At 40.8% G+C, this 72,089-nt stretch overlaps 1 protein-coding gene and 1 long non-coding RNA gene across 2 annotated transcripts; one reads left to right on the top strand and one right to left on the bottom strand.

Annotated features, from left to right (window-relative positions):
* Nucleotides 1-33,874: 33,874 nt before the first annotated feature.
* Nucleotides 33,875-43,830, bottom strand: LOC135494679 (transcription factor Sox-2-like). The gene has a single exon (XM_064782878.1). The coding sequence runs from the start codon at nucleotides 43,673-43,675 to the stop codon at nucleotides 42,737-42,739; it is 939 nt and encodes a 312-aa protein (XP_064638948.1). The 5' UTR covers nucleotides 43,676-43,830; the 3' UTR covers nucleotides 33,875-42,736.
* A 3,702-nt stretch (nucleotides 43,831-47,532) lies between these two features.
* On the top strand, nucleotides 47,533-60,312 carry LOC135495080 (uncharacterized). The gene is made up of 2 exons (XR_010448506.1): nucleotides 47,533-48,028; nucleotides 59,858-60,312. It is a non-coding gene; the product is annotated as an uncharacterized LOC135495080 (long non-coding RNA).
* Nucleotides 60,313-72,089: the final 11,777 nt, after the last annotated feature.

Genomic DNA, 72,089 nt, shown 5'->3' with positions numbered 1-72,089 from the left:
GCTCTTACGACTTGGGGATTCCGATCATAAATATGTACCAAGCAAGCTTCAGAGCCCATTCAGAGAAATACGTGTACTCTAGCATCTGTTTGTTTATTGAAATAGCTTGCTGGGTCCACGGCTGTTGAACAACACTCCCAAGCATATTAATAACTTTTTATATTTGATCCCAGGCATTCGCCATACTCATAAAGTTGACATCATATCGCCTCTGCTGATAAACACCACAAGACTATAGATTCAAATACGGTTTAATTGACATCAGTACGTGAATTGCGTATGGTGTCGGGAGCAGTTGGCCTGTGAGGAGTGCCTTCTGAATTGACTTCGATACAAAAATCTGGTTGTGATTTTGTCCGCGTCAGACCGATTGGGGACGAATTGAACTTATTATAATTTTTTTTCCTGTCTATAGGGTGTTTTTTCCTATTTTGAAAAAACGCTCAGTGACAAATAAAATGTTGGAAAGTGTCTAGCTTCTTAGTTGATGAGTTTGGTCGGTTGATTTGCTCCAGGAACAAAACCAGCTATTTTTTTGTGCCTGACGACAAGGTTATTAACAGTACTACCAATGAGAAGCATCAGTCATCATTAAAACGTTCAGGACAGATCTGAAAGAAACATGGTAGAAAGTGTCAGATTGAGCTCAATTTAGCTTAATTTTTTCAACTTACCTCAACAAACCGGAAGAGATTTGAAACGGTCAAACGGCGTTTTACAAAGCATTCCGATTGTATAATTTATCTACACATTTAGTTGTCCTTGTTGTGACGATTTTCGCGTTGATCAAAACTGGATAAGCTCAGAGAAAAAGTAGATTGGCAATTTAGCTGTCAACAGTTTCCACTAATTCTCATCACAAAAATAATTAAGGCCACCAGCTGATTTATCTTACTGCGATTACGTAATGTTACCCACATCCAAGCAATTTCTAGTAGTGAGAATTACACCTACGACGTCACAGCATGACGTCATATTAGATGCGCGCGCACCTGCACGTCTCGAACTAATCCTGCAACAATGGCTCGGGTGCTAACCCCTATTCGCTCTGATTATTGAGTACAAATTCAACATTTTGAAGGGTACTTTGTTCAAGATCAAGGCACTTCAGGAAATCGCATTTGAGGCTTTTTACACTGGTATTAAACTTAAAGTATTAGTACTGTGAAATTTCAATGGAACGGGTGAAGCTAGGGCCAAAAAACTAATGTTCCTTTTTGAAGATTAAAGTCGGGCCTTTAGAAGTAAGAAATCTAACCATTGAGGTTTAACAACTTTTGACACTGATTAAGAAAGGTTTGACCCTAGAACACTACACTGTTTATTTTCTTTTTTGTAACAAACATGTTTATGAACCGAAACAGGTTTCTATTATCAGACGAATGGGAAAAAATTAAAACAATAATTTTCGTTGTGTTTTCTGCAGAAATGTAGATCTTGGCGACAAAAATGAATACTCAAAATGAATAATCAGACACAATAATGTAAAAAAATTAATATTTATCAGACAAAATCTTTACCAAAAAAGTTCTTATCAGACCCCAGCATGAACCAGATAAGGAGGCGCACTTATCAGACTTAATTATGCACAAAATGGGTAGATATATATCAGAAATAACCATGACCTTCAACATTTTATGAAAATATCTCCCAACACACTCTTTATTCACATTTGTAAAGCCATTTCGAGTGGCAGTCAGTTGTACAACAAGTCACGAGTTTTACCACAAACCTTATAGAGGTGACAATAGAGTATCGATGGAAATCAGCAATACCTTTAGGGTCATATTAAATCGTATTACAGTAGGTAACCTATACGTATATTCGCCTCGTTATCCATTGTTTACCTATTGAAATGCTATTGTTTCAATTGATTTCTAGTTCCCTGATACTTATTTGTTTTAATGTTTACAACTAATCGTTCGATTTGTTGTTTGATATCTACCCGGGTGTCAGAGTCTAAGGTTACCCTTTAACCTTTTTGTTTATAACGATGGGTTATCATTTTTCACTAGCTTTATAATGGCAGAGTTTTTGCATTGTAGGCAGTAATCATTGTCAATTATAGGTGTGTGTACGAGCGTACACATGGAGTCAGTTTCTTGTTGTGTTTTGACGGATTTGTGATGGTGTGGGTGGAGTTCGCAAGGAAAAGTGTATAAAAATAACTGAATTTAGTTAGTTACAGCAGCAAGTTTGGATTTAAAAAGGATAACTTATTCGTGGGTTCGTGTACCTCATTCTGAAATGAATGCAACTTACAATGTCGTGGCTTTCTCATATCGACGACAATAGAAATAAACCTCATTTATGCTTATTTACACTTTTATGGTATTTACACCAAACTGGTTAATGAATTTCACAGTGAACACGCTGATAGATCATCATTAGACTCCTATTGGCATCAACAGGGCTAAACTGGCCACAGTACGTACGGCATCCTTCACTCACGCGTGCTCACGTACACACGAGATTTGATGAGATGAAAACAAAATGAGAAAATCTATTAACTAATCAGTTTTCTCGGGCATACTGCTACACAATGGATCTTGTGCCACCAACGGAGCCGCGACTGTTGCCTTTGTGTTCTTCGCTTCTTTGTTTGGCTTGGCAATTAAAGATGTGTACAGTCAAGCTAACGTGAAAATCGATTTAACCCATTATCATGAAAACAATTTGATACTAAGGAAATTATGATTAAATTTTTTTTGATGTTTGGAAATATTCACAGAGAAAAATGCTATCATTTTCAATATTGATAATACCATATTAACAATTAAAATGATAAACGGTATTTATTACAATCTTGAAAACTTACACAATCATCGGGTTCAACTGCAATGAACGGGGAATACAGACATAAAGATACATGAAAACATGAACTAATCTAATGTTTAGTACATACTAACATACAGACAGAGAAAGAAAGGCCTGAATTCCAATAAGACCTTTACAGCTTTTGTTTAAGTATGACGCTCTCTGCTCTCTCGCCTTTTAATACATTCTAATTAATCAATGGAATAACTGTGTGCCCATAGTAAAAATGCTTCAAAACTGTCATGAATTACCAAAAAGACAAAATTTCGTATGCAACCTTTTTTTCTTGATAAAGACAGGGGCTTTCAAATAATTATTTGAAAGACTTTCATGAAGATTACCGTACAGCACTTTCCCACCAAGCGTACAAAATGTGTTCAAGTTAAAAACATGGCTCGAACCCATATCAGACCTGTACGTGCGATTTCCTGACCAATCAGGAAGCCCGTTTGGCCACCAACCTCAGGGACAGTTCTCTTGAGCTAGAGCAAGAAGTTTTTCCACGGCATTTACACAGGAAACGATATATATCATGGTAAATCAACAAACTGCGAAATCACAAGGCTGAGCTAACTCTAGCCCACGATGTTCTAAAATCTTTCGCCGAGTGCAGTCATTTACCATGTAACGGCTTCTCCAATCGAATGCAAACATACGGAGTCTGCTCTAGCACTTTGACAAATATTCATAAGATGCTGGTAATTTCAATTGGCGAATATCGGAAGGCAGAACAGTCATTATGGCATCTGCAGTCAAGATCCACTACGACCAAACAGATCCGAGTCATAGCTATGGATTTCCAATCTCAGCGTCTTCACGAAGCTGGGAAATATAATGACATATCTGGCCCACCAACTGTGTTCGTCAAAAGATAATTTTCCCGGCGCTGCCGTGTTCGCCAGTTAGAAGCGTATCGACCAACTCAACAAGGTGGCTGATTAAGATAGGATTTCTCCAGATCAATCGACGACGTCCAACAATGATGACTAGCCTTGAGACGCCGCCGAGGCAGCGGAAACACGGACAGGAAAATCAGGAATTGCCGGTCAGCGGTGCTAAAGTTCGGGTTAAGTTTCCATGATTGTGACATTTCGTAAATGTCAGATGTGTGTCTGGTTGTGATACTGAGACATATAAGTGCTAGTGTACCGGTATTTCGGGGTTCTTTCAACAGACTCCTTCATTATAATCAGTTACAATTGCTTCGAATACTTCAATTATGAAAAAGGATGGCACTCTCTTAAAGGCCTCAATAGAAAACAGGTTTCTGTGATTCTTTATTAGTTACCTCTGTATTTTTCCACCTATCCACGCAGTAGCCATGGCGACACCTAAACAATAACATTATTCCGGCAACGAATCTGTAAGATACTTCGACTTTGCATGTGCAACATAGCTGAACTGCATGGCAACTGGTTTGTTACATGTATATTTTAAATGTACGTAAAGAACATACACTAACAGAAAATCGTAAAATGCATCTTGCCTTACTTCAAGCTGCACTATCAGAGCGTGAAATCATGTAGATGTGCCCGTAAAGTACACTACATGCCTTTAATACTGTTTCTACATAAATCACCAACTCAAACAGTAAGTTTCGCTTGGCTCCTACATCACGGTGCATGTATTTCACCTCGCAGTTCCAGGTAAGTACATTCCATGTACATCGATATGTACGTCAAGAACCTACTCAACAGCAAATCGTAGAAATACAACTTCTCCTGGATTCAAGCTGCACTTCTCAGTGCGTGAAATCAACGTAGCCTCCTCAAGAATTCGCCGCTGGCCTAGCCGTACTTGTCCCGACTCAAGTAGCACAGGAAAACCTCATTGTGATTAGCCAGTGTGCTGTGATTGAATGTCCTCAACGTTGATGACCATGTCAACATTGATGAAGAGCTCGGGATATTACATGATGGGGGGAGGTAAATCTACGTACAAGAAACATTCGTGGTCGTGATGCTAGTTGTTTACAAATCATCTATTGTAAATAATGGTGAATTTTGTACTTGAAGACCCGGCTGACTGACCATCGTTGGAATAGAAAGTGTAAACTGGAGTTGTAAGCCGTATACTTTAAGTGTAACGTTGTTGCTTGATGGGAATTGTAAGCACACGGGAGGGAGCATCCTCGGACCCAAAACCATGACTGGAGTAGGGAATGTCCGTACATTGCACATTACATCAAAGCGAGATGGTGTTTAATTGAGACGAGAGAGCTGTGGCAGCAAAAGACTACGTTTTACTCTTTCGGTCAGGAACCTATTGCGATTTCATTGTCTGTCGTCAAGAAGCCTAAACTGAAAGAACCTAAAAATTCACTACGCGTCATTATTTTAGCCTAATCTGCATATGCATACTTATCTTTCACATCAAGCCAAAATAATGTGAAAATCACTTTCAGGGGACGTCATATGATGAGAAAGCTTGAACGACATTAGGCCTCAAATTGTGCATTCCCTTCTTTTGGAAGTCTAACATTATCAAAAGTATTCAACTGTGCTCGCCTTATACATGAACACATGTATATTTTTGATAAAATTCGTTAGTGTATCTACCCATACTCGTATCATATCAGCCTACTCTATCTGACGTCTACAAAATCGGCTTACATTCCATATCATGTATGCACCATGATAGATACAGATAGATACTGTGCAGCCTCAATACATGATTAGGAAGATAGACTGCCCAATCCGGCAATTTCATGGCAATATTAACCAGTGAATAAGCAGCGGTTATCACTGCGTGTGGTGGACGATGTGTTAGCATGATACAGTCATCTGGCATTCATACTGGGGGTCTAGCCACTTATCGCAGTCGGAATGAAACGGAGGAGAAATTGCCCGCGATGAAAGTGAAAAAGGAGACACGAAAATGATGGGGGACAACCCGTGACGTCACGCCCGGTGTGATGCATTTCGGTCGTGGTGCGCTCTGGGAGTATTCCCATCATTAAAGGTGTAATTAATGACTGTGTTGTAATTGGTTGAATGGTAGTCAATTTGATAGTCTGCGAGTGAAAAAGACACTTGAAAAGAGCGGGGGACCAATGGATTATTAAGCTGCCAAATTTAAGCAAGTCATTCTAATAAGCTTTAGCAGCATTGCCGTCGTGTGTCGGCTCTCTTCCCTGGCATAGGCACTCAGGTACGGAGACACTTGGTTTAAAGTCTCATTCGATCCTCTTATCGATATTTTTTGATTATAACGAATAGGGAAGAACAATTGGCAATGTAAATGCATTTACATGTACATGTACATTCTTCTGTGCCACATGGAAGTGCAAAATCACCTAGGGGGTTAATACATTGTTTATGATGATCAATGACTCCTCCGCGTTTCACAAGCAAGTTTCTCTCGCCCGTCTTTCATTATTCGCGCGAACTTCCGGTTTTTAGTTGCTCAAAGGACCACTTTAGGTTGGCTGGTTTTTGTGGTGCAATCTTGCGCAGCATGGTTCCTCATTAATATGTTTTACCAGCGGTTTTAATGAAGGTTTTTCCTAAAATCTGCATGTGTGCTGGTTGAAATCGTTTTCCGTAACCAGCTCTGAAAGGCACAATATTTGAACTGGTGCGTGTGTCCTGGATTACTTGGCTAAGTAAGACAATGGTATCTGATAGAATTGGGCTTGTCGGGCCATCAAGACCAATAGGGATCCTCTGGGATCGAACTTCAAATACGTTTTTAAAGGCTGCTTGCCTTGGAATAACTTCAGACTGCATTTGTTGATTTGACAAGCAAAATGTTGCTTCTGTATGGACTTCCTAACGCTTGATTTTTCAAGAGGTTGTTCAAATCGTCCAGGGGAATTCTGTAAGCCCGAATAGTCCCCTCTCATGGTGGAGCTTGTTTAATCATTGCATGTATGTTGACACTGGTGTGCTCTCCGAACACAATGTACAACCCACGCCGGCTATCATTTACATTCCCCATTTACATGTAATCTTTTTTTCAGTCCTTGTGGAGAAAAGTTCTCGTGGCTAAGACACCACCAGTTGTTTCCATCCGTGTGGCATCGTCATGTTTGATGTCGAATTTAAAAAAGAATCCAATCTTTAAACAAAAGCATAGCCTGATAGTGTAAGGATAGCAACGGCTTAGCCTAGTAGCAACAGCATCAGATTTACTGAAAATCGCGGGTGTTTTTTTTCGCATTTCACGAATAACCCAGAGTCGCGTGAATAAAACTCACGAATAAAAATTTTCAATTATAGACAAACCGATATTAATTTCAAATCTGTTTAAATATAAGCGTGACATTTTTTATTTGTTGCGAAATCTTCGCGAATGGCAGTGTACAGTATTTCTATACATGTCACTCCTCCACAACACCCTTACCCTCGAAACCACATGTCGAAATCATACCAATTCATATTTGTAAGCTCCAATTTCACCTGTTCTTAGTCAAACAATTTAGAAATAGTTTGATAATCCTTGGATGCACAGCTTGATTGCTCACAAGTATCAGCTGTATACAAGAGGATGGTATTTCACACTAGAATCAGTCAACATTGACGTGGTTGTGTAAAGATGTACACAGCGTCTGGACGTCGTTAGTAAGTCATACATGCATCAATAGTAGATTCGTAGTAATATCAGGAGTTCGATTAGGTGGCAAATTCCAGTAGTTAAGGGATTTAGTTATGTTGACAGGATCCTCATTTGCACTAGCATAGTAAATATCATTATCAGTGAAAGCAGCAGTGTATCCTGGTGAAAGCTTATTCCGCCAAAAAGATTCAGGGCGGGCCGTTCAAAACAATTTTCAACAGCATTTCCTGATTGGATTCCTTTAAATTTCAGTTGTCTCCCAGTCACGAAGCATCATTCTGTCTCGATGTGGAAAATGATATCGATTGCAAATCACTGTATCCCAGAGAAATATGCAATCATGTTGATTCAGTGCAATCTGAAGTTCGCATTTTGCCGAAAATCATATATTACTTGTGATTTCTAAAAAGTCACTACTGTGCAGTCACAACGCATTTGTTGTAGAGCTTCATCAGTGGAAATGACCTTTCTCCGTATGAGGTTGCGTCATATGATTCTTGTTACATTCTAGAACAAATAGTCCACTTTGACCCGTTGCGTTTCCATTTTATTTTCGTGTTTATAGGTCTTTTTTATCTTGCAGTGTAAGTTTGTTTACATGACCTAACATCAAAACGTTTGTGATGTTATGTAATAAAAGTGATACTTTGAAACAGAAGATGGTAATGAGTTTGAATGTGTAGGTCTTTGGGCAAGTTTCATTGCGTTTGACAACATGTGACTGTATACGAACGCCTAGTTTCAGATGAACAGCGAATATAGTTTACATGATCAACATCACCCCGGCGAAACAGTCAAATGTCGGTATATATATTCCCGTATTCCGCTTCAAACACCATGATTTTGTTGATGATAATGTCCCTTCATATCACAGCCCTATTATGGGTTATGTGGAATTATTCGATAACCGTAAAGATGAGGAGTTATTTGCTCTAGCAGTATCAAATTGAAGGCATTTTCATCTGGCCTGGTTGGTTTTCTCGCGTAAATGAGATCACCATCTCCGCCGGTACCGGGAGCGTCCGCGGGGAAAAGGGGACGGTGTGTCGCCAGTGTGAACATGGTTTCAACATTTCAGCTAGAGAAAATATAAGGCTGATTAAAAATCCTCCAAGCAAAATGTTTCATGTTTGATACGCCCTGCACGCAATGGCTGTCAAAGTCAATTTTTTGTTGTTGATTCAGAATTGGAGGTAGGCCTACTGGCTGTCTCACTAAACATCGCGAGGATGGAGCTCAAGTGAAGGCCATAACCAGTGATAATCTAACTCGCGGATTTGCCATTTTCAAACGTAGCAAAGAGAAGTAGGTCGGAGCGAAAAAGGTTGGTTACCGAAGATACATTACCAAACAATGAACGCCGCATAAAACAAAGGCTTTTACGTTCGCTGGGATCCAAAAAGCTCTAACAATATCCCCCAGCGTCTCCACATTGATCAAACAATGTTATCTTTTCTCCGTTATTATCTCCTTTTGTTTCTCACTCGCTTCAAAATCGGCCCCGGGGGCTTCAGCCGCGGGGCCAATATCAGAACCGAGTAATCGCAGTCGGCCTCGGGCGAAAACTCAATACATTGTACCGTTTACCTCTCCGTAGTGCACTTTGATATAATATGTGCGTAAATGTTTTTCCCCATCTAGATTTGATGTGGCTCACTCAGTCAACCAATTGAACCCGTGACAGCTTGCTCTGTGTTCAAACGGTTGACTACCTTGAATTAGATATACCATACATACGGGGGGGAAAGGTTAAATCGCGGGTTCTGACACAGAAAAACGAATCATCAAACAAAAGTAGCTATGTATAGATGTTGAAAAGAGTATTGTTGTTTCATGTGCATCGGTTTGTATACACGTTGCTAATATCTTAAAGCAACGAGGACATTTTCATGCATATTTTAACAAGGATATGATCAATTTTTTTTCTTCGATAGAAATAATTGATAAATCGTGAACTAGTTTATGTATCGAAAACTGCGCTTTAATAGTTGTGTTGGTAAAGATTGGTTCAAAATAACAGTGCGCGTTATAGGCTTACAAAGTTAACAGGAATGCTGTGCTTTATGGCAACAGACTAGGTTAATCCAATCACCATGACTACTCAAAACAAGTTATAACAAGCACACTGATTGGTGGGCAGAGATCCTGCTAAAATGCGGACCAGAACGAGATGTCATTAATATATGCACGATAAGTCATTTAGTGAAATAAAAACGTGAGTTCAACTGATATGATATTTTATTCAATTAACTTTCTATTTCCGGTTTCAAATTTGTTTTCCGTGCTTTGATACCAAGATACAAATATTTTTTTTACATTTCCATAAGTAAATCAATGCCCAGGCTTGATTGCATTTTTTTTTACAGTTTGTCATTATTGTCCAGCCTCGAGCTTTTCAACAGAAAAGAAAATGTGTCCGACAATCGATCATCCGATAAATGATTGCCAATCTGCTTTGATTGAGTATCGGAAATATTTACCGTATTATTGAGTTACCTTTACCACGGATGAATACACAAACTGAAAAGTTTCATTGGAAATGTACGTTTTTAAAACCGTCTTATTGAAAATTCGATAAGTTTTCAAATGAACAAGTACTTTTAGATTATTTCAGGGTTAAAAACGTTCAAGAATTTCCTCAGGCCCTAACTGGAAGGTTTTTTTCGATATCTATCTATAGGCATTAGCTGTTAGCAAGTTCACCCCTAATGATATATAGTGGGGGTTTTTTCTGTTAAAATATATCGATCATATTCCCATAGGAAATCTCCTTTATTCAGGCATAAGCCATGCTACGACAACTAATCAAGTGTAAAGTTAATCAAACTGGGCATTTTTAAATCGGTTCACAAAAACGAACTTACGAAACCCCCGGCCTACCCTTAAATGCGCTATTTATGTATAAGACAGCAGATTGTGCTACATGCAGTGTGCCTGACAGTCAACACACATGGCCATCACTCCCCCTAAATCCTCGTCACAGTCCAGAGCGCATGCGCGTAGTGAGTAATAAGACCCGGATGTAGTTGAGTGCCATTTTCCCGTCAGTGGCTGATTCCGAGGAGACTGGGTAGGAAACGTCGCCTCGTCTCGGTGGAGAGGATGCAGTTGATAGGGATTGATGACACTAGAATTAATATGATATCCTTGCCTCTTCACACTGTTAACTCTACTTCAGTTCTCTCTGAGAGACGTGGTGGCTGACTCACTCGGAGTGGTGGTGATGGCAGCGGTTTACTGGCAATTTGAGGGAAGATGGCTGGAAAGACTTGCAACAGAAATAGCCTACTGCAACAATAGATTTGACATATATTGATTGAAACTTTGGACTAGCCATCTATACTGGCCTATATGTGACTGCCCCGTTCGCAGAAGTAGTGGTGACAGCAATACAGTAACCGTTTGAAAGAAGATGACACGATAGGACTTGAGTGGCTGTCGAACAGTTTTCTTCTTGCATATAACTGCTTCAATAGATTTTATAGATTTTACTTTGGCATATAGAGATATCGAGAAATAGAAAAAATAAAAGGTGCAATAAGCCCCATGGGTATCGGTGCGCTTCGAATACAAGGGAAGCTAGCATTGCTTACATTTTCTCGACCACGTGGTATTCCCTCTAACAATTCTTCGCAATGTTACTGCTATGTTTTGACTTGACTTTGCCCATGACCAGGTTTAGTTGGTTCAACCCAGTCGTGACAACCACAGCAAATGATCAAATGACAAAGTTTGTCCATCACTAAATATAGGACTTTTTGTCTATAAAGACCCGAGATCGCTTTGCCGAATCCGGCTAGTCATTACTTCCCGGGCTGTCACGCCTGGACAAGCGCAAACATCAAAATTTAAAAATACGACCAGTGGATGTGCCCGGTTTAGAAAACGGGTGCACGAAGCGCGTAAAATATTCCAGTCCGATCTCATCTCATGATCTTGCCCGCTCATAATTCAACTTGCGAAGACAGATGAAGGCCAACGTGTCAGTCGAGTCCTCCCCGTCACGGACCAATGATCTTTCCGTTTCATGTCTTCAAATAAAACCCTTCATTTGTTGAAATGTGGACTTGTTGATTGGTGAAAAGGGCAGCAGGAGCTAATGTTAAATTCATGATGGGATCTTTAATCAATTTGCAATTAGTCCTGGCAAGTCGATGACAGCGACAGTAGGGTTGGGATTGATATCTTCGGCTGTGGTCCGTGAGAACTCTCGGGCAATATTCGTCCTTGGGTGGTTGTAAATTGCAGCTCCCCAAACCCAATTTTGACGCAAAAAATGTGCACACATTTTAGTTGTGCGCAACTATGTCGTTTGTTGTCGGTTACTAGCTGTCGACAAGCCTGAGAATGCTAGTCACCAAGCCAGGACCCCAGCACTGGCAACAACTCAAATGTGTTTGAGGCACATAGTCTATCTCTTTCTCATTAAAAACTGACCCAGTTTTTGGTTAAGGAAAATGCGAAGTTTCAAAATCCAGAATTCGCAAGTCCTCCGTAACAGAATCTTTGAATAAACTCTAGTATTCTGTACTCTAGCCTCTGCGTTCGAGACAGGGGTTAAAATGGCGCACTATAAACTGTGGACCTGTCAGCGATACTTATGCGCAATAAAAGACTATCTGACTCTCCTGTCACTCGGTTGACTGGCGCACAGAGCCATCCACAATTTATGCTTTTCCTTCGAATGATCCATATGTGTTTTATGGTTAGATTATTACCCTGTAAACAATATCAAACCAGTTTTGCCATTTTCTTGATATGGTCAAGAACTTTAAGGCGCCTTATGGTACACCGCCCCTTTGTTAACGCTTTAAGGTTTGGGCCGCTTATGGTTTGATGATTAGGAATGAGCACATGAAAATCGATGGCATAACTGAAGAATTCTAAAACAAAATGCCAGACAGATTGCGGTCTTAAGTCTAAAGTCTTAAGTTTAAAAAAGAAGCGATATTTTGATGATAGGCATTTGTAGTACCTTGATATTAACAATATTGTACTCTTGCGACGAAAGACGATTTATTATGTATTCCAAAAGCAATAAGCATTGGTGACGGTCACATAGAACAAAAATTTGTGTTCAATGATACAGCAGTTGGCAATGTAATCATGTGATTGGGTTTTGTGAAAATTGCACATGGCTTATTTTGGCTCCAACTCGTCAAATAGTCCATCTATATTGATGTGTATTCATGCCTCACTGGAACGATTATGTTTGTCAACCACATTTTTAACATTTTACACTTTTAAGTTTGGTGACCAGGAGGAGTACATTTGGTTGGGTTCACCAAAGATGACACAGTCTTTCGCCTTCAATCCCGAGTTGCCATTTCATTTATTCAGATTCAGACACACCAATGATAGCTTTGAGCATGGGCTTCAGTGCTATAGCGATGATACAGCATCGCCTCACAGCTAAGCTTGGATTGTGTCAGTCTGTTTACAGAGGAAGGAACTACGGAAATACGGGGATTGGGGACCGGTGGGATGAAATGATCGGAAGTGTAGACATAATGAAAGTGGGGGAGCACTCTGAACGATAGCATTGGATGGACTGACTCTCATGCCATACGTCAATAGATTGGGTATATGGTATGCTTTACTCTAGATCGTTTAAATAGGCGGCTTTCGCAACACTAAAGACCGAAAAAGTATGAGGGTCTGTCCTACCATGTTTCTAACCTAAGCATGTTCCAAGGTCCAACATTTAGGGCAGGAGATCTCAGAAATGACGCTGCGGCTTCTGAGCCTTGTGTCGAGAAGAATTCCCGTCACTTTCACCTTGAGTTGGGACACGTACCATCATGGATACCCCGGCGCGATATCCTGAAAGAAAAACTGTGGACAAAAATGCAAATATTGCACCGGGGATCATTTTATCATTTAAAGGCCAACGCCGTTCGTCTTGGTTATATTTTCTTGTGGCATGGATAACTGAAAATATACATCACCATCGTGCAGCTATTATGCACGAAAATGCACTGAGACTTGGCACTTATAGTATATAGATGTCTCTCTTAGAGGACAACTGTGAAAACAAGGGACCCTCCTTTTGGTCCAAAATTGGTCACTTTCATTCAAATTACGTTTGTAATCAGGACACCACTCCATAAAGGACAGCAACTCTTAGTCCCAGTTGTGCTGTATATGAATTTGCATATCACTCTACACAACATCATTGTTGAACGTACATGTATGTATTCACACAATTGGAATATTTCAAATTTTACAGCTTCAATTTTCGATTTTTTATTTCAATTAACGGAGAAGGCCTTTAAGACCCTCCACATGCGATAGATCAGCTGTAAAATGACAGTAATAGCACCAGCTGTGGCAACTCGTCCCGGTCGATTGTGCCCATGAATTTCATATCAAATTTACGCGTCAAATGAAATCAATAATCTGGGAGAAATTGAGATTTATGAAACAATTAAGACTGATTTGAATAACAATTGATGGAGAGGTGACTGGTGTGGGTTAATGAGAAGGTGAGTCTTATATTGCTAGAGGAGAGGGATGAATATTGCGAAACACCTTGGTTACAATGCAGTATAATTTCAATGCGTAATGCATTGAGCCTCGATTTGACCGTGGTGGTTTTGGGGTCGCTAGGAAGACCGTTTAATTGGGTTTGTGTAAAATATGGAAGCGGTCAAAAGTAAGAAAAAAGCAGTCGAGATCACATTTCAATGTTGATAGTTTGAGGTGTTGCAGACATTTTTTAATCGTCCTCAAGTGCTCAAAATGGATAAAAAAAAATCCATTGGGCAAATGAGAATGATCGGAATTGACCAGATAATGTACATGAACAATGGGCACGTGTCGTTAAATGCATGTACGTACTGGGCCTTTGGAATAGATAAAGAGATTTACCTGTTAAAATGTACGAATATGGTCATATCGTAGCAATGCACAAAAAAAACGCCAAGCAACTAGCCACCAGCCTTCGTGTTTTCCCAGCATCTGCGAGCGCTAAAAAACCTTTGTGACACAGAACCCTCATGAAGTTCCCCTGTGTAATTTTGTTCGCCGCTGTATAAGGGTGGTGTAGTATTGCCTTATCATTACGAAAACATTATCAAATAGCTCGTGGGGTGACTGAAGTTTTTAACCAATAATATAAAAGTTCACGTAATTCACGGTTTCGTTTTACCTGTCGGCCTTGCATATTTTTTTCCCTCGAGAGCAGTGAGCTGCCCAGACTTACCTTTTGGGTGCAAAAGTATGGCCGATCGTGAATTTCTCAGTAATAAGACTGTTCAGCCACTCTTAAAAAGAGCGAAGAACGATGAAGTGCAAAATATGTAAACGTACTTGATGGACTACTTTTTAAGAAGGTTTCTCCAGTTCCTCGAACAACTAGGAGGTATGCATATGTACCGGTATCGAAGATGATTTACGATTGTCGCGTAAAATGATAAGCACAGGACTTAATTAGCACATGACATTTCAGACCTCCGTACTTCGTCTCGTATGTATGGGTTGCGAAAACTGCCTATTATTGCTAGAAAATAACATTCGATTCATATTCTGTCAATCATAAAGGTAAGGGTGTCAAGTTGCACATAGTGACATCTCAAGAAAAATGATAAGGCAATTAACAGCGACAAAGATGCTGACGAATTCAAGGCTTTCTAAATGAGAAGATGGCAAACTTTGAACATAGCCTTCAACTGTTATTTCAAGAATAGAACACAATAAACAGATCAAAACACCTTGCATGACAATCTCTCCCTCGCGATTCCGCGCAGTATTTTCCCAGATCGTTCTCAAGATAACAGAATCGGGTTGACAATCCATTGCTGATTACCCTTCTTAAGATGCGGCCGTCATCAGTCCGCGCACCTGTGACAGGGGCCGAGCTCTGTATCAGGTCAATCCCCGGTCAGGGAGTCTGGGAACCTTACCCCTAGCTTCCCAGTCCGCTGCATCCGACAGAAATAGCATCCTTTAACTTGCCAAGGACATTCTTGAATCTGGCTACACCCCTTGGATTAACTTCGATAATGCCAGATATGGTCCTTTACTTTGAAGGAAGTCTTAGCTGCAAGTCTGATATGAGAGATTCGCATGACCTTTAACCTTTGGTTTGGCAAATAGTCGTCAATTCCTGGGGAAACTCGCCACACATCTAAGCCAAAAGTGGTTTTCTTCTGCCTTCTGCAAAGATTACACCAGTCGAATGCTGATACAAAGCATTTGAAATCAGAAGACGGCTTCTAGATTTCACTGCCTTAGCTAAAAAGAATCAGTCGAAATTCTACCTGTTTTTTTAAAATGTTCATCAAGTTGACCTTTCTACTGATAGTTGGGATCCTTTGCTGAAATCTACGACTTCACTTGGCCAGACGACACCACGAAGGTTGAGGTAATTTGCAAAAGTTGACTGGGATAGATACCAACGGATTGCGGTAAAAAAAACCATCTAACTTAAATGCCGAGGAGAGCAAAATCAAGTTGACATCATCACTTTTTTTCTCGACCTTGACTCCGGTAGCGGATCCGCCAGTCAACAGGATGCAAGGCAGGATGTTAAGAAAAAATAATCGAGGCTATTGTGGTCGCTCGGACATCGATATGCAACCTGACTGAATGTGTTTTGAATGGATGCGCAGTCCGCAGTGAGCGGTTGCTTATGACAATGGAAAACAACATGCAAGGTTTGTTTCCCCAAATATTGACACACGAGGCTCTTTGATCGCAAATATCCCTTCAACGATGAGTCTACCACTCGGCCCTAGCTGGATTTTTTTGGCAATGAATTTCTTTGGGTCGCTCAGGTTCCTGTCTATATATGTCGGGGCTGAACAACAGTTAAACCCTCTTCTCTGTAGCTGGTTGATTCCTCGGATAGATCCGTCATAAAAGTGAAGGCCAAGGCATATGCTTTGAAAAATATGTAGCCTATAATGAACTATTTTGCTCTGCAAAAACGAAATGTAAAGTACATGTTAATTAATTGCTTGAAATAGCGAGCATTCACCTTGGTTATCTCATTAAAACAATTACCCATATGGACCTGACGTTCTGTGGGTGTGTTCACTTCTTGTAATGTCCATATGCCGCTGGACAAACGCAGGGATTTTAACCATGTTCTAAATACGTCTTCCTCATCTCTTGTCAACAAGTGGATGAGACGCTGAGACAAGATAACACTTATCACTATCTTGTCCATCGCCTCATCCTTCTTCCTTGTGGGCTACATTTAGAAATACGACAGCACAAAATTGCCCCCGGCTCATTGAGTGGATTTTCAAAAGTTAAACTCGTAAATGTCGGAGTCTAATAATTGCTTTCGTTCTGAAAAGACTGCTCTTTTATTCACTAAAATGATTTAATTTCTAGCCTTAAAGAAAGGCCATAGCAAGGTCTAGACTCGTTGGGTTAATGCTTACGTAAAACCATTTACCCTGATTGACTTGGCGTGACTTTCACAAACTTATTTTTAAGGTAAGTCTAAAATGAGGACAGGACATATGGCCGGGAGAGCGGCAGCTCCTTCGACTTCCTGCAGGAGCGAAATACATGCATGCTTGCGCTATACGGTATTACATGTTCATCGAATTCAGAATTGCAACCAACTGGACGCACCAAGGAGTCAATGATGAGCGTAAACAGAAATGTTATTCAAGTTAAACGTAAACCGCCTTCAAAATAAAACGAAATGACATCCTCGATGTTGGTGAAATTGGGCGAATTACTCCAAGTCTAAAATGTCAGGCTCGTCAGACACTGGGTGAAATATACAATTCTGCATCTAAGAATACACCAGTCGTCGTATAATGGCAGGATATTTTAATATCACCTTGTTATTTCCGCCACAGTTAATGTGCACTGGAAGAAGTCAATTTATTTTGTATCCTTGCTGGTTGTGTATTTTACTGACTATTTCTCGATTGCACCTTCTGAACTGACACCTTTGCTCCGAAAGGCCATCGCAAAATATCGTTTTTAGTACATTTGTATTGGAGGCACAATCATTAGATATAATAAATTAAGTAAAGTTTGTAATCATTTTTCCTTATCTCGGTGTTTTTTATGTAAACTTACCAGGAGGAATGCAAACGATCATTTTTACGAACCCCATTTTTACTTACCCAAGTTCACAACCAAATACTTGAAATGACAAGACATGTAGTTGTGTAAGTAACACTGTGAAATGTACGTTTTCTTCGGAACTGTAATTATGAAGTTGTTTATATCGACAATCGTGTTCAAGCCCATCAAAGACGATCCTTTTTAAGACAAACAAGGTCTGTCAGGCCAAGTTTTATGGTGTAAAAGGAATTTCTGTCCCTAGAAGAAAGAGCCCGGGGTACAAAGGTTTTATTTGTCAATTCATTGATTACGTCTAGGGGTGGGGGCAGCAAATTTATACGAAATACCTCATTTGACGCCATTTGATATGAGATAAAGAACAATCAACTGTGGTAACAAGAAATGCCACCAGGTCTTCATAAGTTCCATTTATGACCGTGTTCCCATCGGGTAAGACGCCCGGTCTGCACCCAGTCACCTTGGCTTAACATATGAGGCTAGGTGTGACATTCTATTGACAACATTTCCCATCTAGCGTCTTGCCAAAATAGTGTGCTCAAAATATCAGGGCGACTGCTCCTAGTCTTTTTAGTTATACTAAGCTCTCAGTTCAATAGCTTGAAGCTGTTAGATGTTTTCGTAGTGTTTTGTTACTGCAGGGTTGGTGTGGACCACTACTTCTGGATGCTGTGTATTGCACTGCGGATGCATTGTACTGCCAGTACCAGTGCAACTCTCGCGACATCGAACGTGAAGGCATCTACTTCTGGATGCTGTGTATTGCACTGCGGATGCATTGTACTGCCAGTACCAGTGCAACTCTCGCGACATCGATCGTGAAGGCAGCTACTTCTGGATGCTGTGTATTGCACTGTGGATGCATTCTGCTGCCAGTACCAGTGCAACTCTCGCGACATCGATCGTGAAGGCCGCTACTTCTGGATGCTGTGTATTGCACTGTGGATGCATTCTGCTGCCAGTACCAGTGCAACTCTCGCGACATCGATCTTGAAGGCATCTACTTCTGGATGCTGTGTATTGCACTGCGGATGCATTCTGCTGTCAGTACCAGTGCAACTCTCGCGTCATCGTTCGTGAAGGCCGTGAAGGCCCATGTTTACACAGGAGAACAGTTCTGTTATGAAGCCCTTACTTTCCCAATTCCTCAATTCTTTAGAAAGTACATCTTTCTGATCCTTCAGCGGGGATTCGCCAGCCTGAACCAATGGTGTATCAAGAGACTCTCATTGCGTTCTTTAGATTTCTTAATATTTTCGCGCCTAAAGGCAAAACAATCGGTACACAGCGAAAGTATGTGCAAGCTGTTTTATTAGCGTATATGATACACTACAGCCAATATGTAGTATCATGAATGGTTGTGTTAAAGATGAATTTGTAACTTATCGTGGTCTTCCCTGGGGCTAGGCTCAGAGAAGACAACCTCATTGAATAAATACCAGCACAGGGACAGTCAAATAATAAATTCACGTGCACGCAATGCCTCTATTTTTGTAATTTGTGAAGTGAGTGGGCACAGGCCAGTCATATTGGGATACGTAGGGGATAGATGGCATGGTTATGGTATAAAAAGCTTACTGAGTGCATGTAATGTAAATACAGTCTTAAAGAGAGAAAATATCCAAGTAGTTTTAATCAAATGTAAGGACGTGTACACGTCTGGTTAAAACTCGGCAATTGGTCACTATCATTCTCATCACCAGTGGCGTATGATGGCCCTATGACATTCGCCTTTTTGATTCTGCTTGCATCTTGCATTAATTGTGCATAACAAAGGCCTTGGTTACAATGTAGCACTAATTACAGTGAATAAAGCAGTGTGCCTCGTTCTGGCGGCAGCGGTTATGGCGAGGCAAGCAGCAGTCATACCTTCAGTTTGGTATCCTAAATTCTTCAAGAATCGATCTTTCGACTGACCCGCTCAAAAAGGTTAGGTGATACTATTTGTAGTCCTGTTTAAAGTATTTTTATTCTCAATTGTCGGTGTCGCACAAATTTTCTGTCAACAAATGGTCAAGAGCAAAATAAACTACAATGCACAGGTTGGGAGAGTACCCTTGTTTAAAAAAGACAACGTAAAGGTTTAACCTTTTTTATTTTGTTGTCTTTTTTTCCTCGACTCATCTATTTGTGTAGCTTATGAAATGCATATATGTACATGGATGCATAAACAGACCAAACCGACAATCTACACACATTCTACAAGAAAATGCACTTCAGAATGCATCGCCAATACACTGCGTGTACATGACACTACAAACACAATTTAAGTATGTGGACTTAGTCAGACCTGGCCTCTTTATTGAGATACTCCACACCGACTGAAGCACTCCATAACGGCGCTCAAAATGTCTGCTTTACTCAATTTGCCCTCCCTTCACCTGTTTAAACTTTGGAAGCCTTCGCTGCGCCTGCAGTTGGTCGCTTCCATCCCTTGATATTGCTCCATACCGGCGGAGAGGAGGCTGTGTACACAAATTGAAGGCTGGATCAACACGGCGAATACCAAGGCGTGGATGTTAGGAGGATTCAGCGCAATGAATAATTCTCAATCTGAAATAATTCCGACTCTAAATATAAAGTCACCTTATTCGTTGAGGCTATCCATTCCTTCTACTAGAGGCGGACCTTAGGCGAATTTGACTGAAGACCTGAGGAACTGGGCCGGGTTGAGTTATACAGAAGCTGGCACGAGTTCTCAAGAATATCGTAGAATATTTTTGATGTCATGGAATTCACATGATCATTGGTACCTCTTCTTGACAGAAGTTCCTCATAGGGTATGATCATCCTGTTACATGTATACTACGTGTAGTAATAACATTCGTTTCCATGAGTTCCATGTGAGACCCTCTACCGTTGACCTGGCAAACTCGACTGCTCACCCAATCATATGCGCCTTAGATACATCAGCGCCACCTAGAGAGTCAACCAGCGCCCCCTAGTGCGTGATGTAAATACGCCATATCGATTATCGGATCCTGCCAATTTAGATTAGTAATCACAAAGTCTCCTGGAGTCCGGCCAGAGCAGCTGTGTCCCCATACCGAGAACGTGATTATTAGAGTAAACCGCATCCTCTCGACACTGCAAGGCAACATCGTGAACTTCCCTTAGCGGACAGCTCTCTATTAAGGACAACCTCATAAATCAGGACACTAGTTTTGGTCCTAGATTGATTGTTTCCATTCAAATTGACCTCTCTAATCAGGACACCTATCTAATAAGGACAGCACTTGCCATCCCGAGAGTGTCCTTAATAGAGAGGTTCTACTGTACTCAAGTAAACCACATCCTCTCAACACTACAAGGCAACATCATTGCCTCATAGATACAAAGTCTATTGATGCACTAGATACTCTACATTCATGTTTTAAGGTCAGTGGCAAGTATTCTTGACATTACTGTGGTTTTCCTCCGTCGATAAGTTTGGATACACTCGCTGATAATGAATGGATCAAGCGAGCAAAAGAGGCGGTGACAAATGCATTGGATACTTGGTGCAAGGCGCGTTAATACCTAAATACCAACTGACCTTATAAAACTGAATACATTGTACGTATACACACGCATTGATACTGAGGAATGTTTCTTTTGTAGGACAGTACAAATATGTACGTGTTCATGTATAACCGCAATTATGAGAATAACAATAATTCCATCCAAAGGCCAACAATATTCATTGTAATATTAGTATCACGGATGGTTTTGAAACTCAGCTTGAAGCATCACTTCTCCCTTGTCTTGGACAATGCCTTATTCTTCCTGATATAAGTGCTTCGTATTGTGGACACACTGCAATACAACATTATCACAAAACGAGGGCCATTCATCGGGTAATCAAATCACAGATGCTGAGTACATAGACTCGTGGCAAATTGTAAAAAAGTCAACTGAACATTTTTTAGAGCGCAATATCCGGGTTAGGGAGTTTTCGATACGACCCTGAAACGTCGACGTGAACGCCTATCCCAATGTTCGACTCCGTTATCAGGAGGTCAAACAACGGAATAGGTGTTTACCTTGGTGTTTCGGGGGCTTTGCGAAAACTCCCTAATAATACACGGATAACGGATATTTCTCGTCATACAGGTCGCCGTCGATGTCATCCCAGCCCATCGGCACAAGACTGAAGATATATTACAGACAGCCTGACCGCAGAAGAACGGAAGACGACGAAGAACAAGATCTCAGCCAATCCCGAAGATAAAAGTATCAGTATCTTTACAAGGGCCATGGTGTTCAGAACGACTATTGTCACTTATGTAGGCGTTAACTAAACATAGCGCTATCTCCTTCAGTAAAGTCCTTTATAAACTTCATGCCAAGTTAAGCTAGCACCGGCGTTAGTTATAGAACTTGTTTTAAAGGATTCGATCGAGGGGGCACGACGCAGCGATATGAGAGCACTATGTCACAATAGAGTCAATCATAGCCCTAAAATATGATGAAAATTGCCATGCTAACGACACAAATAAATACTATCTTTATTCTAACTTCTTACATTTTACTGTCAAGTGGTGTAAGAGTCACCAAATACATTCATGTCCTTCAACACTTCTAAGCTTTTAAACATTCGTAATAAAAAGGCAAATAGACAAGTTCAAGACGACTTGAAAAGCTACACCTATTGAGTCAATACTTTGCCTTTTGTTTTCAGAAAGTGACAGTTTAAGTGATGCTCATCTTTGAAAGCTTTAGCGTCAACATCGAAACAAAAAGACGCCAGTTTGCTGATGTAGATTTCACTTCCGAGTACGTAATGCTTACAGTCGCTTGAGTATGAAGTGTTTTAGGCGCAAATACTGACATTTAAAAGATTTGAAGTCTTGCTGTAATCGAGAATGGAATTCTTCTTTTCAGAGAAAGAGGGAATTTTTGTCTCTGGTGATGAGAATTTCCTGATCTCATGAACTGAAGCAGTAACAGGGCGGAAACAGCCTAAAATCAGTGTAAGAAAATTGATGTTAGATATATAAAACGTATTTTTTGTAACATTCGCCGCGTTTTGTCTTCTCTTCATGCACCACGGCCAATGTGGATACGGTCCTAGAAAAGAATTGTTGGGTTATTCCAAAATGCTGCAGTTTTATGGACTTGATATTTCGAATATCTCATTCTGTTTTAGTCCGTTTCCGCAAATTTCGCAGTTTCCCCTAAATTGCCATGGCGCCCTGTTTTCATTATACAACACGTTGCAATCTAGTAAATTAAGGTTATACATGTACTAAGGAATGTACACTCATACAACTAAGGCCTATAAACTACAGGCCCGACAGTTTTCAAATCGACATAAGGTTGCCATAACAAAACGGAAAAACAATTAGAGTACAAAGTATTCTATATGTTTTTTTTCGCACACAAAGCCTATGATATTTTAATGATCATTTCATGCAGAAGTTTGAATAGTACCATTATGAATGTTGAAAGGTGAAAACTCTTCGTCACCATTAGAATAAGTGATAGTATTGTAGTCTATGCATATAACCCACATCAAATTGTTCAATTATTCTATGCAAAATTTTCAATTCTCGAGAAACATTCAAATACAAATGTAAATCATAAATTCATTTCCTATCAATTGCACATGTTGCGTCCAGGTGTACTGATAGTTGCCACTTGCAGTACACAGTGTCAGTCACCCCGGGAAAATCAGCACCACATTTCCCGAGCAATCTCATCGCGATTGTGATGCAAAGTTTTTTAGTAAAATATTGTGCGGGTTAGCCAATGCCAGACAGCAGTGAAGACACCAATCCACGACAAGACTGTCCCCTGCACCAGGACTTACGACAGAAATTCTGGCCCGTAGACACCAATGTCGAGGAAAAACTTTGGGGAACACAGCATGACCTCGAAACGACAAGCCGCTTCATCTCCGCCGCAGGTTAGCCAGGTTGAACGCAGAAGTTAGCTAGATGACTTCGGAGAAAAGGATGACATTCCCAGAAAATCTTACCTCAAACCGAGGAATACCCTCGGAAAATGTTGTGCTGATTCTCCAGGTGGTATGTGCACCAGACATATATGTGCATTGAAAATCTCCTACAGAGCATCCCGAGCAATTATAAAGAGGTGCAGATCCCACATGCCGCGGCCAAATCGCTCCCACCTCCGACACACCCACGGACTGCCATCGCGTCTCGAGATCCATATCGCGCTCGGAAATTATCGCGGGGACAATCAGCGCCCCGATCAGCGTATGATAATCTCTCCGGCGATTATCACACCATCAACTCCTCGTGACTGTGCTGGTTTGGTGGTATCTAACCTTGGCATCGTACTATATCACCGTTCGAATGACTTTCTTAAACTAGTAGATCCATATACATGTACTACTAAAACATTACGTTCCCCAACTGTAACGTTTAAATTGGCGTGCACCACTTGTGAAATAATCAACTGGTCTTATATCAGCGAAACTAGAGTTTAGCCAAGTCCACTATCGGGTCCTTTCTATACCTCAACAATTTGAACAGCAAGGATCGAAAATGAAACTGGGTCGAAAGGAGTAGGAGTTGTTTTCACGCGTTCTCAAGCACGCGATTTGGCGGGAAAACGCACCCATGGTGCATGCTGATGAAACTCGGCCAAGTTCGGGCCTTATGTCAACATGACACGGCACTCTTCAGCGCAGCAAACATAATACAGTGTATCATAATGTACACATTTTGATGATCTCCGTTCCCGACGAGTGGCTGAAAGCAGGCTGTTGACCAGCCACTATTTGCATTACAGTTTGAAGTAAAATTTAGAATGTGTGCATATCTCTTCTAGCTGTACGGGACTCTCGAGAGGGGCTGGGGGTTTTACAACTTAACCCTTTACGACATTTAGTCATTTCGGGTACATGTCTCTTCTTCATTTTCAAGGAGCAAAACTCTATAACTTACTTTTCCTCGTTCTCTTCTTGAAAGTGAGAAGTACCGGCAACTAGCTAGCACAGTGGAATATGATATGATGATTTGGCCTAGGTCTCTCGTGATTAAATCCTTAACACATCAGTGCATAATAGTGAGGACTATTAAGACGGCGGACTGACTTCACTTTCACGCCTACAATGGGGTGTCTACTTTGGTAAAGAGATTTCGTGTAATTTTATTCTGATACACAGTCACAAGGTGTTTACCTAAGGTTACAGGGCTTCATGCATTTCATGTTGGCACAAATTACGTCACAACTTCGAGAATCAAGATCGGCGCGAAACGATACGTACCCTTGACACAGTACAACCGTATCGCACTTCATGCAACTTAAATATGGCTAAGACAACATTCACCCGTCCACGGTCCTCAACCGCGCAAATGCAACCACAAAGATTGCCACATCCCGAGGACAAAATCCACAACCTCTCAGAAATAATTAAGGGCACATTTAATTATGCATTCTTCTCGCATTTCTACTTATCCAACCAAATCAGATTTGTTGTCATTCATAGCTTCTTCGACACTCGAGATCAGAAAGCGTTTTTTTTTGTTGCAGAATTGAAATAATTTCTATCCGCGATGAAAAGGAATATAAGTCTTGATTTGTTTTAACATGATGATAGCGTGGTGGACGGCTCTTCTTAGCCTCTTCTGGTTATTCATGTATGATCAAGTATCGGAGCCTAGTGCCTCTTTAATTATATTTATTCAAATACATGTACTGGTAAAACAGTGGAAAATGCATGTGTTATGTTCTAGCGAGGCGAGCTAAAAAAATAGCGAGCGCCAACAAGCCATGACGCAACGATGAAGCGGACCATCTTAGCTAAAATAGCGGTGTCGATTTGGCAATCGAACTCACTCCTTGAAAACGTGTTCGTCTGATTGTAAACTATGCTCTACGCTATGACTGAGGTTCTCTTAGCCGCTAGATGAAGTGGCTGAATCTGTAGCACCCCTTGTTTCGCTTCATGTCGGCAGATTGTGTGACTCAGTAGTGTTCCATGACATCATATGCCATCAGTTCCGATCAATCCGTAAAGGGTTACTAAGTGTTCATATATCCTGCACCGTCCTGCGCCCATCGAAATGTATTCCAACACTCCACGGGTTCGATTATTTTTTCATGCACACTCATCATTCAATACGTATGAAATTGGAGATGTATTTCCAAAGTTCCTGATGGATTTTCAGTCGAGGAGCATTGATCTGTGTTAAGGTGTATCACGATGTGAGGACAGCTGTTTTTAGGCCGGGGAAAGTGGTAACACCAGCTCAGGGTAATCTCCATGCATGGACTGGGGACGATTTGACTGACTCTTGCTTTTTACATGGCACAGAACAGATTTCTCTGCAAACTTGATGTTGACACTACGCGGGAAACAAAAATCGTTATACAACTCGCCGTGGGAGATTAAATGTATGGTTGATGCGAAAGCACGAAAGTAAAATTTGAGAAATGCTTTTTTCGTTAGAGATTTTTTTCCCATAAAACTCCTCACCAAATATAACCGTAGGTTTATCAGGGCGGTCAGTTGACATCCATTTCAGGCTTGAGCCAACGAAGGCATCTTGTCATTTCACCTCATTTCCCTCCCTCTACGGGCGAGAGGGGAACAGGGGTGTTGAGATCATTGACTTATCACGGGCCTCATACGTATATTAGTCCTTTTTCTACAAAGGTTTATCGGTAAACGTATAGGGATCTGGGATAAGTCGTTGTTCTCAACCTCCCTATGGTGACCCTGGCATGACCGGATGGTGAGTGCGCGACTGACCGGGCCCAAACTAAGTAGGAGGAATAGCGAGTGCATGTCCGACGCTCGACGGCTTTCTACCAGGAGGACAGCATGCACGTGTGTCATTTAGGACCAGAGATACATGTACTTCCAATTTTCTTCTGCCCCAATTACATCGATTCACCAGTTCCGGAGACACTGTCTCCATCATGTATGTATCTTGGTAGTTTCCATGGCAGTGACGTTGGTGGGGCACTTCAGGTTTTGGCCACGTTGACCCAAATGAGTAATTTAAGATCTTCATGTAGGTTTAAACACTTGAAGTAAGGAAGAGGTGCTTCGAGGACGTGTGCGACAGGGCACCACAGAGGGTGAGGTTATGTGAAATTCAGTAGTTTCATTTAAGTGGGCAGCAAGTTCCAACTGTAAAGAACTGATTTCACTAGACCAGTTTCCCGCTTTTGTTGGTGCCGCGGCAAACCTGCACTTGATTCGCGCGGTTATTTTGTAATTCAAATTACCTGCTAGCACATTTGCTGGGGAGCTGAAGTGTCATCAAAAGTCGCCGATCGCATCAGCGGATAACTCTAAGGTACAAAATAACCGCTGAAGCCAAGTGTAGTTTCGCTGCGATGGCAGGGAAACGCTCCTCCAGAATCATTCCTTAACGGAATGTTATGAGTGCAGGGCAACTTGCCGCTGAGTCTTTGATAAAAATTGTAATTGACAGCACTGAAGAACCTCCTATTGACAGTGAGAAAGGTGTGAGCGAGATGTGCTAGCTCTTGGTCATCATCGTCAAAGAACTGCCCCCATAAATGGCTGATACTTGTAGATACATGTAGGTCCCCAATTCAGTGTCCAAGAACTGCTGGGCCAAAGCTTGGATAATAGCATGTGGCACCGACGAAACCGCAGTGATACGCACTCCGGTTTACAAAGCATAACTGCCCCAAACATCGCCGACACTTGTAAATGAGCCTTCAGTGTGGCACTTTGCGAAACCAATGAGAAGCGCAACCGCAGAAGAAGACTTATTTCGAAGGCGTCAATAGCCAAAGTTTTTTTCAAACTCTTCCCTGAAGTACATGTCTCCCTTCCCCAAAGCAATAGTGGCTGATCACGTCCCATAACCCCGCTTCTGACCTCCTGGCAGTCAACACAGCGTATCCCTGCCACGTTTACACTTTAAACCAACAACAGGTCGGTTTGTCAAATACTAATACACTTCAACACAGGCTCTCAAATTAGTGCATCAATTGGTGAAATTAGTTTTAACCTTCTTTAAACAACTCATGGTCATATTAGCAGCCTAAATGTTCCTCGTCAGCAGTGTGTTAAATTCAACTTGTTTACTTTTGCAGGTAGTTTGTTTGTCGTTGGTTGAGTCACACATAGCTATATGTACAACAATGTGTGCACAGGAACAATGGTTCGCCATTGCTTCACGTTCATGGCCATCGAAGATATTGTTGGCCAAGAGAATAAAAGTAACACTTTTTCCATTCATTACACATGTATAATATGAGAATGAGTATTTATCGTGGTATTTCATTGACGGCTGAATGAAAAGATCGCTTTGGCTTACAATGGCGACTCGTGCCGTATCGCATTGTACTTTTTCCATTGTAGATATCGGTACATAATAGTCGATATCGTTTTGCCAAAGGAGTCAGCCTTTGGCACATAAAGAACTAGCTAACCAACGCACTACTCAGTCAGTACTAAAAAATAGATCATGCTAGCTCCGTGTTAACACGTCTCTCTAACAAAATTGCGCTGACTCTGTGTTGACATCTCGCTGCATTACATGTATACCCTCTCGAAAATTAAGAGTTTGCGGCTTTTCAAAACCCGTTTAGGGTTTTTCGACTAAAACAAATATGCACCCAATACAGGTTTACCAGGGAAATAAAATAGTTCTGAGGGTTTCTGAGCTTTTCAAAAACCTCAAATGTTTTTTCCATTTTCCTGAAAAAAAGCTCTGCAGGATGCCCACTGTTATTTGTGCTGGCTGAAAAACTCTGAAAATTCTCCAAAATGTTTATTTCTAGAGCGTACTGTCGCACCGATTATCATCACACTCTTCTGCAGAAATAATAAGCATAGAATCCGACGTTTTGGTTGACTATACCCATGGCACGAAGCAGACTCGTGTAACCAGACAATACACCACTTTTTATCGTAATATCCTTGACACGTTGTGGCCGGAATGCTGTTCTTTCATGAATGCAAGTCCCCAATAAAAGCGTTTGTCAATGATGCTGAGCATAACAAACGACCGTGATACTTCATAGAATTAGCCCGAACTGCGAATCTAATCAAGGGACCACACCTGAGCTCTTCCCCAAGCAATGTTTCCGTCTAAAATGCCTTCCAGTGATATCAGAGATTTCTTCCTTAGGGCTCCAACAAACATCCTTGTCCTTCCCTAACCCACAGGCCATAGCTAATCCGACGACAAGAGACAATGACAGTCGCAGTGTTGTCACTGGCGAAGACATAAAATCTCCTCCAGCGCGTCGCGTCCTCTCCCAGAAGGTATTGACACGTTTGTCCCTTGCATATGTTGCTGCGGGGACCCCGCAGAGGCGGGCTAACTCATTCTTTCATAGTAATAATAATTTAGTGCTGGTAGTGTGGGTTTTGCAGTATCCTAGTGTAGCATTATGATTTGCCGGATCAGATGCAGCGACAAAATCAGCAATATAAGTTTCATTGTAGACCCGGTGTGAACATAAATTTAGTCCAAAAGGAGAAAGGTTCTACCCTATTGTTCGATGATGGATAAGGTTTTGTACTTATAGAAACCACTGACCTTAACTTACAATACGTAGATATCAGATATATCAGATATATCATATTCAAAAATTGTCCAGTTGGTTAGCCTACCTTCAATGCCACGGTTTTCCTTAACAAATTGTGCATTTCAGTACCTGTACATGTAATTCTCAAAAGAAAAGAATTCAAGAGAATAAACCCCCCTCCCCCAAATTGTCCTTTGAAGTCGGATACTCTACCTTTAAAGGATCAACATGGTCAATCACCATATTCCCACCACCCCAGTTGATGTCACTCGACTATTACCCGGTAAACGGTCGTAACCCTACCCCCAGGCGATACGGCCACCATAATAGTAACTGGCTACCGGACTTACTAGCTATGCTAATTTGGCCCATTGTTTACTTATGCAATATGCAGGTAGCAAGGGAACACATATGTATAATGTATCACTGGGCATGACGTTGGCCAATACGTAAGACATGTTGTTTTGGTTGGCCACTGAGCGATTCAATGTACTGAATGGGAAATACGTCGACTCTCATCATAGAGTAAACAGATCCAATCATGGTCGTAGACACGTCGATCCTGTATCGTCGAGCTATACACTCTGCTTATTAAACTGAAGCTTCAACCCCAACCTCCATTCTGCAACTTAGAAACTAAACAAAATAGAAGTTGTCTTCAGTCATCTGCAGCACATGATGCAACCTCGCTTAAACGTCTGAACGATCGCTCTGATGCTCCGACTGAACCCAGAAATAATCTCAGATAATTGTACCAATTTGACTAAAACACCTCAGGAAAAAGTAGCCCGCCATTCTGTCATTACTCTAATAGGTTATAACACCTTCAGCAATGCTTAAAAGGATTAATGCTCAACTCCAATTCCAATTAGAGTGATGGCATCTCCACACAGCCTATAACAATTTAATTGAATTTATTGACGAAAAGCTTTCTTGTTAATTGAACAGCAGTGTTGAAGCATGTGTACACGAGGGGCAGGTGATGGCCCGGAATGAATGAACTGCTGACCCAACAACTAATCAGAGATGGTTTAGAAACAATATGAAATGAGTAACCTCATGATAAAGTGTGATCTAAGAAAAAAGCAATCTCTACAGCAAAGGTTATGATTTCGTCACTCCGGAAATTCCCGAAGGTTGTCGAGAATCAGCAAGGATGACGTCTGGTGTTGGTTCGTGTACCGCGTAGCCATCCGCCAGTGGGGACACAGGACTCTATTCCAGGGGACATCAGTTCCTGTTACAGGCAAATGGAAACACATCATCAGCCATACTCAAACACCGTTCCATGATAAAGAGTTAATGTGTATACGACGTATATATTTACTATTGATCAAACATGAAACCTCTCCACATTTCAAGGGGGATTCCCTATCGTTATGCATTGTGTGTGTGTGCACTATATACTACTGTACATCCTCAAGTAGTTTGACAACTGCCCAGCGGACGGAGTTCTTGAAACCTCATTCCCATGAGATACAGGCAACGGAAAACTTACCGAAAAAAGTGGAGTTTTCACAATGTCTTTTTTAGATGTTTCGGTTATGTAAAAAACATGAGAAAACATAATTTGGTAATTTGAATTTTTAATATTGTCTTAAGTAGGCGACCTAGCCACTTACACCACTTTTATTGCAAATTTGAATTCAAAAGTTACAAATGTGATTGACAAATCATGCTGGATGATTTGAACTTCATTCAAATCGTTTATTTTTTCACTCAAACTGGCCAGAAACAGAGCAGAAGAAAGACCATGTGCTTCCTGCTGAACCCACACATCATCGCTGCTCGCTAGTCCTGCTCGTCGTCTATTTGACAAGGGCCTGTAGTGTTGTTCCCTAATCTAGTGCCACCTTTGTATTGACAGAGGCCTACTCCGGGCGCCAACAAGAAGACTTCCTTCCAATGTCCCCAATAGTCCTCATCAGGAGATCCGACGTGTTACCAGAGGCCCGCAGGAAATCCTCGCGCAGCGGTCCCCCGTTACCTCCACCGCTGCTGTTTCGACTCCGGAAAAACTTCCATGGGAAAAGCAGTCAACTGAGCCTTGCACGTAGGTGAAAATTCGTTAATTAGTCACATTAATTATTTAAGCGCTAAAACTCAGAAGTGGAAAGTAAAGCCAATAATATGTCGACATTACATATTCTGACAAAGTTAGGTTTGATGCCGCTTTGAAGTCTAAGGGCCACGCTAAGTTGTTGTGAAAATATTTCTCAATCTTGTTTGCGTTTCCCCGATATTTTTTTACATTGGAACAGAGTTGGCGTGTTGTTTTATATATCGATTACACGCCTTGTTTATAGTGTTATAGCGACAAAGGTCAAGGTCAAAATATCGGGAATTGGAGAAAAAATCCGAAGCCACCTGTTTTCGGGGCGACTCTCATAGTTCCAGTCGAATAAGACTCACAAACATACATCGATCACGATGTCACATGAAAAGCAGCGCCACCTCCGAGCATTGATTGACTTCAAATTAGGCTATACTCATCACTGCCAAAGTACTTAAAGTTTTGAAACTATAAGTGACCCTTGCCTTGTACATATTTGATAAAATAAATAAAGTCTTGTAAATACCTTTATTGAAAATTTCATGTACATGTACATCTACACCAGGCCTTTCTCTACAAAACTGTAGTTGAAGCATTGGTTTTTATTCATATCACTAAATTAGCCGCAAGTTTATCAGTATTATGTATGTGATGAAACACAATTTGTTACACATGCTAGATAAATTGATACACTACATGCTAAACAATGAATTCAACTGGAAAAATCCAGGGAAAATAAGAACTTGAATATATGCTAGCTTTCAGCTTCATAATCCCATAAAACACCCATTTCATTCGCCCACAATCAATCATGAAAAATGTCGGCAATTCTAATAGAAAGGTTAATATCATTAGAACTGTTATTTCGTTAATAATTCATCACACGTTCACCCATGTGTAACACATGTCCCTGTGTGACATATACAACTGTCACACGGGGTTGAGCTGTTACTCTGGCGGTTTATGTGTCATAACCATATGACACAGGGCAACGCCATGCATGACTTATTACCATGGTTCAGACCATGAGGGGCCAGGCTGTCGTAGCACACATGGTAACACACTTCGACCAAAACAGTTGCTATAAAAATGGCGGATTCTCAAATCGCATGTTTATATGTTTAAGTATGTGCAACTAAATGTGTTGATAATTTCCTGTATACATGCAATACCATGACTTGAATTCAACACAGGAATGCACATCCATCATTAATGCATTTAAAATTCTATTACAGTCATGCAAAACGCATATTGAAAATGAAATTCTTTCTTGTAGTATTCCAGGTGCTGCGTACGTGAACTTTTGACTTGATGTAATGCTGATCCGATGGTCATCTCACCTTAGAACTATATGAGCAGATTAGTGTAAGGGACGAGTGTGAGTATCGTCGCGAGTTCGTCCATCCAGTCCCCAGTCCTGTCCACTTGTCGGCAGTGTCCATCGGTGGGTCCAACCGGGGTCCAGCGTCGCCTGAAACCATTTTTTACCAACGAGAAGTAAATCCTGGAAATTTTGACCGAGAGTACAGGTGCCTTCTTTAGGTGAAGACTTGTCGGAAGCTGCCAGTGACAGAAATCAATGGCGAAGGTCCCTCGCACTTCTGATGGCTCAAACCATCATGTTGCATAAAAGAAGATTAAGAAGAAGACGGATGCCTCCTCTAGCTCAGCACATGGTATGATAGCCTGATACACAATATCCTCAAATGGGTAGTGTCGTATCCCATCAAATGGGTAGTGTCACCCCAAATGGGTAGCGTCACCCTGGGTAATGCATAGCGTCAGCCAGGTCAAATGTGCAGGTTCAGGAAAGGGTTGTCGATCAAATGCAACATGAATTGTGAGAAACTGATGAAAGATTATTCCGCTAACAAAAATGTACCATTGAAGTTAGAACTTTCCGATAAGTACACTTGTGTATCAAACCTTGCTCGAACTTTGTAGTATTCTTGACCTGGCTGTTTTCATGGATCGCGCAGGTTAACAGTCGGTCCACAGCATCAGTGCCAGTGACTTTTGATATCTTAACAGGGATGGAGGTCACGGTAAATTCGACTTGATCTTCCTGGCAAGGACCAGTGGGATAGTGGCTAACTTTCACACTCAACTGGAAGTTGAAAAGACGTGGGAATGTTGACAACGTTGTAGGTGATGTTGACATCACATGTATTTGTACATAACCTTCCTGACCTGACACACTAGGTGTGACGTAATTAGAGGTCCCATGAGCTAATTCCCGATGTCCAGTCAATGATTATTGTCACCTGATGTACAACATCATCTTATCAAATAACGATAATCTATTGACACAGGGGTTTGCTCACTTGGTACATTGATGCCCATTACACCAGTCACGCAGGCCGGAGGCGGAGGCTTCGCAAACGGAAAAGGCTGCTGGACTGGGAATCAACAATTGGGTAAACTGTAAACCATCCTCTGAGCTGCCCACCCCAGGGCGGTGAAACACTAGATGTACGTACATCTAAGTGCTTGTTGCAGCTTGCACGAAGTGGCTACCAATTGAAGTACACAGAGGTTTCTGCAGTGTTCTAACACAGTGACTATCATTCGAAACGTTTTTGGAGGTTTCCATGTTCTTGCAGCATGACAAATATAGCTATCATTTGCCGAGAGGTTTCCACAATACGGAATGGTTTTTCCGCATAATAGCTAACATTTGGTGTACTCCAAGAGGTTTCCCGAGTACGCTACGTCCTTTTTCAGCCTGTTAGCTATCCTTTGGTGCACTCACCAAAGAGACAGTTGCCACAGAAATGTCATCAGTCGCTTCAGTAAGTTAGAAATCAGTGTAAGATCAGACTCAGCGACTCACGCTGAAGAATGGTTCTATGGCAATAGAGGGGAGGCTTCCTGTTGAAGAGTATACGGGTCGATCGAGCAAAAACTAAAGCAACGAGTAAATTCATTTCGTAAAAAACCTGAACATTTTTTCTTGAAAATTCTATAGAATAATACATTCGCCTCATCTTTCGTGGGAACATAAAGTCATTTCCATATTCATTTACCAAATAATATACAATTTAAAACCACTGACAGCGTCCTTTTAACTATTGTTTCCAAAAAACAAAAACTTATAGATTAAAAATATAAGTCTTTGTTTTCAATGAATTGACATCAAAGTATACATGATTGACTGTAGGCTTCGTTCTCACCCAGGCAAGTTTACGGGCATTTGAACAAAATTATTTGAAATGTAACCGCATTGTGTGTCCACTATAGACTCACAAGGCTAAAGTGAGATTCATCTTCTACTTTAATTGGATCTACTAATAAACAAACCACTACCTACTATTAACAGCAGATTTGAAGCATTGCTCGTTCGATCAAATACCTCTGCTTATCACTTTATCACCAGGCACTACATGAATTTCGATGGCTACAGAAAACATCAAAATAAATTCGCACATATACGATTTCCGCAGCGCGACGAAAATCACAGCGATGGCGATTATCAACACTGTCACAAATCTAATGCTGATATACCTGGGTTGATTATGTGTTGCCTAGACGAAAGTTGCCTCATGCTATAAAGGCTAGCTGTATTTTACGGAATGAAACGACACGTAACCTTCCGTTCGGTCCCGTTTTGTAAAATAGAGTAAGCCTGCTATGAACAGCCATGAGGGTGTCAAGTAATATTTTCACTTGAACTCCAACTTACCTACAGTCAAAGAAAAGTAACGCCAAAATTATCCAAAATTGGATTTGTCATGTAAGAAGGAAGAAGTTCACTACCCAAATACTGGAACCAAAAGTCAAGGAAACTTTGTTGTAAAACGTAACTTTGCCAAAAAGGAGCCGACTTTGCCACCCCAAAAACATTCGCCTAAAAGACCAAGAAGAGTAGAATCAAAGAAGTATTTCTGTGGAGATGAAGGAATTCGGTCATAAAAGGAATGTTTTGTGATGACGTATCCATATTTTGGTAGATATTTTAACGGTGGCAAAGTTAACTTTCATGAGGCATAGTTAAATTGTGTTACAGTATGAGACTGTACTGTGTGTAAATACACAGTATTCGTGACATCTGGTCCAAAGGCTTGTATAATTTACACACGATAGTTTTCTAGTCTAAAAAAATCTACTTGGTATTCAATCTGAATTTGAATTTGGGGAAATGAAATAACTTGTATGTCACAAATTATAATGAGCGGATATAAAGAGTGACTGCGCCAACGAATGAATGTTTTGCTGTTCTTTGATTCGCCACCTAAAACTTTTTCCATTTTCAATTTCGCCTATATCAACCATTGCTTCGAACTTGGTACCAGCAGTCATCTCAGTCATTAAGGGGTTAAACACAATGTCATCAGCAACACATAACTAAACCATTCTTTATCAAGTGACATTTGACCGAACAAGCAGTGTCAATGTCAAGTCTACGATTTCATTGGCATGGCGCTTTGAAGTAACTACACCTAATATGCCCCGTGGGGGAAAAACCTCGAGGCTACTAACTCAGATAGCGATATTCGCAGTCTTATACAAATTGAACTCTGTTCATACGGTAAAATAAAAGGGTTTTGCGTCTGGGCGAAACTTACCCATGGCCCGTGCCAAGTGAAAAAAATATGGCATCTGGCCAGGTGCGAGTTGATTTCATTGGCTTGACGACGTCCTAATATAGTTATAGGTTCGATACTGTTGAGAGAGGTTGGGATTCACAGCCTAAAAAGTAGGCCCTCGGCAGCCGCATCACCTTTATAAACTGGTATCAGTATTTTTTCAATAGTAAATACACAAGTGCACACCTAGCCATTTTAGAACGACAGTGCGACGAGGAATTTCAGCAAGTCAGGGTAAGGAAGTTCTACAGCATGTCAAAGGTAACATTTCGCAGGATTTGTCGGTTGTTCTAAAATGTTCTAGGCGTCACAATCAGAACTCTTACAGACGGACTGTTCAATACTCCGGTTAACGGGTGAGGCAACTCAATCTCGATGACAGCACGTTTGAAAAATTGCGAAGACAGGACTGGAACACAGATTTCAGCATTTACAGACAAATTCAAAATATGATGGGCAGTAATGTGAAAAAGTGCGGTTTATAAAACTTAAAATATTAGTCGGTCCGCGGTAATACAACGTCACAGTGGTATGATGCAAGTTCAGACCGTTTATTTAAGTAACTGCCTTTTCGATGTCGACGCAGCTTCTAACAAACACGTCTTTAAATCGCAGTCACAAGAATTACCATGATACACTATGATGAGACTCATTGAACGAAGATGGTTGTGCCTTACCAGGATGGACCCATTCTAAGGGAAAGACAGTCTGGGGACAGACACCAGGCCCTCGGACACCTGGCCTAACCTGTCTTCACCAAGGAACAACCTCAGAGACAACATCCGTAGAGAACGGCAGAGGTTTTTTCCGCTGTGTCGTAAATATCGCCAGCTATTTATTATGTGAAGCAGAGAATCCCGCGTTTAATTATGAAAATCACCACGGTAGCTGTCAGTTCAAACCAAGCACGAAATCTGTGGCGCGGCGTGGCCGACTCTGGTCCGCTGTGGGACTAGTGTGACGGTTCCAAGGCGACAGATGTCGTCGAGAAGTTTACTATCAGGTGCTGTTGATCTGGGCCACTTTGAAGACGAGTCCCATGATAACTCGTGTAGCCGGCCTGTGTCAATATCAAGACTGATTATCACCGGCACGCAGACATGGCCAGATGGGAGGATGGGGGCTGTGCTCTGGTGATGTCACGGCAAGGACGGAAACAGTACTGTCAAGAGATGGTACAGGTCGGTCCTAAATTTTCATTTTCCACGTGGACTGTATCGGAAACCAAGGCCAAACTTCTTCAACGGTTTGGCCAAGAGCTGGTTCCGATAGGATCCAGAGTTGTTTGGGGCCAACTTCGCTACTCCACTGTGTTGCAGTCGGCGGCTGCATATCCAAATGTGAGGAGAGGGGTGGTCCGGGGTACAGCTTTTGGGCTCGACCCCTCAAACCCCGGGATGGAACTCTGGAGCACGTCCACTCATTCTGAGCGGCGACATCCGCGGAACGGGCGAGGACACAACTCGACCAGGTCTCTATTTTGGTCAACGGGGGCGCAAGTCAAGACTTGGGGTGAAGGCAGGACTTCAACAAGATCATCGATTTTAGAGGGAAGAGAGAGAATAGGGTAGAATTCTTCTTTAACCCTAAGTAACCCACTGCCACCGATATTGCTTTGGAAAACCAATTGTACTGGGCATATTCGCTCAGGAGACCCCATCGCAACTTTTAAGGAGCAAAACTGCCTTGTAATGGAATACATGTATCGTTATCACTGCAGAAGTAACGTTGATACATCATTACATAGGTAATGTATATCATTACAGACGCAATGCAGCCACCTTAGATGTCACGACGGGCTTCTGAACGAGTCCACAGTAATTTCAAACAGGAACTCGTGTGTATACGATTTTATCTTTTAATACGAAGATATCAATAATGTACAAAATTTCTTTAAAATTTTCATCTTTCAAAGATATAATTTTTTTTAATTTGAAATGAAATATTCACCTTATGAACTGCTGACGCCATTTTGAGACCCAGAGCCAACTGTCAATAAATGCAATTAGCCCGTAATTGGGTGTCAATCACGTCAGATTCAGTCAAGAAATTCTCTTTGGCAAGAAATCGAAATAGGCAATCACACAGTGACAGATATTCGAACAACGGCGCTACTTTGGAAAGTGTTTTAAAGGTTTTCATTTCACCAAGAATAAATAAAGACTAGTCCTTATGAATTCTTGATTTTATCTAACTGCGAAGTATGGAAATGCAGATAGTACATGTCACTGAAATTGTTTAGATATTTCGATCATGAACAACCGTGTACTATTCTTTACGTCCAATTTAGGAAAAACAAACGTGCTTACGATGGCGTAGACATCTGGGGCCAGTTTTAGGTGACGCTACGACTGTGAATGCCTCACAGAAAAGGTAAGACTTTTCAAGTCCTTACGACTGCTGGCTGATACTAGAGTAACACGAGATGAACAGGCCCAAAAGATAACTCCGTTATTCGAATATTTAGCAACTTGCTTGAACCCACTGTAACTTTGCAGCCGCATATAAATCAGTAGTTTCCCGGGTCAAAATAAACTATATTCTAAAGGTACACTGTACATTTTCAACTAAGTAACATTCACCATTTTAGCACATGTTGAAATTAACAACACCTCAATGTGTAGTTTAGGGAGGAGTAAAAACCCGATGGAGACTGCGCTGATTCTGGAATGATTTTGAACACATCTTAAAAAGTTACACAAGAGCACCGTAAGTAAGTCTGGAAATGATACAAAATGAAATCATAAATTTGAGGTTTATTTTGAAGTATTTTGATGATGTTTGGTGATTTAAACCAGCAGCAGTCCCAAGCGGGCTTCACCGTCAACTTTCAGATGAAGACCTTATTTGAAGTTTTCTAAGCCTCCCTGAACAAAATATCGCCCTACCCACACTGTTAAATACCCAAAGACATCCTGACGCATCTAGACCGCAAAATGCCCAAATTCCTGCGTAACAAAATTTACTCGTACCATGAGGCCCATAATCTAGGCCTATGATACATAAGTCAGAAATTACGAAATTATACAGAAAATACAACATTGCGTTAGAGGCTGAGAGGTGTCATAATCAATCACATTGGAAAAGCTTATCTTGCCTTCTTGATTAAATAAACCAAATTAAATCAGGAATGAATGATAACCTTCTGTGTTTAAATCTGAATTGAAATCATAGAGGTCTCGTGAAGGAAACGTGCAGTTTCGAAATGCATTAGAACAAAAATCGAATTTTTAAATTCGCCGACTTTAGTTAATTGAAAACCCACAAACAAATTTGAAAGTTCCGACCACAGTAAAACAACTACACGGAATTACTGCAAAATGGCATAAGTTTTCAGTTGAACATTCACAAAACAGTCGCACTTTATTTACAAAATGTGAGCCCATGTTCTCATGCCCAAGCACGAGGTCCATGCTGATCACGCAAGCGACGCCATTAGAGAGCGCACGTGACATTCAAACAAAATGTCAGAACACAATTTTGAAACGAAAATCCACATTTTCGATTTAGTGCGATGTTGGCTTAAAAAAGGAACAGCGAAGATGCAAATTGTGCAATACAAAGCTGTTAAGCAATTGCTGTATAAACATACCAGGAACTTCGGATGGTTTGGGTTTCACTGCTTAAGTAGGCAGTCGCGACCAGTATTGACTATTCTTAACTGGCGGTGTTTCGTTCCCCTCTTAACGTCGAGGAGCTGCCGTAGAGCGATCGTACTGTATCTGAACACATACGACTAAAATTCAAAACAGTTTCAAGTGCGGTTGGCGAGATATGCTCCCGATATGTCGCCTAATAACCACGGCGCTCGATCATACATGTGAGTGGAGCCCCGGGAGTGGGTCCCGCCATGAAATCTCGACAAGTCCGGCCAAGGTTTCCCAGCAATACTGCGGATTTCAGAGGTGCCGCGGTATGATGCGAAACACACCCGTTTGAATTATGCCAATTCTACAATTTACAATTTTAAGTACTAGACCACTGAACTGTTATGAATTATTGAAAAAATATATTTAGAAACCACTCCTGTAGTAATTGTTGTGATGCTTTAAACTAAAATCGAACATACTAAGTTGTCACCTACAATAAAATGTGAGGTATACGCTTTAATTTCAACTGATGTCATAGGACTTTCAAGAGTTAAAATTACCAAGAGTTATGGTCGGGGCAATTATCGAACAGTTGTGAAGTCAGTGGTACATCCCGCCAGAACAGTCACTTAAGAACTTATTTAGAGTATGCCAATGTCTGCGTGTTGCATTGACCACGTGGCTCACACGAGGTTTACAGTCAGCAAAATCTTGCTGTACGAAACTACAGAAATACCCTGTTTAAACTTTGGTCCATTTAAGTTTGGATGGCCAACTCCCGCCAGAATTTGATGATAAAAACTCAATTTAATATCTTGAAGTTATCAAAAAAAAGAAGACTGATGACACCCGCAAAATTACACAGAGAACTTGACCTTAACTCGTAAATTGATGACACTGCGATAAGAAGAGATAATGCATTTCGAAACTATACGATGTAATAAGGAAAATACCAAAAACAAACAAGACTAAATTAGGTCCAATTCATTCCCATTCGGCAATTTGCAACTTCTCAAAACGTCTCTCGAATAGCACCTATTATATTTAGAAGGAGGGGCGTCTTTCGGATGGCACATCTGAAGTTCTATAATGTATGAGACAACTGCGGATGGGGATTCCGGAACGCAGTATGATTTGGAATAATTTGACATACAAGCTGGCTCATAGCGACCTGCTGGCAATAAAAAAATTCCTCAAATTACGCCAGTTTGTGCATTGATTCATTGTTGTACCGCAATACCTAACGTTAGTTTGTAAAGTTGAAAATGGTTTGCTTAAACTTATCTACTGGCAATGGCAAGAGTTAAAATAGTGCACTGATTAATTCGCAATGGCACGACTTAATTGAGGTAATTGTAAATGTCAATTAAATTGATGGAGATGCAATTCATGGCTAGAGAGTTGATGACATGGAGTGCGACATGGAGCAGTGATGTTTGCGCCTGGGACTTAAGACAGTGGCAGGGAAGCTCAGAAAAGACATGGGTTCCCGGCAAACTTTGGAGAAACTGCTGAGTTCCCGAAAGGAAAGTTTCCGCTCAACTCAGGGGAAGATATATAAATGAGAGTCGCCATGACGACATGATCACGTGACAAATTATGCAAAGTACATGACGTTAGGAGGAACATTTTGAGAAGTTGCAAAGTTTTAATTGAAAGCTAGCTCATGGCTCACGGACCATTTTACACGAGTTATAAAAATACCAAAATACACACACTTAAATTCTTCTCCTGTGTACACGTTTGGTCGTCTGTAACCATGACAGTGAGTCTGGCATGAACTTTAAACAAACTAGTTATACATGAAGTCTAATGATTATGGCCAATTTAAAGCAATTTTCATAATTTAAGCCATAATTCTTATTTAAGTCATATTTAACCCAGACTAAATTTAGGTACCATATTTGCCATTTTAACTGTTACTTTCCCCTCGCATAAAAAGTTTAGTTTCAGATAAAAATATTCAACAGAATTCAAGTCAAAATCGAACTGTAATATGAACAAATGCAATTGAATTTCATACTTGATGCTGGAACATATGTGATTGTCCCCCATATTCCATCCAAAAGACAGCCAGAGAAGCCATGATTTTTCAATCGGGGAACACAGAATAACGGATCCATATATCTCTCAGCGATCCCAATCAAAAAGAGAAAACACTCAAACTAGTTTGCAAAAAATGATAATTGGTTTGAAGTTCATGCCAGGTCTCGTTAAGGGTGATAAATGATGAGATTCACACCTGGCCCTTCCTAACAGGCCTGGTCCATCTACATTTACAAGCTGCCTAGTCAGTCAAAGACCAAATCAAATCTACGTTATATCAACTAAACCACTTGGGAGCAAAATATTCGTCCAGGTCTTAAGAAAGATTCTTATTACAGCTTCGCAAAAATGAAAAATTTGCGTTTTGTTTAGAAACTGAAGTGAAGACTGTGCAATTATATACAAAAAAGCGCTTGACACATCGTCAAAGGCCAGAACTCTAAAGAATAAACTTCCACTTAAATTTCTTTCTCTCTCTGTACAAGTTTGAGATACACAATTAGCACTGAACTCAATCTGTTCAGTTTCTTTACAGAATTTAAGACACGAAAAATAAAGCCTCATTATGAAAAAAATGGGGTGCCAACTTGATCATCATTTACAAGGAAGGTTGTGTCACTTTGACAATGTTCCTATTATGCATACAGAAAACGTACACTTTTCAACATTGTACCATTTCGGGCAGTTTCTACTGAAAAAACTCAAAAATTTGTTACAAGAAATTTAGAGGTTGCTTTTCATGAGATTCGCACTCAGAATCGTTAAGAAAGTTACCAAACCTTTGGTACAGCTACAGACAATTATCTATCAAACACGGTAAAAGTACAAAAGTATTTATGAAATTCGGTTTCAACAATAATCAGAAAAGATGAGTGGGATAGAGATTCCATAGACAGTGCAGAATTTTAAAATTCGTTTGTACACATACTACAACCCCAGTGCCAGTCACTTTGTCGTCCTGGTTCATAGCAAAAGACCAAAGGTAGAAATACCAGGTACATGGTATGATACCACAATCATGGTATAACAGGAAAACCCACGAGTCCACAAAAAAGGATAGATTTCTTGCACAGTTTTTCGTCATCTGCTGGTCAGGAGTAATTATCTAATGAAATGCTATCTGACCACAATCATGGACTTACGTGGCCGTCCAGAAGTCCCTTGATGGTACTCCTTGAATTTCGTATCAATATTTTAAGCCATATAAACAGCCCGTGTCGAATCTATGAGTATATCCTCGGTGCACACTGCCTACCGGGTTAGCGTAGCGCGGTGCCAAACTAGTACCTCGGCCGGCCCAGTCTCTTGCTTTGCCATGTGGGCCGCGGCCCACCACTCCGTGTTTCGCGCCATTGCTCCATGCGGGGCCATGTGCCCATGTCACATTTCCTGAGGGATCAGCACGCACGATAACAAGTCCGAATCAACAACTACGGCTTTGACAACCGTGTATGAATCATAGAAAATCCATGGCAAAACACACCGTTTTTTACACTTATTTTGTCCCTACAAAATAGTCTTGAGGTTGCTTGGCGGTACTAAGAATGTCAATGTCTGCTAAGTCACATGTGCGTCAGGGGCACCGTGTTGTGCGCGGAGGCCTCGCTAGCCGAGCTGTGTCCAGGATATTGTCCAACTGCCATCATTTGCAGCCTAGCTTGAGCATTAGGATCATTGGCATCCCCGGGTGGCAGGTACATGCTGATCATTTGTTTCAAATCTTCCGGGGGACATCCTCGCTGACCACCCCTAGCTATCGTTGTATGCGGTTGCGCCGAACTTGGCGGTTGCGGACTGCTGGATTCACATTTTATAGGCATTTGGCTTGGAGCTTGAACATAAGGGGCCATTCCCATGGACATTGTGTAACCACTGCTGCCGTTCATTGTATAAGACCCTGTTGTCATATTTGAGGACATCTGAGAAGCTGTTGGCATACTATACCCCGCATACTGTCCACCAAGACCCATGTGCCCTGACATGGCTGGATGCTGCTGATAAGAGTTCGGGTCGTGCATCATTGGGTAACCATTAGGCATATAAGCGCCATTAGGCATATGATACATATCTCGGCCTACCTGTTGGATTGGTCCTCCTCCTGGTGACATTGACATTCCGATACCGAATTTGTCCTTATTTTTCATCAGAGTTTTCGTTTTCCTCCTTGGCCTGTATTTATAATCGGGGTGTTCCTTCATGTGAACCGCACGTAACCGTTTAGCCTCGTCGATAAAAGGTCGCTTTTCTGATTCCGAGAGTAACTTCCATTCCGCGCCGAGTCTCTTAGAGATTTCCGAGTTGTGCATTTTCGGGTTTTCCTGTGCCATTTTCCTCCGCTGGCCGCGACTCCACACCATGAAAGCATTCATGGGACGTTTCACTCGGTCCGAATTCATATTCTTACTCGAGTTCTGTTGGCCGTTTTGGTTGCCACTTTGTACGTGTTGACTAACTGCCGTTTGCGACTGCAGACCCTGCTTGGATAAGTCCGTCGTCTCCATGTTGTTATCACAGTGTATAATGTTATACGGATCTCGTTCAATGGTTGTGTACTGGTCCTAACAGAGGTAGTAAAGAATAGAACGTGAAGGGCTCATAGAGCTAGGCCGTTATGTCTTGTTCATCTGTGTCCCCTCTTATTCTTTGGCTAATATGCTCCTATGACTCGGTCATATTGATTGGCAGAGGGATAGATCGAGTCCTATTCATCCAATCAGCATTCAACTTTTTGACAGCTTTCATGGATTCTAATTTGCTCGAGTTACTAGCGCCTAACAATACGCTGAGTGACGTATGCAGTCACAATGGCATAGGTGCGAGAGTGGCGTAGGCGTGGTCTCCACTGGTAAGCTATTGTCCCCAAGCTTGAAGCTACGCCTTGGTGGCCAATCAGCGTTGCGCGTCGCCAAACACGGCTTCTGTGTGTGGATTGTGATTACCGCCTGGCCCTCCGCAGGTGTTTGTGGCACTACCTGTGCATGCTCGGCGACACTGAGCGTTGGGAATGGTCAACACAGTAGCTTCACTAAACCATGATCACAGTTTTCACAACCTTTGGGAGAAATTGTGATTTAAGGACAGAAAACGCCGACAGTACTTCATGATAGCAACAAACCGGCACTTGCTTCCATATGAGGTCATTTCGCTCAATCAATCGTGCTAGAAATACAATTAATCATAAAAGAGAAGACTTCTGTTACTTCTGGACATTGAAATCGAATAAATATTCGCAAATGTATGACAAATCTGGTTCAGAATTGCCAAAATCCTACCCAAAAAGTCAGCATTTGCCGATGGATAAAATATCATGAATTTATGCGACTCAGAACTGGTCGATATTTTCACCACGCCCCTGGTCTATGAAATTATCCGCAAACAGCAGTCGGCGTGCGTGTATGGGGATGAACAGCAGCCAGAAACACGTGAAGCCTCTGTTAAGGTGGCGGCAACGCTTGCTAAGGCAAATTATGGCAAAAGCTATATGTGTTGTGATGTCCATTAAAGACAATGTAACTTCATTTAGGTGTCGTCCTGGTTTTCCGTCCAGACGTAATGCGTAATTAAGAGAGAATGAATAGGTCTATTGACGTCAAATCGGGGACCTTGTCGGAGAAATGAGTCGAAATTTTCACCTCGGCTTCGACCGGATGTGCACTGACTCAGAAATGGCTCATTCCCAATTTCGCATAAGTTTTGGTTGAGAAACTCGGAGTCATTCAAGTGATATGCAGCAAAACAACGCATTGAATAAAATTTATGGCTATATTGGCCCTCGGTCAAAATGACTTTCGAAATCCTTCTGTTGAAATTTATGTGTCTACTCTCTGCTAGTTTGAAAATAAATTAAAATATCAATTCATTTCAGTTTTTGAGTCGGCCCAGCTTTGAAAATGTTTACAACCAAAAAACTGTGCCGTATTTTACAAAGAGGGTATGGTTTCATCACGTATTCAAAGAGACTGTTTATGTTTTTTTGTACAGTTTAAGAGCTAAGAAGCATCAGAAGTATTGTAGTACACTGTTGTTCAAAGCACATTTGCTGGAAAATCTCTTCAAACGTGTGTAGCATCTGATAAGGAAATGTTACCAAGGGTCCTTCGCGTTCAATTCAACAAACGCATCTGAATGATAGAAAGTGAAAATCTCCCTTAATCACATATTTGCCTACAATTCCTTCACAATAGACAAACTGCTTCATCATGGGACTTTACAATACTTTGTGGTATTGTGAATTTGATGAACCATACGCATTTATGCACCTTTTGTGCACAGTTCTTTGTACACACGTCTATGTACACAAGAATGTACTGCACTGTCGCCGCACGCATTAGATAAGGCACAAGGGGATTGCGACATGCAGTATGTTACGTAATCGTCAACATCGTTCTTATCAGTGTGGTCACAATTTGATGTCGGTTTCGGATCGGGATGTTTGCGGACCGTGCAGTTTAATTGGGTATATCATTCAGTGTTCACCAACCACCTGTTCCAAAATCAAGCCGTTTTGATATTTTTGACTAAATGAAACAGACCTCATTTTGCGAAGGACCGGCATTTTACTAGTGTCGTATCATGCTTGTCCAACCAACCAACTTCATTGGGTTTACGGGGTGAAACAAAAAGAAAGCCTGTCGTGGATAAGAACATACGTGTATTTGACATAGTTACATTTAAGTTAGTAAGGTTCACTTCTGACCTGAAATACACACTTTCATTTTTGACCAAATGCACTATTGATTATCGCTGAGTAATTAAGCGGTGGGTGAGCCGACGTACTAATTAAGTCTCAGTTCATGATCAGTTGGCCCCAAACTGTCAGATGGAACATTCCGAAGCCGGACACAAGCTCTAGCTCGGGAGGATACGTAGGCTCATAATTACCACAAACATGATTAATTACTCACCATCGACTAATTAACTATTCAGTGTTAATTGAGAGAGATAACGGTTTGTCTGAAACCGTGTGCAATGCCTATCAACCAGGCTTCGAGCACGCTTGTGGCTAGGCTTTTTAGTATTTTTGCCTCCGGGGATGACGCTTAACCGACACGATTATAACTTGCTCTTAAAACAAGCCTTATCGATTTGTACATGTATTGAGATTAAGCCATAGAAATTTCTGATATTGTCAGTTGGTACGTTATAGAGAACCCCCCCCCCCCCCCCCAAGAGATCGATGCGCAACTGGTCTGGTAGGCCTACACTGTGGGTCCTTGAATATCTGTCAAAGTGGTCATTTCAGTGTAGCACTGTCGCGGTATGATGAGACACCATCTTTACTTCATGATTATTCAATATCAAGTATGTTTTGTGCCCTGAGATTATTTCAAGGGCATCGACCTAACACAAGATGTAATGGTCCATAAAGTATAACATGGTTTAAAGGGATACGTCATTCGCGTCCATTGTATTTACTAGTGGCACAGGAAAATAGAAATAGAAAATGCTATAGCGCAGTTGTTATGCATTCAAATTAGCTGCAACTTGGTATGTATAGTATGAGTATATCTGTCAACACGAGAGAATTGACGGGATTTTTATTCAGTGCGTATTTGCACAATTAGACACTAACAAATTAGAGTTTGATTTTCAAATTTTGGAACGAACATAGATGGACTTTAAACTGTTCAAGGTGCGGTTGTCACACAGGTGTTAGTTATTACTGAATTAGATGCCATCGGCAACATGCGTTGTCGTCAAATTATTAATCCATCTTTATTAATGTTTCTGGAATTTAATGAAATTCTCTTCAGGTTTAATCACCCAAGCCGTGGCATTAACAGGGGGATTTTTGGGTGATCAGCAATGAACAATAACACAGAGATTTCGCAGAGTGCATTTGAAATAAGAAGTACATAGGTGGTCGTAGAAGATGCCAGAGAAGGTGATAATGAGAATTGGTCAAAAGCACTAGTTGGCACACTGTTACCTCTAACTTAATGCAACAAGGTGCATCTACAGGTATCTTCATAATAATTATCAACTAATCAAGCGTCTCTTCGCTGTGATCTTTGATCGGCTATCATCGTTCTAAGTCAACTTCCTTAACTTCATTAATATAAACGAATTCCATACTTTTCAAGCCTGCAAACAACTTAATCAGACCTTAAATTGGTAAACAATGCTTTATATCAGTTGCATTTAGACAATGATAATGCAAGGCATATAACTGTGTGGACCAATAATGCAATGTATTGCTAGTGAATGCCTGGAGTGTTGTCTCTTCACTTTATCATTGTCTTGACTTGAATGTCGTCGAGACGGTGATTAGGCAAGGAAAATCAAATGTGTTACAAATAGCCGCAAATTACCCCTGTATTGTGTTTTACCAGTCTAGTATAACTCAAGGAATTATGCCCACAATCTAGACTGTTGTCCAACATTACCAGGCAATTCAATGCAACTTTTGTAAGCAGTTATAAACGATTTTCAATGCATCCATTGAGCCTTGTTTAGCCCATGTAATAATTCCCTAACATACAATACAGTTGTTTTGTAAATATAGAGAAAGACAATTGAATTTTATCGTGATTTAAACAAAATGTACAACCACACCATGTGAATAAATAGGGATATTTTAATGCTTCAGTGTAGCTAGCTATAGAGAGCTTTGAATAAGGCTCACCGTGAATAATTCTATGGAGACGCATTGTAAAAGGTTTGATTTCAATGCCGATATTCAGAAGAGCGCCTTTCTGGCCAACAATTCCGCACAGTTACGAGTTGGATAGCGCTGGGGTGTAGACGTTTTAGAAGAAACGCGGTAAATAAGTGACATTTTTAGCTAAATTTGACGAAAACTGTCGGGATATTCTATTCGAATGGTGCAGGAGTTTTGACCAAAAGTTTCTGAGGTGAGTTGAACATATTTTTTAGATCGACTTTACTTCATATCCAACAAAACGGCCACTATTTGCGTCCAAGACAAAGAAAATACTTGAAAATGTCGAGAAAAGCACTATTTTTTAGTTTGTCGAGGGTTTTGGTGCATATTTTAGGCAACATTGCAACATGTGCGTCCCCGGGACTCAGATTTCGGCGTTACCGCATCCAAAATGTCTTCTCTCGCAGCCGGGCCAGTGCGCGGCGTAAATCAACACCTGTAGATGGACTTCCCAGTCTCGGGCAACATTCTCTCAAGTGCATGACCTTACAAATCAAACGCTGGGGGTAAATCTCGTTGTCTGAGTGCAAAATAAGTTAAAAGCTTCAGGCGGACGGTAAAAACAACACAGATAAAACCGCTCAAAAAACATCCCAAGCGAACGCGTCAACCGGATAACACCAAAGTTTGAAGAGCACCTCTCGCAAGTCGTTTTCGCTCGTACTCATTAGTGTGAAGAATATACCACAGTTGATATTGTAATCAGTAGTTGCTGACAGGGTGAGTTGAAAATCTCTCTAGATGGTTGACTGACTTGGTTCTGACAAATAACGTGGCGATTCCTGTGAAAACATTGAACACTTGAGAATGACACCGACTGGAGTTTATTCTGCTGACAAACTGCAAGAAATTGTATCAGGTTCTCTTCTTCAAATCATAAACTATTCTAATATTATTATTTTCCTGTGAAAATGGAGCAAATAACACATGTACTTTGAATAAGTTAAAAACAATTCAAGCGATTGACTTCCTTTTTTGCTGTGAAAATGATTCAGAAACACATCTTTTTAGAATTTCACAGTTGAAAAAATATCACGACTCCAATTGGGCAAATTTCTAAGCCAAACTGAATTTTGAGCCAAAATATATATTTTTTACAAATCGTCAAAAGTTCATTATCAACTTGCAATTTTTGTTTTATTCTTAACCTCTGTTGCTTAAGTTACCTTTCATCTGTTCAACAGACTTCCAGCAAAAACTTCATTTGAACCGCAAATGACCTCGCTGAAAACCCTTTTTTAGGTCCAACTGTTATAATTAGGGTTGCTCAACTCGGCTTTTTTGCCAATTTAAAAATCCCATCTAAAGTCAACAAAAACAACCACAAAAAGGCAAAATATTGCATAAATGACATGCTTACATAATGTTAGAAATTCCGCCAGACAATATTTTAGTTTTTTGGATGGGATTTAGCATAATTTGTTGTTGTTTGATTTTTTTGCGTCTAGCTAACCATTAAATTCATTTTGCTCAACAAAGAATCAACACATGAAGTAAGTATAAAAAATGAAAAAATACAGCTTTTGGTGCATTAAATTCTCAATTGAATAATATCAAATTTTCTGTAAACAAATATATCATCTCATCGTGTCTGCTTTGATATCGAACCCATAATCTGACGATAAACACTCATTGGCGATTTTTTTCTTGACGCTCGCAAAATTACAAACATTATCGACGGAAATTCAACTCGATAATAAACGATTTCTTAATCTTATGGCAAAATAATAATCAACTAATCGAATCATGAATTACTCAATTTCAATTTTTAAAAGAAACTTTATTGAAATTGTCGCTGCGGTAGTTTTCCGGCCAAGACAAATTTAGTCAAGAGCTCACGGTAGTTTTGTTCCTAAAAGTAAGGAACAGTATCAACCCAAAAGGTAATGGATAGTGAATTAAATGATATTTAAAAAAAACATCTTCCAAGTGCAATTTTACTCCAAACTCCCTTGAAATACACACTTCCAGACCAAAGAACTCGACATTAAATACATTAAATGTTTACCTTAAGACCCAGTTCTGCGTTAAAGGACTTAGAGTTTTCGATATCACCTTAATCTGTAATTTAACGGGACCTAAGGACAGACGTGAAAATATAATTCCAATTTGTCATCATCTTGTTCAAGTTTCTTTGGTAATTATCGATCAATTTGAAAAACTCAATAATTCCGCCTTCTCCACTTTGACGATAATTTTGGCATGTTTCTATCTATCTGTGCGCTAAACTTGCTGGGGGTTATTCCCAGTTGCTCTCCCATGGGAATCATTAGGCAAAACCGGGCTCTGGACGCACTAAGTTAATTACCAGCTGATTGTTGCTGGCACCTAACCTAACTGTGAGGGTTATAGCTCTAATATCTACTGATGGTTTGACTGTTATAAACACAGTTGCCGTGTTCACTGTTGCTACAAGCAGTATAGGCTATGTTTGCATTAGTGGGCATACTGTTATGTTCAAAAGTAACTTAGCTTGCTGGTGCAACATGCATTTCCAAATCAGCTAAATCTTGGTAATTTTTCAGAATTTGATATTTTTCAAATATTTGCAGCTACAATGTAAAAACATCCAACAAGTTACTTGAACAGATTACAAAGTAAGGTCTAATTTCGCTGAAAATCCATCTCGATTTTAAAGTACCGTTAGTAGTACAAGTGTCATTGGGGAAAGACGTGTAAGGAGGTTGGACCTTTTGAAGAAAAAATAACGATTAAGGCTTTTCTAACTGATGATTTGGATACAATGACAATATCGTCGAAGATGATTATAAAAAAATCTATTCGAGAAATTGAAAATGTGAAAACTGGTTTAGATGAAAAAGAAACATTTTGAGTGTAAAAGTTACAACGCGATGGTCAGTGGTATTAATACGTTGACCGAACAGAGCAACAGACTCAACGTGTTGATTCAAAACCGTTTCGTGTGCCAATTTCACATGAATTGTTAATGGCGCGGTTGCCATGATCCTAACTTGCGGAAAATGACCATATGCGGGTCCGAAATCCCCCGGGATACCTCATTGGCGGTTATAAATCTACAATTTCATGGTTGACATGGGTGAAACCCAGGTGCTATGATCAGAAAAACAAAACGACCGAAAGATTATTGGGATTATATGCTAATCTATTCTTGGCTGTTGCAATGTAAGATTATGTTTTATTTTATTGGGTGTCAGTGTTAGCTGTAAAGTATTAGTTGATTCTAACAGGGGGGTAATGGTCAGATATTGCCACGAAATATTTTCAATGTTCTGAAAACCTATTAACATGACCATGTATATGAAAGCTCTTGATAAGCACTTCCTGATGAAAGCCTTAGCCTACAGTGATCTGTTTTGCAGCTTTAGTTATGTCATATCCGGAAACTTTCTCAAAGTAACCATGTGAAGGGTTAATCAAAAACATGGGAAAATGTACCAGACTTTAGAACTGTCTACAACTAATTTCACGTCCTGTCAGAATTTAACACAAACTGAAATTGGTTAATTTTCATTCTTGGCCAAGAGTATACGCTTTAATGGCCATATTATGGCATAGTTATTTCGGTTCGTTATTTCACTTTAGTGTTTTCGGTATATTGACCCAAGGTAAAATCACAGGGTATATGCCTATGTGTGTGCGCACGCAGTTTAAATAAAGCCTAATTACGCTAAGCATTGGCAGTTTACACGAAGTATTTCGTAATTTCATGACTTCTTCTACAAAAATAGGGCGTTATTCCACACTTGGGCGAGTTTATGCCTGTTTCAAGCTCCAGTTGGTTCTTGGGTCACACCTCATGCGCAACAAATCATGCATGACTGCACCGCGGCTAATAATTTGGACATTTTGCTGTTTACTTGTGACTACACGTACTGGGCTTACATGCCCGAACTGGTTGGTTACTACCTGGTAATGGCAAAGTTTTAGGCCTACATGCTTAGGAAGATTAAATTGTCCTACCGAAATTGTCCAACAATTACCATATTGGGATTGAACCAAACCATATTCCGAGATATGATGACAGGGCTGTGTAATTGTGTTGGTTGTGAGCAATGTTCACGGGTGATGGCAATGGCATTAATCCTCCTGACATATAAGTACTCCATCTGGCAAAAAATAAAATATAATGTAACCATCATTTGTTGGTAATAACCATACTGTGCTTTGTCCATTAGTGTACAGTGCATTACTGCACAAAGCCGTACTGTCTATCATTGTACAGTACAGTACAGTACAGTACAGCTACTGGCAAGAACAGCCAAAAAGGACTAAAATGACAAGCATGTCTGTTAAAAAAATCACCACAGTGTAAAATTCTAAAAGGAAACTGAATTGTATTCCAGATTCTTTTTTCTGCGATGAACTGTACAGTCAACAGTTATCTACAGTTATCTTTATTGACTCCAAATAATGAACAGTTGTGTTTCAATCAGAAAACTGCATTATAACGATAGGTCAACAAATAAGTTAACACTGCGAAATGACTTTCTTTGAAAAAAATCTATAGAACGAAAGCGATTTACACGTCTTTTGTAGCGAATTCAAAAGGGACATCTTCACTGGAAGAAATAACTCACAAACAAGGCTCATGGGTCATTGGCCTAAAAAGGGCCAAAATGGTGACCCGTGTCCCTTTACAAGCAATGAAGTCCCTTGAATGAATCCCCACGTGCCAGCGAATTAAGTATATAGAATGAAACGATGTCCTTTGAGAAATAAAAAAGGAGGAATACAATGAATGTAAACCATAACAAACATGGTTTGTGAAAGAACCATATTGTACCCTTTTTCTCTCCTAAATAAAACTACCATTATCCATTTTATTGGTGATTGTTGCCTGATTAATTGATCAAGTGATCGCCTTTTTGCTGTTGACCACTGATTTGGAGAGTCTAGACTTGCCGTGAGTAAGTAATTATAACAGATGAAGATATTAAGACCAGCGAAACTGGCTTTTGGTAACATTACAGATGAACAGTGATCGACTCGCAATCCGATGAATACAATCAGATAGGCAGCTAAGTCACATGAAAGATGAAAACCTTTGGGCAGCACTTTGTTATACATAACAGATAGCAGATAAAGTGATTTGGACGAGTAGGCAGGCAGGCCACTTGGTAACATAACATATGAATATATCTGTGAACGAGCAGTCATATCGGCGACTAAAAGGAACACCCTCATCACTCGGAAAGTTCAGGCTGAAGAGCAGTTGGCCTAATCATTTTTGAAAAGGTAGAGGGCCCTGGCATTCCTAGAGTTAGTTATTTCAATCAGACTCTCACAGGGCTGCTTCTGCTTGGGAGAATATCTTACATCCTCGTTGACCATGATTGTATACTCTTAAGTGCTGCCAAGGAACTCTGAACGGCGACATCACTTCTTTCCCATGAAAATTATTTGGGTATTCGGGCGTTAAAAAGTTTAATTTTAGTGGTAATTTACCACGTAGTAAAGCCCAATTAAACTGAACAACTAAGACCTCGTACTGTTTCGCTTTATATATTTACGATCCGTTTATTGGTCCCGATAGTGTCCCAAATCACACGCACCGGTTTAACCACAGCTTCCTGGGTCGGGCGGTTTCATTAAATTCCTCCGCCGGCCATAACCGTAACCCATCACCAAAACTCCCATTATTTCCCAATCATCGGCTAAAATTCTATTCTATTTACCAAATGGCTGAGTGGGTAATACACACACGAACATACAAACAGTCAGAGCTATTCTCAATTACTCTAAGTTACGCTATACTAATTGTCAAAGCACCAAGTTCCGGCCTAAGTAAAATATTAGTCTGTTGATTTTCATTCTCGTAGGTGTAATTTTCGTTTTCTGTTGGCTGTGCCCCGAGGCGAAATTCTCGCAAACGAGATTCCATTTGCTCCCTTACACAGCTGGGCACACCGACCGACATGTCAACGTAACCGCGACACAATTACCCTTCGTAACGTGTCGTGGCGTTATGCAAGCTTCGTGGAAACCTTCTCAAGGTGTGGTCGAGCCAGTAAAATTGGCCCTTAGGCGGTGTCTTTTATGTGGCAGTGTTATGCTCGTCCGATTTGAGCGGCGGTGAATACCCCCAAAAAGATGCAGTCACGACTTTGAGTCGGTGAATGTTAAGTAAAACGAAAAACTGAGGCCATGTCTTCATAAGATCTGCTTTGATCGATTGATTAAGTATGAAGAAGTTTAAGAATGGCATTTTTTAAAGGTAAAGGAAACCTATCGTTACAGATACACATACACGCAACGTTCAGTAAGCGTTCCTCACCTTCGACCTCTCTAATGTTTCGCGATACTCCATTTGCTCAAAACAGTGATTTATTTGATAGCTTAAGAGTTCAAGAGAAAACGACCCCTACACTTTTACAGATACGTACGTAATAAGCTTCCATTGTTCGTATACGTTCACGTAGAGCTCATGGAACTCACCCTCTCTATTATTTTCTGACACACCATGTGCTAAAACTAATTTGTGAAATTGTCAATGCTAATTAATTCATGACGGTTTTGCTTTAGATTATGCCAGGATACCAAGTTCGGCGACCATTCTGGCCCCGGTCGCCATCTTTAAGACCAGACCACCAAGCGAGTTGAAAACCCCAGTAATGGCAAATGAACTGTCAACTAAAGTGCAAAATAATTCCAAGTTGCTACCCCCTGGAGTATTTGAACGTCCAAAAAGCCCTAGAAGTGCACCTTGTTTTTGTTTTTACTGCGCTCACAGGTTTGTAGTCACAACTAGTCTTAATTGGTCAGGTTATATTTGACGTGGAGGCCGCTTGTTTGTTTTAGCCGAACCACTGAATCCGGGCTCAGTGTCAACAGGGCAAGCTACCTAAAATGTGGACACATTCCTTTTGCTAAAGCCCTCAGGGTCATAACTTCATTGCGTGCTGGTGGTGGATCGCAGCGAAAAAAATTTAACCGACCGAACAGACATCCCAAATTGGCCAAAGTTATCAGGGGTTTGGACGATCATGGAATATACCGAATTAAAAAATGGTTTAGGCTATAACTTTTAGGTATGCCCCTAAAAAATTGTTGATGGCTGCCTAATAATATGTTTTTGGCTATGTTAAGAAAGTTCATGCCAAATATGCCCACTTTTTCTTCGTTTCAAGTATTTGTTGTCACAGCGCTCCATATGATGGGATCTCCATACTTGTATCCATATGACGTCATCAGTATCTGCGTGCCAGTGCGCAGTGGCAGTGAGTCCATCATTGCTGCAAAAATAAAACAGTTAGCCCCAGAATACAACTTTCATAGACTTTTTTCATCGAAAGCCTAAGCTGACCCACTTATTGTCATTGTAAAATAAATCCTCTTCATTCATAATATTTACTACGACCCTTTGTTACCGTATCGAGTGTAACGAGCAAGGGTATTTCTAAAGCCTGTCCAGCCCTGTGAATGCATTCCGTAGTATCACCCGCATGGCTGTTTGATCCCAGTGAATAGCTCTCTTGATCGAATCCGCAAGTATAAAAAACCTCTATTGTACCTTTGCTCTCTGGCTTTCACTGCAAGGTATTGTGCCTTTATCGATTGGTCGCCTATTAAAAAGCTGTGGTCAGCCAGTCAAGTCGTTTCATTCTTGGACTTCCAGGCGAATGTTTTTTTCCAAATTCACCTCAGACAACCTTTGTCAACAATGAGCAGTTCTGACCGCCAGACATCGCTTTCTCCCCGTGCATATCTCCATAATGCCCGACTGGCTACATTCATAACTGTTATTGTGTGACGTAATACCCCGATGCTACGCAATAGCAATTGTATGAATTCTGAAGACGATTTCATCTTGGGTCACGATGCTATTGAAAATAGCCTGCATTGTGGATGTAATCATAGCGACTTCAGCACAGAGTCATCACGTACATTCAATGTACACGGGATGCAATAGACAGTGTGTCTCAGAAATAACGTCAAGTCCAAATGCCAATTCACGAACTGGGCGACAAGTCTTCTTGTTCATCATACATATTCTTCTTCTTCTGATCGTGGCAATGCGTTCTACCAACGAATTTATACCTTTCCCCATTGAGATCCCTTTTAAGTTAAAGGAGATCTAGGCCTAAATTTAGTGCCTTTTAGTTCATTCTTGACTTGTACATGTCATAATTTCGCACTTCTCCTTCCATTGTTATTGAGAATACAGTTTTAAAAACGCACATTTTGGAGACACCACGTGTGTAACGACATTTTTAGTGCTGCCGCCTATTACACTAACACAACAACAGTGCTCTTCATCGTCAAACATGCGTCAGGCACACATGAATTTTCGATTACTAATTGCATCAATAACAATTAAGGCAAGGTGGGTCGATTAGTATTTGACATTTTTAAATTGAAATTGAATTTTTGCTAATTTTGTAAATATTAGCTGATTTGATACATGTATTTGAACTTGTGTAAATGGATATAAAAACAAGACACATGCCACGTTTCATCGAGTCAGAATGTGCAATTACTAAACCATGGCCACGTCTCTATTCTTATTTCCTGAGGGCCGCATAGAAACAAAGATGACGAGAGAATCTGACATTTAAAAAAGACTGATTTATAATTCACCGATTACTTAATAAATATTTTCATCAGTTATGCATTATGTACATTTCGGCAGGGTAGTTGCATGCGCTCACGTGCGTTATGATGGGGAGGTCAATGGAAAAGGAAATATTAATCATGGAGACAAAAGTCATGTTTTACTTTTTATGTTATATTTTGATTCGACAGTTTCAATTAATTATTGCAACTTAAAATCAAAAGAAACCGAAGAAAACATTGAAAACAACGCGTGTGCTCCTTTTTTCTTCTCCGTTGACTTGCCAAGAGTTATACATTGACAAGAAGGTGGACTTATCCGCAATGCATGTACATGTACATTGTACTCAACTAAATTTGATTGCAAAATCTATTCTTTTAAAAATGTATTTTCGCTTGATTTAAGGCGTGTTACATACGGGACCCTATTTAACATCGCAATCAATATCACAGTGAGAACGCGTTTGGTACATTGCGGTGGCGGTAATGGCGCTCCATAGCGCACAATTAAACGTCACAGAGTCAATTCGAGCGCCACCTAGGCAGTTGTCGAGGAATCAAACCCTATAAACATCCATTTTGTCACGATCCTGTCTTTTAAACTGATATGAATAAATGTCTAGCTTTATTATTAGACTCCAACTCAGTTTATGATTTGAGTCGAAACAGTGTCAGTGATCACATGGCACGAGAATTATCCATGTTCGATGCATTGAGTCAGTCCCAGAGGCGGCTGATCTGTGATCTTGGGCTAGAAGTCAAACGCTTTCCCTGACCAACTTTAAATATACTTTTAAATTAGAGACTGCATCACACGAAACATATTTCATTATACACATTTACTGCATGATAACATGAAATCAAAACTTGAGAAATCACTATGTTTATAGTTGTAATGCAATCGAAATGAGTGAGTATTACTTTCACGTGATGCTGAAATGGAGCCGATGATTATTGGAAGTAGCCGCTTGAGTTATTGACTTTTGAGGCGATCTCTCCGACGATTCTCGAGATTGTTTCTTCTTCATTCATTATAGGAAGGAAAATATAAGTGAAAAGGAAAATTGAATTGAGTTAACCAATTCACTGACTTTGCATATTAGCTCTTTTGTTAAAGGCAAAGCTGATAGGATGAAATATGTGGTGGTTAAGAGCATGGGTATACATTTCCGTAGTGACCTAAGTTATCGGGAGGGAGATTATATTGATGGAAAAAAGACAGGGTAAATCATCTGGTTGTCTAGAGTATGGGTATAACATATGTATATAGCGTAATAACCAGAACAAAGTCGGGGCCCCAACCCTTAAAACGTGTGACCAACTCAAGTCCTCAACATTCCAACCTTGCAATGAGTGGGTTGAAATCTCGACAACTCGACCAGGGGTCCTAAATATAGGGCTGAGCAATTTGGAGAGGGGAACCGTCCCTGAGAAGCGATCGCGTTTCTGGGGCAACGCACCAAAGACACTGACCAACTGAGAAAACTTGTCATTATCACCGCAAGGGTTGGCTGCCATTTATAGCAGATTTGAAATTAATTGACTGTGTTTTAGCATAATGACGATGGGAGTACGGCCGCTGTGGGAGTCCCACTGTCTGTCCCGGTTTGACAAGGGTAATGCTTAAATTATCATTAATTTAAGATGTCGTCTTCGTATGGTTCATGGTCTTGGCCGACAATGGGGATTTGACGTTTGTCCTGAAGTGAATGAGCATTCCCATACATGATACAATCAAATGGCGATGGGGAATAAAATTCGAAAGGGATGATTGCTGTACGTCTTCTCAAACAATATGTTGAGATTCTTGGAGGGAGTGTTTCGATTTGGCTGATGACCTACATTAAAATAATAAGGTAGTTTCAGATTTCGTGTTGTGCCAAATCGCCCTTTATTTCCTTTATTTCAGAGCTAAATTATCATTTTGTCCGTCTAAGTTCATATAACTCGTGTGAATCAATGATCTTAAAACCTTGGTATACCCAATTTAGAGAATACATGTGCACTGTTTTGGTCTGTCCGGAGTCAAGTGACATATTTTCCCCTCTCATATATTTTTGGTGGTACCCAATATGATTGTAAAAGAGACAAATCCTGACCCGGAAGTTTTAGGATCAACTTTAAAAATTGAACGGGGAAGTTACCTTGCCTTTTTATGATCATTAAGGTTTGTTGTAATGTGCGAATGCACACAGGTCATGAAAACAATTTCGTGCAGGAAGCCAAATGTTAAGGTTGGAGAGATGAGCGAAAAAAAAAATTTTCCCATGAAATTGTGCACTCAATGATGTTGGCATGAATGCGTGCTCACCACCACCAGGACCCATCTGGTACATGCAGCAGCCGCCAACCCCCATATCTTCCGACCCCGCGTGCCATTCCGGCAAATAGCGCCGTCATTAGAGCCAGTCTGTAGCAGAACAGTTATGGAGTCGGACCGCTCCCGGGTCTACCAGCGCGCGCATCCCGGCCCAGGTGCGTCCCCCGGGGGAAGGGAAATACACCAGAAAATCACTCTAATCAAAATCACTTTATGCAAATTCATGCAAAGATATGCAAATGACGACAAGGCGATTAGGCTTCTAGCGGATGATTACACGTAAAGTAGGCCTAGGTGACCTCGCTTGGAGCGTAGCTTTGTGTTTTTGGCTCAGCCCTTCGGGAAGCTATTACCAGTGATTTTGATAATTCCCGGATTTGACTGAGTAAACCCGTATTTCTGATTTGGCGCCGCCGCGTTTTCCACCCCGCAGATCCGTGCAAATTGGCTTATCATAAACCGAAGCAAACGTGTAATTTTTAGGAAAATTTATAATGAGCAGTTGAATGTGAAAAAAATTGAAATGGCTGTCGGAAGATGGTGGAATATTGTTACATTTTTAAATCTGCGCGACTGTTTTGTGCCGGATTTGAATGGGGCACAGATGGAATACCGGTGATTCTATTTAAAGATGACATCTCGTTTTGTTGGAATAACAAAATGGCTTGATTTATCCAGAAATAGGAAAATTGTGCATCATGGAATAACATATTCCTCATTTCGATGAATTTGGAAGTTGCCGTCATGTCAAGTTATATTCGTCATGACCATGAGGAAGGCAACATGAAATGAGTGTCTTGAGCCCTTCCATGTTTACCTCTGAAGGGCACATTTGTGCTGGCTAAAAAGCTCTAAAGATTTTTCAGAAACTCAAAAACCTCCTACGAGAGCATTTACTATCATATTTCAGACGATGATGAAATGTACAGTCCTTCTTCTAAGGGTTAACAAATGAAGTAGTTGGTAGTCCCACCCCGGCAGAAACCTATCCTTTTTCTCAGCCTTCTCTCGATACATACATGTACCATTACTTTTCAGATCACGGTGAAAAGTACTTTACTCAGTGGTTAACAAGTGAAGTATCGGGTAGCTCCCAGCTGAGCTAACCCGATCCCTCCTTCACGCCAGCCCATTGTGTTAAATCCCTTATATCTTGTATCTTTCCAGACATTATCAGGATGAGACATTTGACTGCGAGACATCAGCATGCTGGAAGGGTGGATCTTATATCGTAGGCCCCGTTGTCATAGCGACGCCAAGCGTTACCAAGGTAACATACAAGTATCAGTCAGGGTTTTCTTGACCCCTTTGAATAAGACGCTGTCTTCGTGGAAATGAAATTCTATAAGATTTGTTTCATATCGCTCGAATGGACTAGCCCTTTTTTCATGAGCATGACTCTAGCCAAAACGATAGAAACTGATTACTGAAAGTATCAACAATTTTGTTAACCCAGGGGTTATTTTTCACAAGTTTCTTAAGACAGTGTCGACTTCAAGGGGTCAACTTTCATAAATAGGCTGATGATACATGTATAACCGCCTCAAGAAAGTTTATGACATCCGTTTTTTATGTACCATCAACGATTAATAGCTGAAAAAAATATTGAAAACCTAAAATTCTATCCGTCTTTTTTTGTTCCTTCTATAGTTTTGCGAACTTCTCGCGAAACTTTTCTGCTGCATGAATATCACCTGGAATAACTTGTTTGGCGATTTTTTTTCACTATGAAACTTCTTCCAGATAAAAAAATCTGGTACAAACCCACCGAAGGATTGTTAATCGACATGTGACTTCGACCAGCGTTTGCTGTGGTTGCTTTCAGACAAATATGCAAAAGGGTAGACGTCAGTCTTCAGAGAACTTTTCCCCCTTTTGACAATTCTCACAAAAATTCGCTATCAACTAAGAAAACGCAGCAAGGAATATCTCAAATCGTGTCTGACTGGTAAATCCGAAGCAGCATGCCATGTGGTTTCCTGGCAATGCAGACTAACAACTAAGACACGAAACATCACCGCCGAGAAACACTACGCACCGTTAGCGCAAACTTTTCTCATTCAACCCTCCCCTGTCGAGATAATAGCACGGTGAAGACAAAAGGGCCGAAAACAACCCCTTGGGGTTGTGTCTGTGTTGCCAACACGGTCGGGTAGCATGGCGACAATGATAGATCCAAAGCTCTATTCAGTCGGGAACTTCTCAAGCGAAACTCGTGGTTTTGATATTTTCTAGCTGACCTGATTTGGAATTTGTGTAATTTTCTTACATTCTTTCGCAGTGATGATCACACAGGTGTCATGTATTGCCATTCCGACCAGGGAAGATCTCCTTTCTGTTCCCACAAGTGTAGCCCGGTGCCGCCCCATGGGGCATCGGCAAAATAATAATTGCACAAAATACCAAGGGGCTCGGATTATGGCGACATTGAATTTTAACATGACTTGTTATTTAATTGCGCACCTGAGTCGTTTTGCTGCAACATTTCTCGAAAGGGGTGTTCCTAGAAGTCTAAGGGGACATTGTGGACGAGCTAATATGATACCTTGAGACTTCGCCAAGGAAACTCATTTGAATAGAGTGTCAACGTGATCTCCTGGTCTCGCACATGCCGCGAGTTTTATTCAAATTTTTCTAATTAATGTAACACCTGAGTTTTTGTCCGTGTAACAGAAGAACATCCATTTGTTGTGATTTAAGCAAGTCCTTTTAGTGTGTGACTCAAAGTTGTTCAAAGTTATTCAAAGAAAAATATCGGCAACAAAACTCTGAAGATGCTGCAAATTTGCTGCAGTGCACCTGGCAAGTATCACCTGAGCCATCATATTTCAAAGTCTTAAATCCCAGATATCCACCGATGATTACCCTGTCAAACCCCGCCATCTTCAAGATGTTCAAATTTCCTAATAGTACTCAATTAGAGTGATTTAAGATGAGATGAGCAGAGTGATGTATTGAATCAGACATCTGCGTAAGGGTTTTTATGTGATGATATCACAAAATCATTGGAGTTGAAGTACCTTTGGTGCCCTTAAGGCTGGATGAATGGACCACCCAGCGAGGAGGAAAGTGACAGAAGGGGCAAAGCAACAGTGAGTATACGCTGCAGTGGGTTGTGTTGAGAATATCATGAGTTTTTGATGATTTTCTGCAGCTTTGATTTCGCATTGTAAGTTTGACTTTGAGCAATGCCATGCCCCAGACCAAATCCACAGCCAGCCGTGCCTTTCTCACAGCCCTTCTAATCGGACCCAAGTGCGACTTTGAAGTGGACCTATCGGCCTTGAATTAGGTCCGGACCCTGGACAAGGGTCAGTGTCACAGGAAGCTGTCTTACTCCTATTGCCAGTCCATGGTGAGGAGGAACCCCGCAGGAACCAAACCGATTTTCACTCTTCCAAAGCACCCACTTGGCACCTCTGCACGCAGTTTACCTCATCAACAAATTACCAACCGAACCATGAACGCCGATTCCCTAGCGGGGGAGTATTTTCACCTTTCAACCTCTTTTGAATCAATTAGGCTTCCAACTTAATGAGCTTTGAGTGGAGTTTGGTGGTGATTGTCTCCCGGGTGAAGGTGTTAATTAACCATTGTTGGGTGGGGGCAGGTAGCGCCTTGGGGAGAGCGCGGTGGGACGGCAGATGCTGGTGACTACAACCGTGACGGGAGCATGACTGACACTGCTTCGAAACGGCACTTCATCACATCCGCACATGCTTGATGCCTACGGATCTATAAAATACCGTATGAATCACTGATGTAAGTTCTATAGCCTTAATGGTTTTTCGCCCAATACCCCATAAAGATTCAGCAATTTCAAACCCTTTTTTTCTCATTTTACCAAACAAACCCTGTTGGGATGCATATTTGTGTTGGCCGAACCTTAAAACCCGTAAATGTTTTTTCAGAAGCTCAAAACGATTTATTTCTCAGAGTGTGCAACACTGAAAGGTTATACCAAGAACAATAACTCTGTTACATTTACTGGTATCAACAGCTTTGGTACAGCTACTGGTATGGTCAATCCAGGAACCCCCTGGTCTGTTAGTCGTCAGCAGCTTTCAGATAATCAGTCATAGCGAAAGCTGTCCCCTGAAAAGCGATACGGCAGCTAAATTGACTGATGTATTTTATCTTTCTAATCTGTTGTAATAGACTATATTCAACTGGGCTCCCTAATATCAATTATACATGTACATATATGCTTCGAGGCCAATCTTCATCACGCCAACGGCCATTACAGTCACGTGACCCCCAAGCAACAGACTCGATCTGACAACCAGTATCGGAATGTAACCCCATCCTCTCCATCAAGTCGTGTTGACAAATCTCGGGACTAAAGTACAGCCTCCTCGAACCTACTAACAATGGTAACCCGCCTTATGATATTCCCACAGCGTGGAGACCGACGTGCAGTCACTTTAAAACTGAAACCCTACCCTCCCCACCGGAGAAACAGTAATTACTGAGAGGGGCACTGCTATTGGTGACTTGAAAGTGGGTCTCACTTACACAACACTGGAGCCGCAGCTGTAACCATGATACTGTAATTAAGGCAGAAACTGAGTGGAAAAGTGGAAAAACAATGCTGCTAATCATCCAGGTTTAGAAATATTGCCGTGTCGTGTTTCGGTGAAGGGGCATCATTGATGCCGTGCGTGCGATAGGCATCTGGGGACAAGCCTGTTGATGAAAGTCGTCACGAGATTGAAACACTATCACAGTCTTCAGATGGTCTTTCTCGGGAACGAGCGTTTAGGACTGAGCCCGGTACTTGCTTCTCTATTCGAACGGACTCCTAGCTGTTTTTGTAATGTTGTTGCTAGAAGTGGTTCCATCGTTTGCATGGGAACACAGACTTCTATACGCTATAGGAGTCTTCTTCTTCTTCATCTTCATCTATATAGGAGTCTGTGCCTATACGTCCGTGATGGGTAGAACCATTTTTTCTATATTAAGCTGTGGTCACAAGTTTTAAACCGATTTAAATGGGCATTACAACTTCAGAACTGCCTACTTATGGTCATGGTTGCATTCAAATTATTATACCACAAGTTCTCAGTGAACGTTTTCTGCACCAATATATAAAGACTGAGAACACTACTCTGCATGACGCTGACCTGTGCTATGATGGGGCAAAAGTTTTGCCTTAATACTGACGACGGGTTGAGAGAAACATTTGAGTGACCGGTGTGCAACCATGAGAGGGAAGTTAAGATAACGTGTTGAGACGATGCATGACGGAACCACCTCTAGTTGTATAACAAAGGACGAGGTACTGCAATGCAATGGTTTCCTACAGTTACTATAAAGGTATTTCTATCCATACTCCGCTGTCCATAGTTGATTTCGACAACTGTTACAAGTACAGGTTATCCGCTCTCAGGGCACTGAGTGGTTTCATGATGGCCTCTGGCACCAGGGTACACCGAGGCCCACAGATGGAGCCGGGGCACTTCATGTTAGAGGAAAGTGACATCGACCATATGGACAAGGGTCTTTCGAAGCCTAAGCTTGGATGGAAAGTATGTCCAGCTTGTTCACTGCAGTGCTGTAAGTGGTAAGTGTATCGGCGTTCTTCAAAACCTAGGAGTGGATTATTGGTTAAAAACTTATCCATCATCTGTAGAATAGAAGGACTTACAGGTGTAGATGACTCGGAGATCGTATCCAGAGGTAGCTCTAAATCCATGATCCACGTCTCACTTGACATGTAATCTCAGACTTATGAACACAACTGGATTTTCTGTTCATTTATGGCTTATGAATGCTACAGCGGTGAAGGGATACTTGTTTCTTCTTCCTTTCTTTATATTTTCTTTACTTACCCTTTAATTATTCTCACTAGCCAAAACCTGAAAGTACAAACGGTTACAAAGTTATTAGAGGAGTATCGACATTTTAAGCATCATACTACAGGAGGTGCAGTTTTTATATACAGGGTGTCCCCAAAAACGGACCACACTTCCTCCCAGAGGCCCAAATCACCATTAGCATGGAATTAGAGAGAGAATCTTTCTTCAAGAAACATTAGCGAGAGACCACGATGTCTTGTTTCAGTCCAGTAGTTTTAGCTTTAATTGGCCTTGGAGCTGAAACTACTCAACCAAATCGAGATATCTTGGTATTAATTTGAAACATGAATGTTTCTGCATCGACTGGTTCCAGTATCTGAGTCTAAGGGTATTCGAAATTTGCTTGTCCGTCTTTTCACGACACCCTGTATAATACATTTCATAATCTAACACAGTGCATCTCTTGTTTCCATTTTCCATTTTGTAAAAGCTGCAATAAAAGATGGTAAGATGTGTGATGCAACAAACTGCATCTTTTTCACGGTGCACTGTATCATCTGTAAGCTAATGAAGCATGTTAAAACACGCTAAATGTCCCCGAGGCGGGTACCAGGATACGCCAAGTTGCAAACATTGTTTTAAATCCAAGCGACGAAAATAAACACCAAGTCCCCATCGATAAACTGACAACCCACGCAGAGATTTGGCCCCCAAGCAACTTTCCCACAGCAAATATCGCAAAATATTACAATTCTGAGCAAGTTTTCTTTTCAATTTTAATACGCAATAGCGTTATGACGCTAGTCGATTTGATATGAATCAGTTGCGCATTTTTGACGCTGGTTAGTAAAAAATGCCCGCATGTTGAATGCATGAGGCAAAGAGCAAGTATGGAGCAATCTAGAGAAGTGTGCTTCAGGCAACTAGCTTAGCAGCCTCCAGGGCATCTAGGAGGGTGCCTATTTTCCCCTGGTTCTGTGTTCCCCGGTGCCGATGTCCTGGTGTACTTGGGTCTGCAAAAATCGTTTTCAACAAACTTTTTTACCATTCAGGTGAAAAAGCGTGGTGGGAAGATAGCCTTAACCTGACAGAACCCCTATCCTTAACTATAACCGTCAAGGAATTGAACAACTCTCTCAATTCCTGCTTCTGACCATCCTGAAATCAGGCTTTTTTACTCCTACATTGTACATCATCGACAGGCGGAATATATTGAAAACCAGTGGTTATGTCAGGATGGCTTCTGACCCTGGCTGGCCATAACCCGGGTCTTTACCCTAACTCAAACCTGTCATGAAGTTGCCTCTAACTGTAACCAAGCCTCAATATCATCAGTAGGTCCGTGTTAAAGCATCTTGACCACCAAGGTTATCCTCGAATAAGACCATGAGGTTCAGAATGACGGTAATTGTAAGGATGACGTGTTGTTTCTTTCATTATCAACATTGAATCACAATGGGCTTGTATGGGCTTATCATGAATTTCAAATTGAAGGAAATGGACGATACATTTTCTCAGTCCAAAAGAATTAATGTTGAGGACGATTTGCATGACCGGAAAAGGACATTTCAGCGATGTCACCCGAAAATTACATAGGCCTACTCTCCGAACCTATCGGGTAATCACGTCCGAGTAAATATAACCTCGTTTGGTGAGTTGATATTCGGATAGGCCTACCTTCAAGCGGCAAGCACTTACCGTTCAGCTACTATTTAGTTTTGTTGATCAGATTGAAGATTTTCTACAACTACAACATTTAACGACAAAACTTGGCCTGGGGGTCGCTGACGACAATGGACTGGGACTCCTCGCCGGGGGCTATTGACGTAAACACACCATCTAGCCCCCGAGTTGTGTGATCAAGACGTAGGCCTATGTTTATCAAAATCGTGAAGAGGAATCTTGTACACATTTGACGCGAGGCGAGACTGAAAACGAGTAGCGAGTAACGTTTTTTTATTTCCTGTGAATGGTTTTCCTTTCTCGTTTGCGAATGGAGTGCACTTCTGGCTGTATTTGACAGTTTGTTAATGTCACTGCGACTCCTGCAGTACAAAAGGAACAAATATTTAAATACAGATGTTTAGCTTCTTCTTGATACGCATGTAAATTCTATCATATCTATTGCCCTAAACCGAAATGCTTCCCTGGAATAAAGAAGGTATGTGGACAGGAACTGACGAATGTCGAAAGTTCTGTTTTTGTTTTTTGAAACAAGCGTCAATGTTGTGAGCCGAGCTTCGTGAACTTCTGGTAAGATATTAACTATTTGATGCCAAAAAACAATAAAAGATGGCAGATTACGTCATTTTACTTGACTTGCCGAGGTGAAATGATAGCCCCTTCTTTCCGGACGAACAGCATTTGTTTCGTTGGCTTCAAAATAACTTTGACATGCTCCCTAAGAAAGTGAACATTTGGGACTCTTCTTTCCTTGAAATGTGTTGACGACTCTACATTCCTTCATTATTTCCGTCAGACACATCCTTCCGATTACAAATGCATTCTGCGCATCATTTTTATCAACGACAAACAACTAAGATTGGATATAAAAACAGATATAAAAAATATCAAATACTTTGCCTACGGTCGTATCAAATATAAATATCACGGGGTTACTGCTAAATTATAAAACAATTTGCAACAAATTTGGACGAGGCTTTGGGTGTCGCCTTCGGCGCTTAAAGAAAACCAAAGACAGTTTGTCACCCAGCCGCCATGTTGACAAAATAAATTGAAAATCGAATTGTGCCATTGTGTTAATTACTGATTGACATTAATGAATGAATGAGCTGCCCAAGGCCTTGATATACTTCAAGTTCAGGGGAACAAAATTCGACTCGATATATCGACCAAAATTGACGCATAGGTCGAAATTTATTATAGAATGAAAGACGAAACAGAAAAATTGAGCTGCCTTCCTTGATCTGTCATATGTATGCATGTACGTGGGCTAAGTTTCCGTGTACTGGTGTCAAAACGATAGCAGACTTAGTAGACGCGCACGTAAATCAAACTCCATTGAACATCACAACCAAAGGCTACCTATCGAACATATTTTCCTCTCACAAAACCTCATCAAATTGATAATCTGGCTTAAAAGTAAACATAATAAGGTTATTTTAGGTCAACAATTACCACTTTGGGCCACTTGTGTTGCTTTATATCATGGTAATGTCAGACTTAGGCAGGCACAGAACCGTTCTCAAACATTATGAGCTTGTTTTCAAGTTGTGAAAGGTTTGTTTGCAAATAGCCTTACAAATCTTTCAAGTCATTCTATGAGGAAATAGGTGTCTACAAGGTTCTATTACTAAGGCCACGTGGGTCATACAAACTGGATAATGATACTCCAAAAGGCACCAGGAAATAAAAACCAATTCCCTTTATTTTCCTTTGATGAACCCACAAAGCCCAGTTCCTTTATTTTCAATTCGACAACAAGACTAAACCAAATTGGCTTTATTTTCCTCAACACGTCTGGTATTTTTCTGTTGTAAACTTGCATAGAAGACAGCCAACTACCGCATTAAATGGCTTTTAGGGCTGAAGAAAAGGCCTTTATAGGAAAACTGAAAGAAACACGTGTAAATAAAGGGTAAACATTAAACATCTTCTTTTGACATGCCTTGACCGTGCATCATTCAGATAAACTGTCGTGTTTTGTCCTTCCGTGTCCTGATGGGGCCACATAGATGTCCACTGGGACATGAAAAATACTAGTAAATTCCCAGGAAAACATCACGCTACAGATTTGTGTGCATAATTTTCGCTGACATAACCGCCCATAGATTCGTGCATTATCATGCAATCAACAGATGGAATGATGCCATCCGCCTTTCGTGATTGCCGTCAGCAGCAATAGATCATCATCACCCCCAGATGAATGCTGCAAATATCTTAAACTACGCTATTGATAACTAAATGCTATTGGTAACAGTAGCTGTCTAATACGAAAGACAGTTTCAGCAGAATTGGACTATTTTTAGGTATGTTGCCAGCATGGTTGATAGTAACTTACATAAGGAAGTGATACAAGTATTTTCTTCACGTTCGTTTGTTGTGAAACGCAAATTCTCGGATGTGACCATGCCAGATGAAGATGGGTGCTGTATTTGTGAACATGAATGCGTCCTTCCTCGCCACAACGAATCCCTCGCTATCAGCGGTTCGTTATAGCGAGGTTTTACTATACTGAATAGTACTACTTATTCAGGACCAACGCCAGCTAGGTGTTAAAAATTGTCTCAAGTTTGTAACTTTTCCATACTGTTCTGTTAGAAGATGCAAAATTAAACTTCCTTCCACTTAAAAACCTAACCGGATATTGTTATGTTTTTACACCGAGCTAATCTGCTTGTGGCAGGGTTAAGAAATTTATTACCCAGTGCGGAAGTTCGCCCACAATGACATTCGCTATTTCAACAGAAATTGGAGAGATTCTTCCACACAGCTTATTGTGAACTTTGAAAGAACTCAGAAAGTTCTATTATACAGACAACAAAGCGCGGTGAAATTTAAAACACGCCTCTCCACACAGAAGCACTTGATAAAAACGAAATAAAATTTCATAACAGTTGTTTTTCAGTGAAGTTATTTCGATGTTTGCGGAGCTGGTTGAGATATTCGCGCAACAAGCGCTGCGGCCGCCAACGACCAACTCAAGTGTCCCATTCAATATGCGAAACCGGATAAAATTTGAGATATTGCATTAATATTTCTCATTTTCCCTGAGGGTTGATCATCGCTTTAGTCCTACCTCTTGAAGAATTAGAAAATAAATAACTACAATTATAATAATTTCACAATTTTATGCATGATGGCCCCGCGTGAATTTTTTACCTCGACCGTGGGATAATGGGAGCGGCGTCTCCGCGGCCGACGCACAGAAGGGGGACGTGTTAGCTGAAAAATTGAACTTTAATTGCGGGCCGTGCTTGGCTACCATGCAAGGGAGATCATGTTTCCCATTCATTCAGACCTGAATGCAGCATCACAGTGCAGTATACGCCCCACTGGGTCTGGGCTAACTACTCGAAACCACCAGTTTCAAAGGTGATTTCAAGAGTTCTTATAACGAAGACAGATCTCGCTAAATCTTCTATAGGAATATTCTATAGAGCATCTAACGTTTTTGTCCAGTTGACAAGATCGAGAAATGAAATAAGTCGGATGAGACACATATTTCTTTTGTTTTGGCCGCTTGTGCATCCCGGTGTCACAATGCGAGTTCGGAATCACGCTGGGCCAAGAATATATGACAATAAGTTTTTTTCGCGTTGTTATGCGTCAAAATGATAGAAGCTTAGACAGGAGGTACAAAACGATAAGTTAATGATACTTGGGTGTTGGGGTCTTAAATGCTAATTAGCTCCCGTCTCTCAGCATGCAATGGCAAGAATGGGCGCCACTTATGCTACAGCCAACTCTTTTCTTCGAGGAATTGATTGACAAAGTATATTGATTATTGTTCTATATATTTTATGTCTCAACATTTTAGATTAGGTCCACTTAATAAGAAAGAGAATGGATAGGAGGAAAGGTTATCAGGAAAAGACACAGATTTTTTCCTTTTTTTGCCCTGCACTCTGTAGAAGCAGCACACTCTCTCCTAAAAATAAAGCCTTGCGCTTTAGGAAAAACGTTTTAGGATTTTTCAGCCAAAACATTTATGCTTCCTGGAAAGACTTTTCAGGGAAATTAAAAACGTTTTTTTCACAAGCTCTAAAACGTTCAGTGGTCTTTCATTTTTTTTGAAAAAACTCTAAGGGTGCATAGTGTTTTGGCTGAAAACCCCTAAAATGATTTTAAACCCTCAAAAACCTTATTTTTAAGCGCTTTATAGCTTGTACATGTCCCAAAAGAGAGGAATTCTGAAATTTAGAGTTCACAAAAATACATGTATTTCCATAGCTCTGAAAGAATGATCAAATATGTCCCTGAAACGCACCTGAAGTGATATATACATGTACAAACATTTTCCAGAAGTCAAGTCCAGGTTCTCGTGCCAGACAATTACCGCTCGCGATCAATTAAGTGTTATTTTGCACCAACGCCAATCAATGCCAATTTACATCCTCGTCCAATATACATACAACTCAATCCGTACAATATGAGAAAAATCGATGAAATTGACAGGCGGGTATGGAATTCCAGGACGTTCAGTCTTTGATTACCAATCCCTTGAGAAATAAATGTTATGAAAAGAAAGACGTCTTTCCATTGCCTCTTCTCTCCAACACAGTCATCAAAATTTAATTAAATACTATTGACCAGTTCCGCTTCTGTAATTATGTAAATATTTATTTCACTTGTGTGATTATTCCGTGGTATGTGGCGTCTGAGCTGAACCCGAAAGCACCAAGGACTTGTTAACTCTTTCTTAACTTTCTTAAACCCAGAGCTAATAAACGTGGTCGAGAAAAGATTGAGATGAATGATGGAGTTTGCTCTGTCCGATCATGTTACAATCCTACTGGATATCATTGAATAGTTATCTCAGTGCGAATTTTTCTATCTTAATCGATACAGCAAGGGCAGTAGCGCATTCCTTTCGAAATGATACGTTTCAATTTTATTTAGGGTACAAATCTTAAATTTCTCATCTAAATAATAATACTTCTCGTCTTAAATATACGTTTGAAGGTAGCACCATTGAAGATTGGTACTGTGAGTTTGATAGGGTGAATCTGTGATGTTTAATCCTAATTTCCATTTGTCCTGATTTCATGTTTTGAGGATAAAGTCGCAACCAGAATGCAGGGATAGGTCCACTTGAGATTGGGCGATAAACCTCAGGGACTCCGCAGCTCATTTCGCCAGGAAGACGTGACTAGTAAATACATGAGGACAGCTTACCGGAGACGACTTCTGGAGAAGTCAAAAGACACTCAACAAACATATACGATTGTACCAAAGATAATTTCTTCTCCACTCTATATGACTTCTGGCAATCTGGAAAACTTTTGGCAAACATACCCGATTGTCTGATGGTGATTTTTTTTCTCATATAGCAGAATAATCTGCGCCTTTGGCCGTTCCTGATTCCTTACTAGGCAGGATGCAAATAAGGGAAACACAACCATCCATATTTGTATTGTCTTAAGGCGATGAACTAACCTCTCTCAACCGGTTGCGATTCGTTTGACGAGGCTCGGCGCGAGCTAATCGGAGAAATGGTACGACATATATGGGTCATTAAAGTGACCCAATCCTGACTACAATAAGCTTAGTTGGATCAGCTGACGAGGCTCGAGTTTTTATGCAAGTTGTGGGAAAACTGATTGAAGACAGCACCCGCGCAATCAGTTGCTGACAGATGCTCCCAGGTACAAATTTTCCCGAAAATCAACAAAGTCAATAATGATATCATGATAACTGAACAAATTTCAAGCCATAGTACATACCCACATATTAAGTAAAAACATAATAGGTTATGCTAAAACGGAAATGATTATTTTCATCATTTGTTCCCATAATGCATTGTGATTTATGCTTACTTCCGCTGCTTTCAAGGCCTTGTGTTTTTGCAGGTGCATCGTCCCTTTAAAGAAACACAACATCAAATGTTTTTACTTCAGCAAAGATTGTCACCGTACACA

The sequence above is a fragment of the Lineus longissimus genome, chromosome 10, assembly GCF_910592395.1.
Source record: "Lineus longissimus chromosome 10, tnLinLong1.2, whole genome shotgun sequence".
Lineage (NCBI taxonomy): Eukaryota > Metazoa > Nemertea > Pilidiophora > Heteronemertea > Lineidae > Lineus > Lineus longissimus.
Note: the sequence above shows the minus strand (reverse complement) of the source record. Positions and strands in the feature narration are given on the sequence as shown.

Bases quoted from the DNA above. Each gene is read 5' to 3' on its own strand.
- LOC135494679 (XM_064782878.1), bottom strand. From the start codon at position 43,675: ATGGAGACGACGGACTTATCCAAGCAGGGTCTGCAGTCGCAAACGGCA.